The sequence below is a fragment of the Haliotis rubra genome, unplaced genomic scaffold, assembly GCF_003918875.1.
Source record: "Haliotis rubra isolate DU_JTF1 unplaced genomic scaffold, ASM391887v1 Scf1551, whole genome shotgun sequence".
Taxonomy (NCBI): domain Eukaryota; kingdom Metazoa; phylum Mollusca; class Gastropoda; order Lepetellida; family Haliotidae; genus Haliotis; species Haliotis rubra.
This window is the reverse complement of record NW_025765505.1, coordinates 102,678-154,090: the sequence shown is the minus strand read 5'-3', so window position 1 is coordinate 154,090 and position 51,413 is coordinate 102,678. Positions and strand designations below refer to the sequence as shown.

General features: G+C 42.0%; 3 protein-coding genes across 3 annotated transcripts; 1 reads left to right on the top strand and 2 right to left on the bottom strand.

Moving 5' to 3' along the window:
• Positions 1-1,242: 1,242 nt before the first annotated feature.
• Positions 1,243-13,220, bottom strand: LOC124270847 (F-box DNA helicase 1-like; the record flags this gene model as incomplete). The annotated part of the gene is made up of 6 exons (XM_046705899.1): positions 13,079-13,220; positions 11,668-12,023; positions 10,621-10,748; positions 10,068-10,191; positions 4,936-5,002; positions 1,243-1,386 (listed from the first exon to the last, which is right to left on the bottom strand). Coding segments are annotated over exons 1-6 (961 nt in total), but the record flags the coding sequence as incomplete, so codon positions are not given.
• A 3,547-nt stretch (positions 13,221-16,767) lies between these two features.
• Positions 16,768-27,073, top strand: LOC124270846 (ankyrin repeat domain-containing protein 16-like). The gene is made up of 6 exons (XM_046705898.1): positions 16,768-16,880; positions 17,929-18,026; positions 18,128-18,279; positions 20,748-20,909; positions 25,746-25,824; positions 26,053-27,073. Exons 1-6 carry the CDS (start codon positions 16,768-16,770, stop codon positions 26,214-26,216), a joined length of 768 nt encoding a protein of 255 aa, XP_046561854.1. The 3' UTR covers positions 26,217-27,073.
• A 1,267-nt stretch (positions 27,074-28,340) lies between these two features.
• LOC124270852 lies at positions 28,341-49,786 on the bottom strand. Its single transcript, XM_046705910.1, has 16 exons — positions 49,470-49,786; positions 40,818-40,989; positions 40,171-40,337; positions 38,799-38,911; positions 38,386-38,488; positions 37,278-37,478; positions 36,942-37,142; positions 35,875-36,045; positions 34,989-35,070; positions 34,174-34,345; positions 33,216-33,325; positions 32,610-32,797; positions 31,985-32,118; positions 31,129-31,270; positions 30,422-30,537; positions 28,341-29,748 (listed from the first exon to the last, which is right to left on the bottom strand). The coding sequence occupies exons 1-16, from the start codon at positions 49,573-49,575 to the stop codon at positions 29,044-29,046; spliced, it is 2,883 nt and encodes a 960-aa protein (XP_046561866.1). The 5' UTR covers positions 49,576-49,786; the 3' UTR covers positions 28,341-29,043.
• Between the last annotated feature and the right edge of the window lie 1,627 nt (positions 49,787-51,413).

The following is a 51,413-nucleotide window of genomic DNA, read 5'->3' as shown; positions in this document are numbered from 1 at the left end:
CTCCCCCCTCCCTCCCTCCCTCCCCTCCCTCCCTCCCCTCCCCCTCCCTCCCTCCCTCCCTCCCTCCCCTCCCTCCCCCGCAAGGACAAGGCGCCTCACATCCTGCCTACCAGCTGCAGTTGAGAGCGAGCATGGCCAGGAGGGCATGGCACCCTTCCGCCGGAGACAAGGGGAGCAACCTGCGGTGAGTACCACCAGTGATTTTGACAGCGGAAAACAAACAAGGAGATAAAACGCACTATGTTCCCAGCGAAGAAAGAGCATTGCCGCATAAGGAAAATAATAACAGACTGCAAAGTCGTCAAACGTTCCTTGTCTTGGCGTAACCAATAAAGACCATGTTGAAGTCCCCGTGACATTCTTCTACACAAAGCGCAACCGATCAACCTCAGGCTGTAACATCGCAGAACGTCGAGCGAAAGCAGCCGGCCTACGCCCAGGTGCTTACCTGGTTTGCACCCACGGTGTCGATAATAGATAAAGATTTTATTGACTGCGGGCCAACATTTTATTTAAAACATTTGATACAACTACGGATGATTTTCAGCCAATGGTAAAATGTACGGCATGCCCCGCGATCAATCCCCAGCACGGCATGGTTAAAATACTACAAAATATCAGCCCATTTCAATATCCCCGCTCCAGCACCGGCAAAACTGTACAGGAATTTGAGACCCAGTCAATAATATAATGATTCGTAATGACAGTATTTCACCGGCGGTTTCACACTGATAGCGTACGCCCGCTAAAGAATGGAATATTCATACGACTACTGGCGGTTTCGGCCCGCGCGATGCCTGAATGATCGGTGTTCGTATAATCACCCAATGTAGGTCACCAACTTGAAGATATTGACAACAGTGCATGGGATATCACGCATCAACAGTTTGAAAAGTGGTCATGTCTGGTGACCTTTTAAAAGGTCAGCGTCTAAATACACTGGTGTCTTCGCCGTAATAATCCCCCACGGTTATCACCAAATTCCGGCATTGCATACAGCAGTTCCGCATACCGCTAATCGCGAACGTACGACGGACCATCGGATTACGCTGAACATGGTTCCCCTGTTCGCGAAGCGATAATAAATTGCCTTCCCTTTGAAATGCCATAGAGCAGCTAACACAACAAAATTCACAGCTCAGTTACCACCATAACTTCGGACCCTATTGCAATCTTTAGCCCACGGCACCGTTACATTCCAATATTCTGTAATGTTCCTGTAATAGCGCTTCTACTGGATACTTTCTGATCGTAATGACTGGAGGTTATCTTTCATTTCAGTTCTGTGACGCACAGCAGCGTAATCTGGTTTGTCGCGGGCCCTACCGCTGTCTCTGTTCACCCTCGAGACAGCTTCTGCAGCAACCTGGGCTATCTCGACCAAATCTGAAAGACTAAAACACATACATTCACTTAGTCCGACCAAACACCAGTTCCGCGTAATATGTGTTACAGCTTATCAGCCAATTTCAACCGGAACGCAAAAATGTTATCAACCGACCCGCGCTGCAGAACGTGATAGAGCCATCAGCCGATCACCTGGAGCAGCAGAACGTGTTACAGTTATCAGCCTATTTTACCCGAGTAGCGTTACAGTCGCCGACCATCTGGCACGCGTGTTACAGTTATCAGCCGACGGTCTGAGCGTTAGTAGAATGTAAAAGACATGTCAACCGATTCCATCCAGCAAGCGTATCGCATGCCAGCCGATTTACCCGAGTAGAATGCGTGATAGTGATCTTGCCAGTACGACCGCACCACGGAAGTATCTGTTGACGCGGATCTCCCACCAGGATCTGGTCTGTGTTTGATCTTAATTTGCGATGTTCATGGTTTGCCGTAATCACCGCATTAAACGAGGAGAAATATTATTCAAATCTAAATACTTGTCAACAATGAAAACAGAGTTTACATACTGGTCTCTCAAACAAGCTCCATCTAAAATGGAGAGAACAACCCCGCAACACAACCGTATTTCTGTTATGACATAGACAATATTGAAAATTTTTAATATAAAACGGCACTATATACTTATCCTATCCTGCTGATTTTAAAAATTTTGTTTCGACGCTTCATAGAACGATGAGAACTTTTCCGCTACTGTCCAATATTGTGAAAGCATGCCACCTGAGGTAGTCACGTAGATTAGGGAACATGCAAGCGTAACGCTTAGCCGGACTCAGGGACCAGTCCCAAAAGCGGAGTCAGTGAAACAATGGCGATGGACAAGAGAGGCCTACAGGAAAAGCCTATTCGGTCCTAATTAAGTGTCGAAGAGAGAATTGCAAATCGTGGAGATAGGATAAGTTTAAGAATATGATGGTAACATAACCGTAAAATGCCTCTGCGCCGTAACTTTGTTCTCGCCGATGAGGATCATGTCATACTCATGAGTTTGGGTCGATACAGCTGATAACATCTTTGAGAAAATTCGCGCCATCCCCACCGAAAAACACCAGTCCTTTCATCCTCTCCACAGATACTCAGCATCCTCCACATGTCTCCCAACACCAGCTCATCACGCTTCAGGCATGCGCAATAAAATTACGTAGTCTCTATATCCTCATTACTAAAGCGTAGTACTTAGCCCTGCCACATAAACAGTGACATTTAACGCGCCGAAGTTGGTTAATACCTCAATTGAAAGCGGTTCATGAAATCAAAACAAACCACCTGATGACCATTAAATATAGCACCATGGAGGTAATCTCCCATGTTCTGGTGTCGAAGATGGCTATTTTAGTGGTAAAAATTTGCTCAATACAGGTTCACATGGCACAATGTGTGGAAGTCGATTTCTTGATGTCCCTACAGGATATTTCAACATGAGCAACGTCAACGCTCAATGTACCAGCATAACGCTGATCTGTTATTTCTGATGCCAGTCATGCCAGTACAGTTCAGTCTTGAAAACGACATGTTCAGGTGCAATATGCATCCCTTTCCGCATTTTTGCAGTACACTAAAAGTTGGATACCACCCACCGCGGCGCTGGCTGATTGTAGTTTGAAAGGTTAAAATTAATCTTAGCTCTTAAAGAAAAACAGTGAATAGAAGGATGATTTCTAGAACTGCGCAGCATTCCATGGCATGCTGGCACCAGGTACCGCAGAATCACCACCACTTTGTAGCATGGTCGATTCGCTAATCGGGCCACTGTCATCGTCCTCGAAGTCAGGAACGGAGCTTGGTGATGTTATCATTGTCAGAGCTGCAGAAGCGTTAATGGTCTCCACGAACTTGCCCTGTCAAATATGTTGTTCCCTTCGAGAAAGACTTAGATATGCCGCGACTTCGGGATTTAACTTCTTCCGTAGCGGCATTCCGTCAATAATACATTGGTGGCGGTCACTTTCTTTCTTGCCACGACCAAAGAAATGTCACATCAGCCCAGAACATATGAAAGACATGTCCCCGTTCGGTGAATGTTTTCATACATCTCACCTGATGTCCTTTTTCTGGGATCGCTGCAACCATCGCAAAGTAAGAATTTGCGAACATATTGAGTTTCTTGAAAATATCATGTGATATCATGTCAGGTCTAGTCAGCGTTGATGCACCAAACAGGGTGCGTCTGAGACGCCTTCGCGCCGTGTCCATGAGTGTTCTACCAGTCCGCTTTGGCTCTAAATCGGGAATCACAAATGCACCCACCTCAAAAGCTAATAAACAGTACCGTAATTATAATCAAACATCAGACCAATCCTGTGATTTTGCACCTATGTCCTAAAATGGAAAGAGTTTAATTAAAATCATCATTAGCTTAGACACTGTTCACTATTTCCAGCATGAGAGGTGCAAGAGAGGAACAGCCAGGTGTGCGAGAAAGGATGGAGACAGCACAGGACAAGTTAGCCAATCAATGACTTGCCTGCACTTGTGCTGGCTGTTCTTCCTTTGCAGTCCTCCTCAGAACAAATAGTGAACTGTGTAAAAATTTTAATGATAGTATTGCAGTTCCACATGAATAATTGATCAGACACAGTATCCTAATGGCTTTGTTTTATCCCATTGATGCTCAGCACAAGGCATGGTAAACACAAGCAATCTTTTTATTTCATTTAAACTGTGTTTAGCTGAAACCAAAGAGGTTCTACCCACTGGTGTTCGCCCATCCAGGCAAGGCGGAGTGAGTGAGTTTAGTCTTGTCGCGACTTCAGCAAATATTCCAGCTTGCGGCGCCCCAAACAACGGTCAACCGCATAAATCCAGCATCAGTCAGCATTATACCCACCTGGGTCGGGGAATCCACATACAAAGTCAACCAAGTCAGTGAGTCTGACTAACCATCCCTTAGTCGCCTTGCCAAATAAGAATGGCTGTTGAAGATCAATATTCCAACCCTCGACCTTCACGGGTACCGGTGGGAAGCATACCAAACAATTAATGCTTATAAAACAAAATACTGCATATCAGGAATAATGTTATGAGGATTCATATCAGCATGTCGCAAATTATTGCCAAGCACTAATTACATTCGCATGACCACATCTGATAACAATGCTCCACTGAAATACCACCCCATTTGGTACCGGGCTTATACTAATGCAATATTTGGTCTATTACTTTCGCAGCATATCAAATCTGGACTCAATTTTTGTTCAAAAACACTAGATCACAATATATATTCACCGCACCAAAGAGCAACTTAACGTTCGTACCAATGTTCAAAGTTCGGGACGCACAATTGCAGTGATGAACTTAGAGCTATTCATGTGGAATTTCTTTACAGATGCTCAAATGCCATTACTGACGTTATGTACTTGGTTCACCATTCTAAACACACATTAGCTTCTTGGTCAACACTTAAACACATTAGGCTTTGGTCAATACTTATTCTAAAACACAATATTGTGCTTTAGTCAACACTTATTCTTAAAACACACATTAGGCTCTGGGTCAACACTTATACTGGATTCCAGTGTCTGCACTTACCTGCTTTCTGAGCAAGTATGGCTAACACCAAAGCCAACATATCGGCAAGAGTCTCATTTCCAAGGCCCTGAAGGCATGACCTGTTTTACAGGTGACATTGTGAGGGAACGCTTTCAATTTATTGTTCAACTGGTCTCTAAACATCTGCCTGCCACTGGGAAATACACAAACTATCAAGTTTCATTAGCAGCGAAGGTACGGAAAAATTACATATTCAAACAATGGTTAACATCTACACCCGGCCCTTTTTCCTGTGGTAAACTCTTTTCTCAGGGCAGAGGAATAAACTTACCATAACATCTTATTTCAATGAAATGTCTATTATTAACAATAATTCACACAGCCATGTATTACTTCGTTATAAAAAGTTGCATCAATTGAAAGAGATCAGTGCATCTAAGTATCCGCCATGTCCAAATACTTTGCCGTTTGTTTTTGTTAAATACGCACCCAGCAGTATTCTAGCTATATCATGGTGGTTCAAGTCTCAACCAGATGTCCAGTGATCACTGCTATACCACGGAATGGGGAGACATAAAATGTCAGCAAAGCACTACACCTAACTCCGCGCACTGCTCTCTACTTATTGGGCATGGGTTGGGTTGAAGCTGCTCCTAACCCCGATGCATTTGGGTGAAATACTTTTACTGTTCTTGGGAGCGGCAACACAGTTTCCAATTATAATTGCTGCTAAGAAGAAGGTTGAAAAGGTGCTGAGCTTGTGGATATGGACGATTATGACAATATTGGGCATCATTTTTAACAACCAGTGCCCCTTTGCTACCATGTTCATAGTAAGTATATACTTGACTTGTTGTGGTGACAACTAGAAGGAACTTTGTCGTGTCTCGGGTGAATCGAACAAGAGTTGCCCGCCAGTACCTTTCAACAAAAACATTCCACAGTGGTAGCTTAACGGCAACATCGCACGAGGGTGTATGTAATAACATTTCTTAGAGGTATCCAAAGAGGTATACACATAAAGTGAAACCTGGTCGACTCATAGTCATGGTAGAATGCTGTGCTTGTACAAATGCGCAGCAAAGTCACATCTGAACTGGGGCAATTACTAGTAGAAACATCAGTGATAAATAGCACCAAAACAGCAATGTTCACCATAACAATGAACGTTTCACGTCCAATAATCCTTTTGAAGTGTGTCACCCTCTTCCCATCCCAGCCGACAACCTGACCGCCCCGTACATGAGAGAAAGCCTGAATGTTCAATTCGAATGTGTCTTGGTTTGTCTTGATACCGCATCGTCTTTAATAACCTGTGTTTCATCCCTTCTGCACTTATACCATAGCCTGCTGGTTTTCTTGGAAAACAGCAGAATTGTGAAACTCAACCAGATCTTACAAACATGCGGGGACATAACTCTGTATAGTACAGCTGGTCCAGTTTACCAGCCATGCCCGTGCTGCCGCTCAACCTGCCTTGAAACCGCACTTCTACAGTAAAACAAGGCGTTAAATTAGCAATTTTATTTCATAAAATTTAAAATATAGCGCCTCTCAGAATTCTTTAACTGTGCCGTTGGCGAATTTATCTGCCCTGCCCTGCACTGTATAAGCATTTTGGTCTGTCACAACCCCAACAAACACAACTGTCACAGTCACACAGTTCGTCGCAACATGTTCCACCTAATCGGTACTAACCGGCCTCAATTTGTTTACATTAATGTTCAATGTACTTTTAAAGCCTTTAGGTAGATCCAGGTTTCTTGTAATGGTTGTTACATACCTGCAAGGCTACAATCTTGACACAGTCACCATTTTGAGGGGAATGTTTTACACCAGTCGTCGTGCGTCAGTCGTACTAGTGTGTCCCCCGCCGGAGCATTGCAGCTAAAGTTAACAACATGCGCGATGCGTATATTCATGTACACGCCCCAGATCATGTCACAAAAATTTCATAAATGGACGAATGTAACCCAGCCAGTCATTCAGTAACTTTTATCGTTCCTAATCAACATAACATTATGCCACCAACCATCACATGTGATGTAACATACATTGCAACTTATGATGATTATACCAGCATATATTACCTTGTACTGGTCAAAACCCTGCTTATGTTTCAACTGGGAAGTGCACTTAAACAAGGTGATACCTTCACATGGTTCACACCGGTGTTGGTTGATGTCATGGACCTTGAAGGCTATTAAAATAATGATTTATTCTCAGCAGTAGGTTAACACTATATGCTGTTTGAGCAGTGCTCTCACAACCAGCAGCAAAACAATAATGTTACTGGCATTAGTTTGAAAGACATTTATGAACTATTACTAAAACCATATGCTGTATAGCATAATGTTTGAAAACTTTCTCGACTCACCTAGTCCACATTATCACCCCTCACGTGCTTTAACATCACCACCTAATAAATCGACTCAGCCTGATCACCATCCACCCACATAATGCCCCCTCATCGCTGGACTTACTCTCACCAACTCAACACATCAACCCCAGCCTTGACTTACTCCATCCACCCACACACCCCTCACGCTGGACTTTCTCACCCACACATCACCCCTCACGTTGGATTCTTACTCAATCTAATCTAATAATATCACTCTCTAGCTGCTGACTTACTCACCCACCCAGCATCAACCCTAGCTTGACTAACTCACCCACTCCACCACATCAGTCCAGCCTTGACTCCTTACTCTACCACCCACACATCAACCCCTGCTGACTTTTACTCACCCACTCCATACATCACCCCTCACGTTGACTTGCTCACCCACTCCACATATCAACCCCAGCCTTGACTTCTTACTTCCACCTACTCCACACACATCAGTCCAGTTCTTGACTTACCTATATCCACTCCACACATCACCTCTCATGCTTGACTTCTATCACCCACTCCACACATTAATTCCAACTTTGACTTACTCACCCACTCCACACATCAGTCCAGCTTTGACTTTACTCACCCACTCCACACACTCACCCCTAGCCTTGACTTACTTCACTTACACCACATTATCAACCTTCTAGCCTTTGACTTACTCTCATTCTCACTCCACACATCAGTCCAGCCCCTTTGACTTACTCACTCCACTCCACACATCAACCCTAGCCTTGACTTCTCCTACTTCCACCTACTCCACACATCAACCCCAGCCTTGACTTACTCTATCATCCACTTCCACACATCACCCTCACAAGACTTACTTCCACCCACTCCACACATCACCCCTAGCTCTTGACTTACTTCCACCATCACTCCAGCATAATAACCTTAGCTTGACCCTACTCCACACATCACCTCGGCTTCCACACATCAGTCCAGAAATTCTTGACTTACTCACCAACTCCCACACATCAACCCTCACTGTTGACTTTAATACTCACCCACCTATACATCACCCTCACGTTGACTTGCTCACCACCTCCACATATCAACCCCTAGCCTTTAAATTTTACTTTACTTACTCCACACATCATCCCTCAATGCTGACTTACTCTACCCACTCAACACATCAACTCCTAGCCTTTGACTTCTTACTCATCCACTCCACACATCACCCTCACGTTGATCTCCTTACTTCCACCACCACACATCAGTCCAGCTTGACTTACTCTACCTCAACTGCCATATACATCACCCCAGCCTTGACTAACTCACCCACTCCATTAATATCAGCCCAGGCTTCTACTTTACTCACTATACTCCACACATCACCTACCTACACATCAGTCCAGCCTTGACTTACTCACTCACCCACACATCAACCCCTCACGTTGACTTCTACTCACCACTCCATACATCACCCTCAGCGTTGACTTGCTTCACCCACTCCACATATCAACCCCAGCCCTTTGGACTTTACTCACCCACCTACTACACATCAGTCCAGCCTCCCTTGACTTACCCATCCACTCCACACATCACCCTCTTAATGTTGACTTCTTACCTCCACCCACTCCACACATCACCTTCAACTTTGACTTTACTCTTACCTTACTCCACACACATCAGTCCAGCCTTGACTTTACTCTCACCCACTCCACACATCAGTCCAGCTCTTGACTCACTCTTACCCACTCCCACACATCACCATCACGTTGACTTACTTCCACCTGCCTCAGCACTTCTTACAAGTAGACTGCTTACCACCACACATCAACCCTAGCCTTGACTTCACTTCTATCCACTCCACACATCAGTCCAGCCTTGACTTACTCATCCACTCCAATAATATCACCCCCAGCCTTGATCTCTTACCTTTACCACTCCCACACACATCACACCCTCACGTCTGACTTACTTCCACCTACTCTACACACATCAACCCCAACCTTGACTTACTCACCCACTCCCACACATCAACCCCAGCCTTGACTTACTTCCATCCTACTCCACACATCACCCCTCACGCTGACTTCTTACTTCCCACCCACTCCACACATCACTCCCAGCTTTGGACTTCTACTTCCATTCCATCTCCAATACCATCAGTCCAGCCCTTTGACTTACCCATCCACTTCCACACATCACCCCCAGCCTTGGACTTTACCTCACTTTACCCCACACGTCCCTCTCTACTAATTTTTACCCTACCCATCCTACACATCAACGCCAGACTTGGACTTTACTCTACCCCAATTCTCCTAACACATGACTTAACCCCTAAAGCCTTAATTTACCTATCCACTCCCACATCAATTTCACTAATTTTACTCACACATCACACACATCACTGAGCCATTCTACCTTTACCCACTCTACACATCAGTCCAGCTTTGACCACCACCCTACCTTACTCACATCACCCCCAGCCTCACCTACCACTTGCCTTAATAATGATTTGTCTACCACTTTTGCCTACCCACTCCACACATCAGCCCAGGCTCTGACTTACCACCACCCACAGTCCAGCTTTTGACTTGATTTCCACCACCCCAGCAATTCTGTGCCTTGACTAACTCACTCCACTCTTACTAATAATGTGAGCTCAATTGCCCAGCCTACCCACATAACTCCCAGCCCCACCAACTCCACAAAGAATAAAAAGAAGTTGTTATACATAAAACGTGTAATGTATTCACCATGACCAATGTTGAATCATGTACAAGGATGATGTTGGGGATGATATATTACACAACAAGAAGATGCTTACCTCACGTTTGATACATTCAGGAATTCTTTCCCTGATCAGAGCAGTGGCCCAACCATATTTGGGATGTGCCTTGAGGCACTTGGTCATATTGCTGGCTGTCACAGGCTTGAAGTCCTTCATGTGCCTGAAGAGCCAGCATCACAAATTTGATGAGTGTATTGCAACCAAACCTAACATAAGACCATGGATGAGTCAAGTGCCACTTAATTAACAAAATCACTCACATATGAGATTGGTCATAATGTCTTTGTTTCAACCAATCAAGCACTGTTCGTAATTGTATTGTAAGTAATATTTAAATAAATTACTGATTACATACATTATTCTTTATTGATGTTGATGTGGTTCCAGTGTTGAAGACTCTGAAGCACACATATCTTACACACAAATTTGCTTTTTTCTCGTCATACCATACTTAAATTACATGTGTGGAATGCACGAATGAAATCCTTTATAGACTGCAACTGAACTTGTGGAATACTTCATAGCGTCTTGAATCATAAGAAGTTAAGAACACAATAGCTCAGATATTTCTTATCTTATCAATACCAACCGTATCAATCCTTTAAGATACATTGAAGGCAGAGACATCCCAGCACTGGCCATTATCCCTTTGATTTCAGTCAGAGTATTTCCATAGCCTTTCTTCAGCATGTGGTATTTCTTCTTCCATGGCACAAACTACAAATATATGTGTTAGGGTTGATAAATATAATGTTTATTCCTAATACAGGACATTTACCATAAAAAACACACAACCATGACAACCTCTACATATTAAATGCATATGAACATGATCAACTGAGTTCATAGTAGCCATGATAATATAGCTTTGTTCAAATTGTCCTGATTGCTCAAGCAAGCTCAAAGTTAGACATTAAACAAACATAATACACTAAATATGATATTGCTAAAAGATATGACAGATTCCTCAACCTTGTTGACTATGACTGCTAAGGATTTGTAAATAATACTTATTATGTTAATTATTCTGATTATATGTTAATCTGAATTACTAGTTTGGTGACAGTTATTGAATGTAATGAAGACAGTTATATCTGTGCCTTTGCTCAATAACATAACATAACATATTCAAACTCACCATGATATTTCAGTAATCATTATCTTGATCAACTGAAGAAAATGTGATAGAACACAGGAAAGATGAGACTGTTTATAAAATAGGTTTACTCATTTCACTAATTCTAAAGGGTTTAATGCAAACAATTTTAACTGGGTGCCATTGTATAACGCAATCCTGACACGAGGATTACTGTAACCATCCTAGTTCATACATTAACATAGATTTACAACAGTCTTAGATTTACAACAGTCTTAGATTTACAACAGTCTTAGATTTACAACAGTCTTAGCACTATGGTTGTTTTGTACAACAGCACCAAGGTCTTTTTTCCAACATATTACCATGATTACCATGATAACTTGTACCATGTTTACTCGTTAATTATGAAGCTGTTTCTGGAATACTATAAAATAAGATATTAACTTTATCCTTACCACCTACAGTATTGTTCATAAAAAGTAAATGCTGCAACTAAGTGCAAGGAACATCATGTTTGGTTAGCACCAAGTCACATACCTTTCTATCTGAAATAATGTCATTCCACTGTTGGCACACTCTGTTGCTGTTCAGGCACAAATCAAGAATTGGGAGTTGGCAGAATATGTGTTCTATCAAATCAATGGGCAGAACTTCAAAATAGTTAGTTTTATTTTGCAAATTTACATCTGCAAATGCTGATCCAGAACCCTCTCCAAGCAGCCCATATGTTTGCTTGTATATTGTCTCTGTTGTTTGCCTACTATCTTTGCTACTAAAAGTTGAGAATGATGTGTTTGGTTTGGCATTTGTCAAACACACTGATACAGTGGACTGAGGAGTACGACTCGTATCCGTTCTTCTTTTCTTTGGTAATGGCTGTCCTGCTGCCAGAGCTTTTGACCATCAAATAGTTTTTCACAAAAGTATTCTCCTGAAACTTATGTTTTGTAGATTGTCCATAATTATCTGACTGTGATGACTGTGGACTGCTGCTGTCATCATTGATGTAGATGGCACCTGACATCTGTTTGATTGGAGAATACATCTTTGATGGGCTTCTGTATGTTAACGGAACAAACTCTTCATTCCTCCTCCTCAATATTGTTACGTGTCTCCATCTTAATCTTTACTGGTGACGTTGTTTTGGTGAAGAAGCTTGAAATATTCTTCTGATTTGGTCCTGCACTGTCCTTTGCGCGTTGCAATTTACTGTTTCTCCTTTTGTATATACTGTTCACAGCTCCTTTTGATGACTGAAAGCCCCCTGTCTCCAACTGGGATGCTGTTAGTCCAAGTAAACTAGATGCTGCTGTAAAGTTACTGCTAGGTTGACTAGACGAGCGTAAGCCTTGATGTATTTCCTGGTCTCTTATTACTTCAGTCTTGACTGGCTGACTGGATATTAAACTGGAAGCCTTTGAAAATCCTGATTGCTGATGTGAAGATCCTAAAGATGATATGACAGAATGTTCAAAGCTACTTTCGACAAACGGGCCTTTCTTGACAGGAGAGTGTGCTGTCGATTCATTAACATTTTCGTTTGGAAAACTGCAACCACCTTCTTCTACATGTTCAATATCAGATTTGATATTTTTAATGTCATTTGGATGGCAGACACTTTTTGATTTCTTCCTAAATCTAGGTTGTAGGCCTCTATTTGGATCTTTATTACTTTTTGGAATTTCGAATGGTTTGGACAGAGCTTTTGACGATTGTGTCAGCGAAAGACAGTCTGCAGTAGACAGGTGGATTTTTCTTTTTCGCGTATTTAGGGACAGAGCCCCTACGCTGGTGCTACGTCTATTTTCATCTGTCGCCAGAACTTCAAGAGACTGATGATATCCGGAAAGACAGTCGACGTGTTTTCTACTTTCTGTTTCATTTGGCCTTGGGCAAGATTCCTGGGGTCCTTTCACGACACAACTTTGTTCACTAAAAGTGCAGGTACTGTTCTCTGTCTCCAAGTAAGTTTGACTGAGCCTGTTTTCCTGTGATTCTGTGTCGGTGACTGATCTTGAGCCCTCGATGTTTTCGATGTTATTGCCACTGGACACATTTAAAGTTCTGCTCTTATTTCTTTTCCGAGCCATTTTCAGCCATTTTTACTTAGTGGTAACCCCTACAGCAACTACAAATATAAACATTCATTTTGCTTATAATATTTCTAAAAATATCCTTGGTGATCAATTGACAAGATAATTATTGATAATTGCAATATTTTTAAGAGGGCCATTTTGTAACGCCATGTCAGTGGTTGCAACATTTTCTTGTTGGCATGATATATGCGATAAGTAGAACAAGAGAAGATAACTCTAAACAAATGTCTAATATTTACAAAGCTGCACAAACTAACGATGAAAACTTTTTCAAGCTTTGTGATGATGCGGACACTTATATGTGTTACAAACATGAAAAATCGGGAGATTCGGTTCTGCACATTGCTTCAAGATATGGTCACTTGAACCTGGTTCATTTACTTCTTGAGAAAGGTGGCAACCCTGAAATTGTTAATTTGACGGCAAAGACCACTTCACGAAGCCGCCCAAAATGGACAAATTGATATTGTCAAATATTTGTTAGATTATGGCGCAACTGTTGATTGTCTTAAAAGAGCTGATTGGTAAGCGGAAACATCAGTAGTGGTTCTTTTCTAAGGTCTGTTGGTTCTCTGTTGGAACGAGGCCGGCTATAAGTTTGACTCATCTGGGTCCTAGTATTGTGGCAGAAACAGATTTTGTATATTTTAACATGTTGTAAATTGATTAGAATTCATGTAAATAAATGCTTTAAATTTCATTGCACAGCTTTAGTCATTATATTTTATCATGATACTTAGCCTGCCTTAACTAACTATCACCCACAGCCAGTTCACTGAGCATGCTTACCGCATGTTCACGGGTGCCAGTCAAATCGCCCCAGCTACAAAATGCCCCAGCCAATTTGGTCAAAATGCCCCAGATTTTCGGTCATATCGCCCAAGGTTTGGTCAAATTGCCCCAGGGGGATAGTCAAAATGCCCCAATGTATTTAAATTGGTTAAATATGTGCCACAACTGCATAGTTTTGTCATTTTCCATATTATATTCTATATATAATATTATATAGTGATATTTCGATAAATTTTCTATAAGTAAACTGATAAGACCAAAAAGTAATATTCATGTATAGACAACACTGTAATACCAATTATTTGGTAAAGAATTACAAGAGTAAAATGAAAGGTTTGTATAATATGTTTATTGGCTGTAAATAGTTTTTGTCAACAAATGGCATTATGTAATCATAACAAGTATGGTATAATATTTATTATTTAAACATATTTATTTCCAAAGAAAGGAACCGGATTGGTAAACAAGCATAAGCTTATATGAATACAGCTCTGGGATACAATAGAAGGAAGAATAAACTTCGTCATGATGAATGTACAATGTGCATGATATATAAATGTTGCAAACATGAGAAATAACGCCAATCATTGTTAAGCGGTATATGTCAAATAAACAAAATATTTTGGATCAAATCTGCCTGTTAAATTTATAAAAGAGTGCACTGAAATTAAAAGTTCTTTGTTTACTATTGAGGAGCAGCATTGGTTTCCAAACAAAATTGATTTTAGTATAAAAATACATAATTTAATGTATATTGTTGTAAAGAGTACATGAAAAGAACTAGTGAGCAGAGTCTTCATAATTATGGCCACAAGAGCAAGATGATGTCGGAGATATAAATCTTTCATATTTGTGAGCATTAAGGTCACTACATTCAAGTTGGAGACGAGAATGTATGATTAGACAAAATCTGCTACTGAAATTTAAGTCAAAATGACTGTAGATATTAGAATAGTTCAAAATTACATTTTTGAATCTCGATAGGTGATGGTCAATTAGTGAATATGTTTTTATAGCCTGAAATGCTCATACATTCAAGCCTCAACATTTCCTTTAACTAAACACAGCATTGAATGTCAATTAGTGAACATGATTTAAATAGCCTGTAATATACACACTTTTTGACAAGATTAATTAACAAAAGCTCTAGATTGTTTTTATAAGCATTATACCATACTTGCTGACAAAAACTATGCATTTATGGCCAATAAACATTTTATACAACCATTTCATTTTATTCTTGTAATTCTTTACAAAAGCATTAATAACATGCAAATAATTGGTATTATAGTGTTGTTTATACATGAATATTACTTTTGCTCTTATCAGTTTACTTATAGAAAATCTATCAGAAATATTACTATGTAATATTATGCGAAGTATATAATATGGAAGTTGACAAAAACTATGCATTTATGGCATATATTTAATCATTTTAAATACACTGGGGCATTTTGACTACCCCCCTGGGGCAATTTGACCAAACCTGGGACGATTTGACCAAAAATCTGGGGCATTTTGACCAAACCTGGGGCGATCTTTTGTAGCTGGGGAGATTTGACTGGCACCCATGTTCACCACACAGCACAATAACATAAGCCCTTCTCCACCTACGTTCTTTTGTCTTTATAGCCAGCTTGGGCAATCAGCTAAGCTTTACACTTTTACACATTACAAGGTTTGTGGTCACTCCACATTCAATCGTCAGATGAGCAACATTCCATGTGGATTTTCTTAACATATCTTTGGATCACATTCTAAGGCGAACATTTAATACAGATACAGCAGTGTCCCCAGGTGTGAAATAAACCTAGGCCCACACACCTGGGTTGTTGTTTTCACCTATAAACATCTCCAATAAAACATCAGCCATTGAAGAACAACAAAAGTAGCGTCTGTTGTCTGTGCGTGACTGACGCAGTCCTGCTACAGTATCATGAGTCACCGTGGGTTATTCACTTCTCTGTTGGTTCTCTGTTGACATAAGTACAGTCAACAATGTCAATGTACTCATGTGGTATATAAACAGTCACCATTTATCTGTTGATAACAGTGATCCAATACATAACTGTCATATGCAGTCCAAAAAAGTTGTTAAATCTTACCATTGTTACTGATAGATAATAATACACAGAGCAAGATGTGAGTTATGTTAATTGTTATAATGTTTTAGCATTATTTGTCTTAGTGTAGGATATGGTCTGAAATGTCACAAATATTTTTGCATCAGGCTCAGAATGAGCTCTACATAATTTTCAGACCATATCCAGCCTCAAAAATCCAAAAATATGTACTAAACTAATGTCAATCTAATATGCACATCCACAGACCCTGGAGGGTCGTTTTTGAGTTTGTGTATGAGTCAAAAGAATTATGAGAGCTTCTTTTTATGCAGTCATGTGCATTTAAAATTACACTCTCAAATCAAATGTGTATATTATAGTGTCTCTTCTTTGTAAAGATGCTCTGCTGCGTACGAATACCAAAAGTCATAATAGATGATGACATAAACATAACCATCTGTAGTAAGACAATCAAAAATTGGAGGATGAGCTTCAGTTGAAAACTATTGGAGGGCTTCTGTTCGACTCCTTACTTCACTGTACTTAGTAGAGTAATGACATCACCATATCTACTTTGGTGACACCCTGTTTTATGATATGTACTCTCACTTCAGTCTGCATTCTTTTGTACTATTGTTTTTCATGTGTTTTTAAATCTATTTCTTTTCCATGGAAGGACACCTCTGATGCTGGCATGCACAAAGACAAATCCTGAAGTTATCCGAGCATTGTTGGAAAAGGGAGCTGATCCTGCATTGAGGAACAAGGATGGATGGAACTCCTTTCACATTGCAGCCAGGTACCATGAGTACAGGGCTTTCAAATGACCTTTGTCTGTCACTAGTACCATAGGAAAGGCTTTCAAATGACCTTTGTCTGTCACTAGTACCATAGGAAAGGCTTTCGAATGACCTTTGTCTGTCACTAGTACCATAGGAAAGGCTTTCAAATGACCTTTGTCTGTCACTAGTACCATAGGAAAGGCTTTCGAATGACCTTTGTCTGTCACTAGTACCATAGGAAAGGCTTACAAATGATCTTTGTCTGACATTTGTGCCATTATTACAGGGGATATGTGCTTTCATTGAAAAATATATAAAATATGTACTACCACAGTTTGGATTGAACGCTCTGAACACGAAACGTCAAACACCCTAGTTGGAACAGTCCACTGTTTAAATTGCTCTGTTGTCTTAATCATGAGTATATTTGTGCTGTTGGTCATTTATAACCAGTGCTGATTATGCTGTGTATCATTAAAAGGGATTGTTTGAGAGTGAATTGTGTGTGTCATGTGTTGTATTCTCCAGGGAAGGGAGTGTGGAGATCATATATCTTGTGTTGTATTCACCAGGGAAGGGTGTGTGGAGATCATATATCCTGTGTTGTATTCACCAGGGAAGGGAGTGTGGAGATCATATATCTTGTGTTGTATTCTCCAGGGAAGGGAGTGTGGAGATCATATATCTTGTGTTGTATTCACCAGGGAAGGGAGTGTGGAGATCATATATCTTGTGTTGTATTCTCCAGGGAAGGGAGTGTGGAGATCATATATCTTGTGTTGTATTCACCAGGGAAGGGTGTGTGGAGATGATATATCTTGTGTTATATTCTCCAGGGAGGGGAGTGTGGAGATCATATATCTTGTGTTGTAATTTGTATTCACCAGGGAAGGGCGTGTGGAGATCATATATCCTGTGTTGTATTCACCAGGGAAGGGCGTGTGGAGATCATATATCTTGTGTTCTATTCACCATGGAAGGGAGTGTGGAGATGATATATATCATGTGTTGTATTCTCCTGGCAAGGGAATGTAATTATGGTATTTGCTGTGTTGTATTCACCAGGGAAGGGCGTGTGGAGATTCTTCAACTATTGCTTCACCATGATGCTCAGCTGTGGAACACTGTGAGCAAGAACGGAAGAACACCTCTTCACACAGCAGGTATACATACAATGCTATTTAGAGAGATTATTATTTAAAACTTTGCCTTGTTTCCCAGTGTTTCAATCTCCCTCTGGTTACTGTGAAATTGTGTGTTCCAGCACTCAATGGTTGTACCGATGTTGTTCGGTTCCTTGTTGAGTCATGTGACTACCCATGTGACATGGTTGACAGCTGCGGTACAACACCGTTGATGGATGCACTGAGAGCAGGACATGTTGACACAGCACAAATTCTGCTAAACTTACACAAGGTAGGTCACAGTGACCCACTATCACTATCAGATCGGGTCACGAGTGATCAGATCGTGGTCACAGTGTGACTATCCCACAGACTATCAGATCGGGTGGTCACAGTGATACCCACAGACTATCAGATCGGGTGGTCACAGTGATACCCACAGACTATCAGATCGGGTGGTCACAGTGATACCCACAGACTATCAGATCGGGTGGTCACAGTGATACCCACAGACTATCAGATCGGGTGGTCACAGTGATACCCACAGACTATCAGATCGGTGGTCACAGTGATACCCACAGACTATCAGATCGGGGTGGTCACAGGTACCCACAGACTATCAGATCGGGTGGTCACAGTGATACCCACAGACTATCATCACAGTGATACCCACAGACTATCAGATCGGTCGGATACCCACAGACTGATCGGTCACAGTGATACCCACAGACTATCAGATCGGGTGGTCAGTGGTACCCACAGACTATCAGATCGGTGGTCACATGATACCCACAGACTATCAGATCGGTGGTCACAGTGATACCCACAGACTATCAGATCGGTGGTCACAGTGATACCCACAGACTATCAGATCGGTGGTCACAGTGATACCCACAGACTATCAGATCGGGTGGTCACAGTGATACCCACAGACTATCAGATCGGGTGGTCACAGTGATACCCACAGACTATCAGATCGGGTGGTCACAGTGATACCCACAGACTATCAGATCGGGTGGTCACAGTGATACCCACAGACTATCAGATCGGTGGTCACAGTGATACCCACAGACTATCAGATCGGGTGGTCACAGTGATACCCACAGACTATCAGATCGGTGGTCACAGTGATACCCACAGACTATCAGATCGGTGGTCACAGTGATACCCACAGACTATCAGATCGGGTGGTCACAGTGATACCCACAGACTATCAGATCGGGTGGTCACAGTGATACCCACAGACTATCAGTGGTGGTCACAGTGATACCCACAGACTATCAGATCGGTGGTCACAGTGATACCCACAGACTATCAGATCGGTCGGGTGTCACAGTGATACCCACTAGATCTGGTCACAGTGATACCCACAGACTATCAGATCGGTGGTCACAGTGATACCCACAGACTATCAGATCGGGTGGTGATACATCAGATCGGTGGTCACAGTGATACCCACAGACTATCAGATCGGTTGGTCACAGTGATACCACAGACTATCAGATCGGTGGTCACAGTGATACCCACAGACTATCAGATCGGGTGATACCCACAGACTATCAGATCGGGTGGTCACAGTGATACCCACAGACTATCAGATCGGGTGGTCACAGTGATACACAGTGATACCCACAGACTATCAGATCGGGTGGTCACAGTGATACCCACAGACTATCAGATCGGTGGTCACAGTGATACCCACAGACTATCAGATCGGTGGTCACAGTGATACCCACAGACTATCAGATCGGTGGTCACAGTGATACCCACAGACTATCAGATCGGGTGGTCACAGTGATACCCACAGACTATCAGATCGGGTGGTCACAGTGATACCCACAGACTATCAGATCGGTGGTCACAGTGATACCCACAGACTATCAGATCGGTGGTCACAGTGATACCCACAGACTATCAGATCGGGTTGTCAGGCTAATTGTTGTGTTGATGCATGTCATTGTATCCCAATTGCCTTGGTCAATGCTTATGATGACAATCACTTGTCGATTGTCTGGTCCAGACTTGATTGTTTCCAGACTTGATTGTTTGTTGTCATGTAGCTGGAATATCAAACAGTACCCATGCAAAGTTGCATCCCATAACTAAATGATTTCAGTTGTTCCAGATGTTGACAGTGTAATGGTGGAAACATGTTTGAACTTTTAGGAGAAAAGAAATGCATTCGTATTATCTACAGCTAAGTAGTGTTGACTATCGGTACAGATCATGGAGATTGATAATTGTTAACTAAATATCGATCGATTATCTATAAATATCTGCGATATAACTTTGAGCAAAATGTAATAAATGTCAGTAAGAAATGAATATATTTCACATGACTGGTGAGAGTTGACATGTTTTTGCATGGATTATTAACAAAACAGCATCCTGAACATAATTTAGAAGCAGACCATAAATAAAATCCGAACTTTGTATATTGTGTGTGAAAATTTGAACTTAAACTTTTTTCTATCACAAAAGTAAATGTATAATATTATCAAAAACTCAATTTCATATCAATAATCATAAATAATGTTTTCATCGGTGATATTCCAGTTATCTAATTATCTTAGCCAGACGTACATCTAAGTAAATCAGGTAGAGTGTTAAACTTGTGGGTGTTAGAAAACAGAAATAGTGATGACTTTGTCATACTTTGAGAGTTGATGTTATTGTGTGTGGGACAAGGTTGAATCTGTGCAATGGTGTATGTATTGTTCCTGATATTCTGTGGTGTATGTGAAGCTGTTGCTGCTGCAGGCTGATGTGGCGAAAGAGGACAAGCTGGGCCGTCAACTCGTGCACCTGGTGTCAGAGGCAGGGCAGCTGGAGGCCCTTGACTTTCTTCTGGACACCTTTCACATGTCTGTAGACACCAGGACATCCACAACTCAGTGTACTCCCCTGCATGTGGCCGCCAAGGTGGGTCGTCATCACTTCCACTGACCTTTTTGATAAAAGTGGATGACTCTCGTGGATAGTTTTGCCAGGTATATTGCTATGTTTGTGTTAGTGAACATATGTTTTGGTTAGTATGAGGCGGGGCGGTGGGGTAGCCCAGTGGTTAAAGCGTTGGCTTGTCACGCCGAAGACCCGGGTTCGAATCCCCACAAGGGTACAATGTGTGAAGCCCATTTCTGGTGTTCCCCTCCGTGATGTTGCTGGAATATTGCTAAAAGCGGCGTAAATCCAAACTCAGTCAGTCAGTAGTATGAGGCAAGAGACTTTTCGTGTGGTGTAGCTCAGTTTTACCTCATGGTATCCATATGTCCCTTGTAGCTGCTGCTTGTAGGCCAGGACACTACAATATGTAACCTGGCTGATTCTGAGCCACATGATTAGTCATTTTTCAACTATTATCCACCGACCAATCAAATATGAAAAGTTGTTTCTGCCTTCTTGTGTGTTTATAATTACCTGTGCCTACTTGTGTCTCATCTCAAGAGTCTGTAGTTTTGATTTGTTGTGATAGTAAACATTTTTCCTTATCCTGACTCATGCTAATTATGCTTGTCTCCTTCCTCTTGCGAATGATAGTGGAACACTTGAAATCCCTTGAAGTTCCCTTTAAAAAAGCAGACGTAAAATCACTCACCCAAGAGTAGTGTCCCTTTGCTCCCTTTGGTGCCCAAATGGTCACATGATCAGCCATATTTGTCGCTCTCTCCTTCTTCGCCCTTGAAGACGGTTGTGAGAGCACCTGGCTCCCTATACGGCACATATCCTTTTATATTTTCGGACCTTACATCAAAATTATTGCTGTATACGTTTTTTAGGATTATATTCTACATTACGGTTTGAAATTTGTTCTAAAATTTTCTTCATGTTTACAATTGATGAAAACGTGTATTCATTGTAGGTACCAAGTGTCTGTGGCTGACCCGCATTTATTATGTCCTAATTGCACTGTTTCATGTTCTTCCAGCTCTCGCTGTGTGTATTATGTAAATTTAAATTCGGTTGAATTTACTAATTACCTTTTTTCCATCCATAGACGTTCTAGGGACTGGGTACGTAGGTATTCACAAGTCATGTCTAAATCGAGTGATTGCGCTGATAACCTTGTGTTAACCACTGTTGCAGATATTCATAATTCCAGTGAATTACTGAACGTTTCTCAGGAGCAGGTCGATGTACCAGAGGTGAACGCCAGAGGCCATAAGAGATCATCGTCTACTGAGCTGACCTCATCGCAGATGAAAAAGGCCAAATCTTCAGCTTCGCAGAAGAAGAAGGCTACTACTATGAAGACTTCAGCGAAGTCTAAGATCAGCTCTACTCAGAAGACGAGGTCTTTCTCAGCCGAGATTGTTCCTCCGGAAGAAGCAGATGCTTATGATGATCCACCCATCCTCATACCTGAAGTCACCATCTTCAGTAAGAAGACGAAGCCTGCTTCTACAGCTACATCGACATTGGTATCAGTGCAGACATTGACAGAAGACCTACTATCAACGCAGACATCGGGTACCAGAGATAGCAGCAGCGTCAACTCTTCACGAGGGCAGCGAACCTTAGATGACGTCTCTTCAGTATCAGATGCATCATCCCTGCAGCAGTCTCTTCAGACAACACAGAACTTCAACCCGGGACTGTTCATGCAACGGTTTACAGACCAGATGATGTCGATGATGGAACGTCGCTTCGCTCAAGAGAAGGCTGCTTTGAAGATCACTACAACGTCTACTAGCCTGCGTGAAAGGTCTACAGTCTCCCCACCACATCTAAATGAAGAGGGAAGCCTGCACGAAGGCTCTCGGACACGACGATCTTCCCCATCTGAAGAAGACGCCCCAGAGAGTGTCGCTAAGAAGTCTCCACGCAGGAAGGAATCTAGACGTTCTCCCGAACCCTACAAACGTCGCAGATATGAGTCGTCATCTCCCATCTCCCATCCAGACACCCATCTAGAGCCTGCGCGAAGACACTCCTACAGAGGGGAAACTACGTCCAGGAATCGCAAAGATCTAGAGAAATACCTCAAATCTCCAGGAAAGATTCAAGATCACATCGGGATCGTTCGCCTGCGCGAAGCTCATCTTATAGATCATTCTATAGAGACTCAAGTAGTCATGCATCCTTGGAGCGAGATATGTCCAAATCAGAGGATGAAGGTGAAGGCGTCTTCTCCGATACGGAAATTAACTCCTGGATCGCCAATGGCTTGGACTTATCATCACCTTCTAAGGACACAGATGAGGCGTTTACCTACAAGATGTCCAAGGATGATTTCGACACACTCACCTTTCCACCAACCAACCCGATCTCTCAAGTACCAGACAACCTCAACGCAGCTTTTGATAAAGCCGCCAAGTCGCAGAGTCAGCACATCCCGACATTCAACGCCAGGAAATTCCCTCTACATAGGATGGAACCCTTCCTGAAGGCTCCAGAGGTTGATGATGGCTATAAGATTATCACCGATTCCCGTCAAAGAACTTACAAGATTGAGGATAAGAAGTTAGCGCAGCTGGATACAACCATCAACGAAACTCTCATCTCGAAGTTCAAGAATTCCTCAGCCAAAGAAGCCCGGATGATATATCGGCTTATAGACGGTCATATACGGTACTCCGCTCTACTTATGCAGAAGAGAGACCATCAATTTATGTCAGAGCACCTAGCATCTACCTCAGCGGGTTTGACTCTCCTGAGAAGACAAGGGTTATTGTCAGCATTTCTCATGATTCCAGGGAAGTTATGATGATTAAATCCATCAACACTTTGGCTAACGTGATTCGTCAGACAGCAGAGATTCTGGCACTACTACGCTCATTCAAGTTGGAAGACCAACAAAAGAAATTTAAGGCTCCTGCCTGGGATCTCAACGTAGTTTTACAACATCTCACCAGTGATGCCTACGAGCCTCTAGAACGGATATCCTTTGAACTACTAACTCAGAAAACGGGCTGTTCCTGATCGCCCTAGCAACAGCTGCAAGGATGTCTGAAATACATGCTCTGGACTTTGAACGAACACGATTTGAATCAAGACATCGTGACATCGTACATCTGGGACTGTGATGGGATTTTATCGCCAAGAACCAACTGCCTGGTCAGCCTGACAGACAGTTCCACATCCCAGCACTATCTCCAGTCCTTGGGCCACAGGATACGCAGGATCTATCCTTATGCCCAGTCAGAGCACTTAAAGTCGACTTGAGCCTCCACGAGCCTCCAATCCACACGATGTCAGAGCCCTGGGGTCAGCACTTGCTCTGCATGGAAACTGCTCGATTACAACTATAATGGAGGGCTGCTTTTGGAGATCAAACACAGTGTTTACCAACCACTACCTCAGAGACATTGCCACTGAAGACGTCTCAGGCATTCACCAGTTTGGGCCTCTTGTTGTAGCACAACAACTAACGGTTCCACAAAGGCGCTGAGTAAATATCTCACCCCTTTATCACGTGACTTGTGAAAACCAATGCTCTGGAGAGCAATGGCTATAAGTCCATGCACACGTCTAGGACAGACTAGCATGAGTGATAGACCCTGTACTTGTATAGGACATACTCGTACATGAAGAAGGGTCGCATCTCCACTCGATGCGCGCATCAAGAGATGGAAGAAATCTGACAAGTTGTGGTCCCCCCAGACTCATCAGAGAAAAGTTGAAAGAATCTTCAACAGTGCCGTCATAAGTTCCCAAGGGGGGTAATACAGGACTTAAATCTACAACCAGTGAATCCAGAACGTGGCTTGACCCACCACCGTTTCCGACGGATTCTGCAAGCATAATTAGCATGAGTAAGGATAAGGAAAAATATGTAATTTTCTGACTAAAATTGATATTTTATACTTATCCTGACTCATGAGGATAGCCCTCCCAACCTCCCCTCTTATGGCTCTCTGGACAAATATGGCCGATCATGTGACCATTTGGGCGCCAAAGGGAGCAAAGGGACGCTACTCTTGGATGAGTGATTTTACGTCCGCTTTTTTAAAGGGAACTTCAAGGGATTTCAAGTGTTCCACTATCTTTCGCAAGAGGAAGGAGACAAGCATAATTAGCATGAGTCAGGATAAGTATAAAATATCAATTTTAGTCAGAAAATTACATTTTTCTTGTCCAAAAAACAATATGTATGGATTTGGTTTCTGAAAACATCGAAATATGTCAGTCTAAGTAAACTTAGGTATTATTCATTACACTGCTATAAGTACTGAGTCTAACAAAACCTAGTAGAAGGTCGCGTCAGCTAACCTTTTGGACTGACCAATCAAGAACGTTCACATTCGCACATACCGTTTGAACCTTTACTTAAAAAACTCTGAATGCTATTTTCCGCACGAACGCTTCCGAGTGATACACATGGAAGACACAATGAGTAAACAATCACAGAAAATATCATTTTTGTCAATATTCAAGGATGTCATCTTGTGGTAATAGTAACCAATAGTAATAGTTTGTTGATAGATCAGTGTCAGCAAGGATGTATATACCTCTTTGGTGTCAGCGACCTGGGAAGAGAAAATCCCCAAACCGTTTTGTATGTCCTGCCGAACCCTAAATTGTAGGCGTTTTCTCATTGGTTAAATCCGTTTGGCCTCCCCCATTTGATTGGACAGTCATAGGTCAATCAAAGGTTAGCTGACGTGACCTTCTGCTAGGATTTGTTAGACTCAGTATAGCAGTGTAATGGATAACACTGAGCCCAAGTTAACTTAGACTGCGAAATATGTAAAACTTTGAATAATGTTAGTTGCCAGCTTTGTCCATACCAACATTGTACCTCGATTCCTTTGTTTGTAGGAGGGTCAGGATGCTATCATGCAATGCCTGTTGAGACGTGGTGCCAATGTCCATCTCTTGGATACATCGCTGAGATCTGGTTAGAGGCATTCTTCTTCTTGCATCATGTTCATCTTGAACATCCTGTGATGCACCTCATGCTTGAATCTCTGATGTCACTGTCCCTTAAATCTCATGCTTGAATGCAGAACACATAATATCATATCCCCCAAGTGATACTCCTTCAGCGTATGTGAGGCTCTGAGTGTATTAGTCCACCCTTTATGTTTGTAAATACAGTGTTAATGCATTTACTTCTTGTCCACAGCTCTACACATTGCCAGTGGCGGGCAGCATGCAGGGTGTGTGGAGCTTCTGCTACAACATGGTGCTGGTGCCAGCCAGGACAAGCATGGACAGACAGCCAGGCAAATGGCCAAGAAAGATGATGTAAAACAAGTATTCAAGAAATATCTGGATCATGTCACTTGAAATATCTGCAAAAAGATTTAATATTTTTGGGTTGTTTTCACGATATTATTCACACTCTGGGTCACAGTTCATTACACTTTGGACATTCCTAGGCTTATTTTACAAAGTGATCTTAACACAACTACACCTATTATATCAATGTTCAGTCACAGGAGATACACCCTTCATAATCCCGTGATTATACTGATACCGAACTGACCATCGCCAGGCAGGATAACAACAAACCTCTTTATCATCTTTGGGTATACTGAGGCCAACCTGTGATCTTCTGGTAGAGAACAGATGCTGTATATGCTGGACCAAGTAGACAATCTGGTGGACAGTCGTGGTGTCATAAGCTGTGGACTGTTTACAGGCGGCTGTCATATACCTGCAGGAGTGCCTGCTGAGGAGTTATGTAACACTCACTCACACACTTTTATATGATTCAGCTAAGTTATTTGTTTTTGTACCTCTTGACAGATGACACTCTGACACAATCATTATCCCATCCCCTTATCCTGTCATGACTTCTCACATTCACAGGGGGCAGCCTAGTGGTTAAGGCGCTCACTCGTCACACTGTATACCCAGGTTCGATTCCCCATATGGGAACAATGTGTGAAGCCCATTTTTGGTGTCCCCCGCCATGATATTGCTGGAATATTGCTATGTGTGTAAGCATTCATGCCAGGGATAGCCAGGGTTTCTCACAGGAGTGTAGTCACTGTTACATTTTAAAAGTAATAACATTTTGACATTTATATGCTTACGGAAAAGCCATATAAAGTTAAAATTCAACTGTTTGAGAGGCATTCAACAAGTTGTACCCTTTTGAAAACCAAAACGTCGCAATAAAGAAGTTGATCATCCACAAAGACTTGTCTGTCCTGTTGTGAAAAATCAGACTGAAAAAATATTCAGAGGAGGTATTTATGTTTTGAAACATCTGAGCAACAACAATCGAGTATTTCACAATTACATGCCAGAATATTCAGTTATGTCACACATCGCTGATCCGATGTCTGGTTTAGAAACAATAGTTTTCTGAAACAATGACCAGAGACTTGTTCACCAAAGATTATTTCTACTTCTATGACAAAAGTTGTGGAAATTGGACGTTGATGGAGGTGTTATGCATGGCCTACCATTAGGTAAGGTAGTCAGTGATAACACCAATGAAGACAACAAATGACATTCGTGAATGCTCAAGCTTTAAGCTCACTTTGATTGTTCCGATTCTTTGCAGAAAATATGTTTGGATCAGTTCAACCAACCTTGAACCCATTATTTTCTCTGTAATTAGGCACAAACAATTTCTTTGGAACTGCCACGTAGTATATTGTTTTTTAAAAACCATCCAGGATGTTCTTTTGATGTGTAGATTATACAAAATTTCAGAACCTTATGACCTAATAAAATGTTGAAGGGCATGGCCATCGAAGTTTGCTGTGCAGAATTACGTGTGTTTACCAGGATACTCTGGTGAGGTTTCACAACACCAAAACCCCCCTTCATCGTCTCAAGCTTACCTTCCACACAGAGCTGACACTCATGAAACAGAACTAATGCTCAAGTCAACATTAATTCAATGTCATTCTATTGACATGCTCATCAACTGCCATGTCAGGCTTTCCGGTGGTGTGGAGCTGGACGTAAAGGTCTCAAATGATACCTGTCTCTCTATCTCTGACTGTAAAATACTACCATTGACGATCACAGACAATCGTTTAGGAGTAGTGTGCTCCGAGATAGTGAAAACAGCCCGGACAACAGTGAATGGAAACAAAATGGAAACAGACGAGTTGGCGCAGCTCCATAGAATGAGCTTCCGGTAAACCATCAAGACCATCCTTTCAAAAGCAGGATCAGAGAGTTTTATGGTAAGATGCGCAGTGTGAAATATGTTATAACAAATATCTGTGAAAGATATATTTGTATGTGATCATCATGTGTTGTATCAAACACTCTCTCACTGACATGTTGCATCCTTGGGTTCAAAAGGTTCCCAGTGCAGTCTGTACGAGACGATCTAATTGTTTGGGTGTCCAAGTTCAGTGACAATTTGTGTGCTGAATTGTCTGGTCCAGACTCAGCTATGTATAGGTTGCCACCCCATAACTGCAATGCATTTGACAACACGGGGACGCCGTAGAGTTTACTTGCCATGGTAGTACATATATAATATATAATTGCACACTGCCATTTCAGGCAACAGCTATCACGTTGATTAATTGTACTACATAATACCGTCTGAAATAGTATACACAAACACAGATAAGGTTTGAAAACCATGGAACATATTTACATGGAGACTGAGCCCAATGTCTGCGTGGAGCCAGTTTTCAGTCTAAGTTAAGACACTGTAATAAGCGCTATTCTTGAACCTTGACACAAGTTACGCATAATACCGAGCACCGAATGCTTGGGCTGTCAATTTGGCCTAGTTCTCCAATTTTGAAAGTATGGACCTTGACGAATGTGTTGCTGACACATTACAAACAGTTTATCTTTATATACACTGTATATTTGACCTGTGGACGAGACGTTATCAATTTGCCATTTCCGATGTTATAATTCTTACAATCTTCATTTCAGTCTATACAACCATTATTGCTAAAAAACATGAAACACGCAAGAACCCGGATGTTGCTGTTTGTTCATCTGGTATAAAACGTAGCCGCCATCTGATGAACACCGAGTTTCGTAGCCCCTTGATCAGATCCTTGATTATGTCCGGCAAATTTCACGTAAATCATTTGGGAACCCCCAGGTCGATGGCAGATGTACAGTGACAAATGAAAGTAAATTAGCCCCACGGGGCTGTTTTTATTATTAGCCTTTCATATCAGTTGTCCATTTCGTAGTCTTCTACTTCATTCTCGATTGAGTTCTCTAGAATCCAGTCATAATATTTGGACACATGTGTATAGTAGCCATATTGGTTTTCTTGGTCGCATCCGACTCCCCATGAAACGATCCCCACCTGAATCCACCGACCGCCGTATTCCATTACATAGGGGCCGCCACTGTCGCCGTGGCAGGCATCACCGCGCATGCGCCGAGAGTACCCAGCACAGATCATTCCGGGCGTGAAAGAAGTGTTAACACTTTTGGCACTTCTTTCACATACGGGTCGGTTGACATATGGAATGGTAACCTCGCGTAGGAATGTTGGAGACATGCCGTATTCATACAAACTACCACAACCTGTAATCATTCCGACCCTTCCGCCACGAAGTAGTTCGTTCACAAGCAGTTCCCTCTCCAGGCATATTGGCATTACGAAGTCACTGAACTCTACCGGCTGATCTAGTTGGAACAGTGCAACGTCGTTATCAAAGTTATGTCCCTTGAACTCAGGATGCAGTATGTATTGTTTGAGACGACGTTGTATGCCCTGTTTGCCGTCGCAGCGCACGGTGCCGACGTAAATGTCCACGTCTACTCGAGAGAATGGAGTGCCGTAGGATTTCTCGAACTGTTCGACACAGTGGGCAGCGGTCAAGAACCACTGGGTGTTGATCAGTGAACCGCCACAGAAAGCAGCAGTCTGAAATAACAACAGGTCACGCTTAGATGAAATAGACGAAACGATTAGATGACCATTGTGTAATAATAATATAATAATAGTAACACGTACCGATCACTTGCTTGATAACGGCGTTACTACCCACACCGAAACGTCGCACTCATTGCAGTAAAAAAGTTGACTCTCCATGGAACTTGGTTTTCCTAAACTGAAATAGGTTCTGGGGATTCCAGCCCTTGACAAGTCGTTTAAACGCCGCTTCGTAAGTAATGGTTTTTGTGTGTGTATTAGTTAGTGATTACCTTAAATACATATAGCCAGAGTGTCACTTTGTCAGACTACACCACCGACATTGCCTTTGATGTAGTCAGGATATGGCTCTCACACATCCGGGTGGCTGTTGGGCGATATGTTGTGGTACCAGGTACGGTTTTGAGCCCATTAACACATATTCTGAATATTACACATGTATTGACATATACCTACAAACGCTGTTACCACTCTCCGTTCCTCAACATATGGAACCAATACATAATCCAGGCAAAATGAACTTTGTGGGCGCCATGATATAGAGACCCCCCAGACATTACGGCTACCTATCCTTCTTGCAGTCGGTTCTTACACCATGAATCTGCAGACTTATTCGGTCCCGACAACAGCTGAGACGGCTGTGATTATAAATGGTGTGGCTTACATGTCTCTTGTCCCTGATGATGACGTGCCATGGGGATTCCCCTTCCAGGACTTCCTTACCGCTGGCGATACGCCCCCCTCTACCTGCCTCCTTCACCACCTTAGGCCGCCCACAAGCTGAAACACAACACGCCAGTCATCATTCGTGGAACTGGATTGGTCCTTGGTAGTCGTGGTGAAGATGCTTTAGTCGGAGTGTAAGTACAGGAGGGAGATCGGTGAATCAATGCAAATATGTCCGACTGAAAACTTTCATCTTACATCAGAATTTGTTTAACAGACTTTAGACACGATCAAAGCGTTAAGACGATCGTAACTCTCATCGTCCATCCTGATATAGATATCCTATCACCATCATCATCAAAGACTTACTACAATCGTAGCCCTAATACCGCTTTGGGGAACGGGGATGAGGTGCCCTGTTCATTGTACGACACTACAAGACCTCACGGGGCGGTGGTGTAGCTAGTGGTTAAAGCGTTCACTCGTCACGCCGGAGACTCGTGTTCAATTCCTCACATGGGTGTCACCAGCCGTGATATTGCTGGGATATTTTTAAAAGCGGCGTAAAAACTCACTCACCCACTCATTACTCATACATGTGTGGCGTACAAAGAAATACCTCCTTATTGTATCCACATGGGACTTAGGCAACGGATGTTGTGTATTGATATCTGTCTTCATAATATTATGTTGATATCAACAAACCTTTCTTGTGGCCTATACCATCGATTGTCAAAATGGCGGATACCCTGGCTGAACAGCCGTTTGAGGCACGTGCAGCGCACGTGTATTCGCCAGCATCTGTTTCCACGATGTGGTCGAGTACCAGGTAGTTGTTCACCAGAATCTGACAAAGAAAACACAGGTGGGTTGATTTGAAGTTTAACACCAAGGTGAAATGCATGACAATAGATTGGAACAGCAGGGAATCCATACAGAATGGACGCTAATAACAGATAATTATGCAGAAGAGTAGATCGCCATAAACTGAACTCCATATAATTGTGTGTTGACACTACTTGAGTGAGTGAGTGAGTTTAGGTTTACGCCGCACTCAGCAATATTATAGCTACATGGCGGCGGTCTGTAAATAATCGTGTCTGGACCAGACAGTCCAGTGATCAACAGCATGAGCATCGAACTGCGCAATTGGGAACCGATGACATGTGTCAGCCAAGTCAGCGAGCCTGACCACCCGATCCCGTTAGTCGCCTCTTACGACAAGCATGGGTTACTGATGATCAATATTCTAACCAGGACCTTCACGGGTCTTACACCACTTGAACTCTTAACACCGCCATGCGCTATAAACGACAGTGTCGTGCGTAACTTGCAGCACCGTGAAGACAGCTGGGTACACCTGGATCAAATCCACAGAAAGTTCGTTGCGCTACGACATTCGTAAGCCTATGATAAACTAGAGTTACGACAGGTCGTAACGTTACGACGCTTGGTTGATAAGGACCCTGCACGATAGCGAGATGTAGCACTGCACTAATAGGACGGAGACTGCGCGTGGCACTGCGTGCTGCTGCAACTCTCATCACACATTTATATATACCTTCTTCCTTCGGTCAAATTTGATGATCTCCCCGTTCTTCCTCCACATGGTGTGTTCCGCATCGGGCACAAAGCACTGGAGTATAGCACTGCCGCCCTCCTCCACAGTCATGTTTTGGGGCGCCTTCTCTACACCTAGCAGCGACACACAGATATGTTCATAGATCGTGTCAAAACAATAACTCCAGGCACAACTGAACAAAACAATGTCACGTATACATTTCATTGTCTGAAAAGAAGTACATGTATTTCAGATAGAATAAAAACAGGTCTTCGTGTGTGCCGCCATCATCCCAATCCCACCGGCTTTTGTCTCTTTCGTAAGAAATTAAATCGTCAAACCGGGGCATGATGGTCTCTGGTCAAACTGATATGGAGATCGTAAATAAATCTTTGTGCTGGTCGCCTATTGGAGCCATAGAAGTGAATGTCAATCCTACTGGCACATTTGCAGAATTTCTAAGCAGGCGACGCGTGTTTTCCGTAGAGAAGGCATACTTTAAACTTATATATAGCGATGAAGGGATGAGGCTATTCAGTGACAGCAGCTTCTGAATCCCCGCCGCAACCACTGTGACATATGATGATATTCTGATCCAAATCTGGACATAAAAGTGGCTTCTTACGCAGTCTACATGGCTCTGTTAGCGTGACCCATGAGGACATCTCAAACAGGTTGCCGCCTGACAAAGCAACACACGTGTACTTCCCGTCCTGGTCGTCACTGACTTCCGGCACGTGCAGAACACCGCCCGGATGGACCTCGATACCCTCGGTGTGGTCGCCTTCACTGAGAATCCGGTCCCGATGCAACCTGGATCGGAATATGGAATCTTCATTTATGGAAGAACTATTCTGGACTACTCTCTGGTCGAGACAGAGGATGTCCTACTAAGGAGGACAAACAAGTACTAAAACAGGCAACTCATGGATCAAGCAACACCATAACTGTGTACTACCTCAGATTGGCAAGGCTATGCACCAATTCTGAAGAATGCCATATCATCCATCCTAGTCCTGCCACTTACGACATGCAATAGAGTACTGGACCCCGTTCCTGAAAGCAATCGTAGCCCTACGACAGTCCTTAAGTCTATGTTAAGGTATGAGAGTTACGATCACCTTAGCGTTACGATCGCTTTGTGGAACGGGACCCTGGCGTCTAATCATGTCCATCAGTTACTATATACTGGACAAACCACTGACACTCTGTCTTGTAGTGCCGTACTGACCACATGATGCCAACGTTTGGCTCCTCTACGGCACACTCCAGGAGGACGCTACTGCCTCGCGCTATGGTGATGTTGTGGGGCACCTTCGTGAACGTCACTCTGTCAGACTCCTGCAACAACACCAACAGGGCATTCTACACTTACTCTGCGATGTTCTTCGCTGCCTTTAAACTTAGATAAACTATAGCCACACAGATCATGCGAAATACATCTGCAAAACGTGATTTCATCGTGTTACAAGCGGATCCTCAGATGATGTAGAGTTGCCCGTTCCAGAAAGGAAGGGCGGGATTGAACAAACATTCTTAGTTTGTACACCGCGAGGACGATGGTAGACAGTACACGTCAAAGTCTAAGGTCTGTTTGAACACATTGATGATACTGGTCGAGGGGTTTACATGTACATTCGGACACTGCCAGCAATCGGACCCATAATGTGGTCAATCGTAGTGTGACCAGGGTCTCGATCCACAAAGCATTCGTAATGTTACGACCCGTGTTAACTCCCTGATTTATCATAGGCTTACGAATGTCGTAGTGCTACGAACGTTTCGTGGATCGGTTGTGACGTGACTATGAGCGAAAACATCATGGTTTGTTGATGCCGTCAGTTGACTGGGTTCACGTTTGGGTTTCACGACACCGTGACTTGACAGGTGGGTTTTTAGCGAGTAATGGTAAAGCTCGGTACACATACTGGAATCGTTTTGAACTGCGATTTGGAAATATATTCAACCTCCAGATGGGTAACTGTCAAAATACGTCATCATTGTAATGACTATATGATTTCTTAAAGCTCCTCACTACGAGGCAGAGATATATGATTTCAAAAATATGAAACTTGTTTTTATTTCTAATCAGTACAATAACGTTTCATTCGATCCCCCCAAAATGACAAAAATGTGAAATCTCTTCAAAGATAGGTTGCACAGCTTGACAGGAAGGATGGGTTACATACCAGCATGAGCTTTGTGGTACACAGGTTTCCCGTGTACCGCGGCAAACAGTGGCATTTTGGACCTCCGCCTTGAATGTAGCACGTGCCTCCGTTGTGACATGCGTAGTCCTCACATGTGACGATATCTTCATACTCACATTCTTCACCCGAGAAACCGCGAGAACAGTCACACCTCGAAGAACACGCATACGAGATATAGATGCACATAATAGATTAGGTCTAGGTTTACATAGCTGTCTATTTGAATCTTGAATGAAGTATTGCCTTTATCTTGTGAGGTGGTTAAGATGCAGTGAGGTGCCGTATTCCTATTTATTTCACGTTGTGTGTTATCACTAATGTATTTACTGACATCACAAATTCGATTTTAAAAATATCAAAACAACCTGTGTGTTTTAGATATCACAAAATCGAATATTTGATATCAATAATAAAAATATTGGAATCACAAATCTATTATCATATCACAAAAATATAAATTTTTAGATATAATTTTGACACTTATCCCGCATAAACCAGTTAGGTGCTGATGAAATATTATCCTTGATGATCCTTGTGCTGTTGAGTTGAGCCTGATACAACATGAGATAAAATGAGTTACCGACATCCCCGCTCTGCCGAATATAAATAGACTTTGAGGTTTCAAAACATAATTTTATACCTAAAACTTGAAGTCGTGATATCAATATTTAGTATAGATAATAAAACGACGCCTCACGTGATGCAGCAATAGTCCCGTTACACTTTCGTTTACTCTGGACACATTACCGAGATGACAGTGAGGCGTGGTCGTACCTACACACAGGCTTACTTACCTCCATGTGTTCCCGGACGAGTCGCTTTCCCCTTCTTTAACACAGGTTCCCCCGTTATTACACTGCAGTGGGCATGGCGACTCTGTGGAAGGATACAACAAAATGCGTTATGAGCAGATGCCTGTAGAAACGGTTAATTATTTAAGGTCGAGCGTCAATAACTTTCCCAAATTAAAATGACAGTAGCGTTTTAGTAACATTACATTGCTATTTTTAAAGCTATTTTCATATTCATAAGACTTCTTTGCTAAACGCAGAGTCAGTATCATGAGCATTTGTTGATGAATCGCCATCTGATGCTGATGACACCAGGTGTTCGCAGAATGTGAGCGTATCCTGTCCCATCGGTGGCAGTGTCACAAACAAAATACTGTAACCTTCAGAAAAGGAACAATTAAGTTATATTTCGGATCGTCAACAGACTTTATGATGCTCAAAGACGGTGGTGATCTAGTAGACTACCCCCAGGTTCCTTCCAACGACACCTTTTCATTTCAATATCAAATGTTCTCGTCACGATATGGCTGAAATATTGCCGATGTGACGTTAAATATTAACTCACTCACTCACTCACTCCAACGACACCTGTTCAGTGGTGAAGGGGTTTGTATGTTTAAAGACACAGGGGCCGAGAAAGTGTTGTTTCGTATATATGGCAATGTCCCACACAAAATACTGAAACCTTCAGAAAATGAACAACTAACTTTGTTACCTTTCATAACAGAATGTATTGTGGTAGACAACGTTGGTGATTTATCCCCAGTTCTGTCTAATGACAGTGGCTCATGGTGAGGGGGTATATATTATTAACGATACATGGACCGAGAAAGTGTTGTTTCATATATTCATATCGAATGCGCCCATTTGAGGAGACACTGATGTTTACCTTTCTGTAGCGGGGACACGAAGTAGCGTGCGACGTAGCCACCGGCGTTGACGGAAGTGTCAGAGGTGAAGGTCACCGTAACTGCTGTCGTGTCGAACGTGAATACGCGCTGTTTGGCACTGTCTCCACATATCACGTGACTGATAGTATCATTCGCTTCTCCGTATGGGGCTTGAAACAAAGAGAGAAATGTTTTTTTTATCGTACCATGTGTCATGGTGCAAATTCTCCAAACTCGGACTATGTCGATTTATCTGTCCATTGTTTGTAAACGTGTTGTAGTTCTGAACTGGATCACACTACAAAGAATGAGTCGTCATCGTTACCCCTTCAGTGTTACTTATTACTTAAAGGTTTAGATGAAATGTGTAAAATACAGATGTCATCCGGTTGGCTTTTCATTTGTTTGATAAACCTTGGGGTGTAGAATACTGTTAGACAAAGGTTATTTGGTAAGTATAATTCAACAGCCTTATTTAAATGTTCGTAAAACGTATGGCGATATAAAGTCCATACTTCAACCTACCTCAGTTCCATATTCTATCAAGCAGTGTTAAATCTGCAGGTAACATAACCCGAAACTGAAAACGGGGCGGTGGGGTAGCCTAGTGGTTAAAGCGTTGGCTCGTCACGCTGAAGACCCGGGTTCGATTCCCCACATGGGCACAATGTGTGAAGCCCATTTCTGGTGTCCCCCGCCGTGATGTTGCTGGAATATTGCTAAAAGCGGCGTAAAACTAAATTCAGTCAGTCAGTCGAAACTGAAAACTCTTTATAATTATATCATCCTTATCAACTTGCTGTACTAATGAAGAATTAGGACGATTGAGGACGTGAAATAATGTGCGTGTTTTATAAATGCAGAAATATGAAATATCATATTATATACTCCGGCAATATGCTCTGTATAAAAGGATAGTGGTAAGACCCCGTTAGTGACAATACATACCTTGATAGCAGTTTTTAGCGTTACAAGCCCCTGTGGTGACATAGAGAAGTCAGTGTACATATGAATCATGCATCATTGGATGACGATAGCCATGGTCAGTGTAGTCACATAATCCTACCTGGTGACAAAGTCACTGTGTCATATGTGCAGTTCTCGCTCTCCTCCAAATCAAACGTGACGAATTCTATTACAATGGTGCTTGGACTGGGCGCCCGGATGTAGGTCACGCACTTGCTGTTGTGGGGGTAAGCATCCGGGTACCTTGGGCTGGAGAAATTACCTTCTTCGCCGCTCAAAGTGTCTGTGCACGTTTTGGCAGCTGGAGAATTGACACAGAATATTTTACGCGCATTTGTTTTCTGGTAATATCAGTAAATATAGAAGACTAGTGTTTTTCCACTTTCAAATTATGTATTTTACTCACGAAGATTAGCAAAACAGCTGAATCATATACCTCTTGTAGTCTTCTCTGTGACGGTCGTAGTTGATGTTGTGGGGGCTGTGGTTGTAGCAACTGGCACCACGTTGTAGCTGATGTTGAAGCCACGTGTCTCTATTGCCGAGTCCGACGTAAACACGAGGTGAAGATGACGTCCTGATGATGTCCAGTTGCCTTCATAGGTCGTGCCGCAGAGCAACGCCAGTCTCTCAGAGTCTGAACAACAGATATTGCGTGATGTTTACGACATAGAGTCTCGCTGCTAAGTGACCTTCTCAGAGTGAGTGAGTGAGTGAGTATGAACTATGAGCACCATGGCCGTGAGGGAGACCGGAAGACCAGGAATGCCACAATGTCATTTAGAAAGTGGTCTAATGATATATTTGGGATAACTCTTTCTCAGTAAAGTGCAAATTCTAGTACTTTGGTTAGTTTTGGAGATTCGAGCGCACTCTCTCAGAGTCAGGTTACTACTCTCTAAATGGCGTTGTGTATTCATAGCTTTCGGCCGTTGGAGCCATGCCAATTTACACTTAACAGAGGGATACACAATGTACGTGATTTAGACTATCAGTTGTCCGATTTCCATTTTGGGGGGAAGCCGCGATGGCGTAGTGGCTTAAATTGCTGTTTTTGTGAGCTGACATTTAGGTCCTGACATTTAGGTCCTGAGTGTGAGCTGGAATCCCGAATGAGACTCAACCAGGCGCGTAGCAAGCCAATTTTTTCGTGTAAGCCCGATAGATTGCAAAGCTTTATATCTAGATAGTGTTGAGGGCTTGCCCAACCTTTTTAGCAACAATCATGTGTAAGCCCGGGCTTTTTTTCGTAATGGAAGCTACGCCCCTGTCAAACCAACAAAAGTACAAGAATCTGATCTTTACTGAGAAAGTGTAATCCCAAATATAACACTTTACACAGGAAGAACAATTACGAAATTACAAGTTTTGTGTCTCATCATCGTTTCTTTTAACCTCGATTAGATATACTTATATAAGATATACTTGGGCTCGCACCACTTAGTAATAACATAAGTTTCCCAAGGATTGACGCTAGCTAAAAGCTAGTATTTTCTTGATAAGACAATGCTCACACAATTATTATCTATGGGAGTTCTACAAACCTGTGTTTGAGCCGTCGTATATGGCAACGTTGTCAAAGTCACAGGGCGACGTCTCGACTTCCAAATACAGAAGCCGAAGTTCGACAACGCTGTGTGGAGGGCCCTGTTTAAACAACATAGATACCAGCGGAATGACTTTTTGAATTACATCAAGTTTTCAGGTTATCGAGATGCTACTTTACTTGGCTAGTTGGATATTTAATACAATTCATATCCCAGTTAGTTTGCATGTTTGTTGTTTAACGCCACAATCATCAATATTCTAGTTATACCATTGCGGCCAGTGACCGAGTCAGGTCCAGATATACCAGTGAGTGATAACATGAGCAACATCCACGGACGGCAGGATACGGAGACCGTCATCAGTCAAGTGGATTGGTAACTATGGAACCTATTCCCGAATCGCCACCAACCTGTATAGTGTAGTGGCACAAAACTCTCGGGGGGTAGGGCACCGGGAAGTCGGGGGAGGTGATGAACCCACTTTCTTCCGTCAACGTCGTGTTACAGTAGTCCTCGGCAACATCTACAACATCAGCCCATATTCTACAGTTATCTCCTGCACAGTGTTGTGATGTATGTTTGCATGCAGTGTGGTGTCCCTCGGTCGTGGCTTTACTTTATCTGTAATTTAACATGGCATCTATAGTGGTGATGTGTGGCCTCGGTCATGACTTTACTTTTTATCTGTAATTTAACATGACATCTATAGTGGTGATGTGTGGCCTCGGTCATGGTGATTTCGGTCTTGGCTTTATATCTGTAATTTAACATGGCATCTATAGTGGTGATGTGTGGCCTCGGTCATGACTTTACTATATCTGTAATTTAACATGACATCTATAGTGGTGATGTGTGGCCTCGGTCATGACTTTACTATATCTGTAATTTAACATGACATCTATAGTGGTGATGTGTGGCCTCGGTCATGACTTTACTATCTGTAATTTAACATGACATCTATAGTGGTGATGTGTGGCCTCGGTCATGACTTTACTATATCTGTAATTTAACATGACATCTATAGTGGTGATGTGTGGCCTCGGTCATGACTTTACTTATATCTGTAATTTAACATGACATCTATAGTGGTGATGTGTGGCCTCGGTCATGACTTTACTTTACTATATCTGTAATTTAACATGACATCTATAGTGGTGATGTGTGGCCTCGGTCATGACTTTACTATATCTGTAATTTAACATGACATCTATAGTGGTGATGTGTGGCCTCGGTCATGACTTTACTATATCTGTAATTTAACATGACATCTATAGTGGTGATGTGTGGCCTCGGTCATGACTTTACTATATCTGTAATTTAACATGACATCTATAGTGGTGATGTGTGGCCTCGGTCATGACTTTACTATATCTGTAATTTAACATGACATCTATAGTGGTGATGTGTGGCCTCGGTCATGACTTTACTTTATCTGTAATTTAACATGACATCTATGACTTTACTATATCTGTGGTCTATAGTGGTGATGTGTGGCCTCGGTCATGACTTTACATCTGTAATTTAACATGACATCTATAGTGGTGGTCCTCGGTGCGTTGCGTTGCGTTGCGTTGCGTGCGCGTTGCGTTGCAGTGCGTTGCGCGTGTGCGTTGCGTTGCTGTGCGGTGCGGTGCGGTGCGGTGCGGTGCGGTGCGGTGCGGTGCGGTGTGTGGTATGGTGCGGTGTGGTGTGGTCCAGGGTAGTGTAGAGTAGTGGCGTGCATTGGTGCGCAGTGCAGCGCAGCGCAAAGCAGCGTAGTGGAGGGTATATCAGCGTATATACCTGATCGGACAGGGTCGAAGTTGAGCCTAAAGCCAATCCCATCGCCTGCTGCGTCCGTCTGGAATCGGAGGGTTATGACGTCAGACGAGGACATGAAGGAGATGTGTTCGTTCCCACAATACCTTGCCCTTCCATACTCACTATCTTGTACTTCAAGGTAATCCCATCTGTTGAAATACATACAATCAACCTATTTGTTTCGGATATATTTTTTCAGCCTTTTACATATTTCTTATGAAGCAGTATATATTACCGGTTGAAAACACCAAAAATTATGTCTTTAAAGTCGAATTGTTTGACTAGTTACCACGAAAAGTCACATATATCTCAAGGTCAAGTAAAAACATAAACATTTGTATGACCATTTCTGTAAAATACAAACAATAAATGTTCTAGAAATCGGAAAATAATGATTTTAAAATGGGCAACACAAACAAGCCGTATTTTCTGAAAAGAGCTATTCACAGCAAATTAATTTCATTTTGAAAGCACATCATCATATAGTATGTGTCTAATTAACCCATATTCTTGCATTTCACTTTCAAGCATCATCATGCAGAGATCATCTTTCGATAAAGGTTACCTTGAGGTATCAATATGAAACACAATCATATTTAAGATTTCCAAATATTTCTGTCACTACCTACAGGCACTGTGATTGATCCTCAAGGTCAAAGTACTGTGACGTCATGTTCATTCTCCAACCCGGGGCTGTTTTGACTACCCAGATGCAGTCGAGGTCTGCTGGGTAGTACTCTGGGAAGCCGGGGGACTCTACAGCTTCTGTACCCGCCATCACTTCACCCCCACACGCGAACACTGAGTGGTAAGATATAAACACATGTTCTTATACAAGATGCTCTATCACTTCACCCCCACACGCGAACACTGAGTGGTAAGATATAAACACATGTTCTTATACAAGATGCTCTATCACTTCACCCCCACAGGCGAACACTGAGTGGTAAGATATAAACACATGTTCTTATACAAGATGCTCTATCACTTCACCCCCACAGGCGAACACTGAGTGGTAAGATATAAACACATGTTCTTATACAAGATGCTCTATCACTTCAACTCCACAGGCGAACACTGAGTGGTAAGATATAAACACATGTTCTTATACAAGATGCTCTATCACTTCACCCCCACACGCGAACACTGAGTGGTAAGATATAAACACATGTTCTTATACAAGATGCTCTATCACTTCAACACCACAGGCGAACACTGAGAGGTAAGATATAAACACATGTTCTTATACAAGATGCTCTATCACTTCATCTCCACAGGCGAACACTGAGTGGTAAGATATAAACACATGTTCTTATACAAGATGCTCTATCACTTCACCTCCACACGCGAACACTGAGTGGTAAGATATAAACACATGTTCTTATACAAGATGCTCTATCACTTCACCCCACACGCGAACACTGATTGGTAAGATATAAACACATGTTCTTATACAAGATGCTCTATCACACATGTTCTTATACAAGATGCTCTATCACTTCAACACCACAGGCGAACACTGAGAGGTAAGATATAAACACATGTTCTTATACAAGATGCTCTATCACTTCACCCCACACGCGAACACTGAGTGGTAAGATATAAACACATGTTCTTATACAAGATGCTCTATCACTTCACCCCCACACGCGAACACTGAGTGGTAAGATATAAACACATGTTCTTATACAAGATGCTCTATCACTTCAAGGTGCTCCCCACACGCGAACACTGAGTGGTAAGATATAAACACATGTTCTTATACAAGATGCTCTATCACTTCAACTCCACAGGCGAACACTGAGTGGTAAGATATAAACACATGTTCTTATACAAGATGCTCTATCACTTCACCTCCACAGGCGAACACTGAGTGGTAAGATATAAACACATGTTCTTATACAAGATGCTCTATCACTTCACCTCCACAGGCGAACACTGAGTGGTAAGATATAAACACATGTTCTTATACAAGATGCTCTATCACTTCACTCCACACGCGAACACTGAGTGGTAAGATATAAACACATGTTCTTATACAAGATGCTCTATCACTTCACCTCCACACGCGAACACTGAGTGGTAAGATATAAACACATGTTCTTATACAAGATGCTCTATCACTTCACCCCACACGCACACTGAACACTGAGTGGTAAGATATAAACACATGTTCTTATACAAGATGCTCTATCACTTCACCTCCACACGCGAACACTGAGTGGTAAGATATAAACACATGTTCTTATACAAGATGCTCTATCACTTCACCCCCACAGGCGAACACTGAGTGGTAAGATATAAACACATGTTCTTATACAAGATGCTCTATCACTTCACCCACCACACGCGAACACTGAGTGGTAAGATATAAACACATGTTCTTATACAAGATGCTCTATCACTTCACCCCCACACGCGAACACTGAGTGGTAAGATATAAACACATGTTCTTATACAAGATGCTCTATCACTTCACCACCACACGCGAACACTGAGTGGTAAGATATAAACACATGTTCTTATACAAGATGCTCTATCACTTCACCCCCACACGCGAACACTGAGTGGTAAGATATAAACACATGTTCTTATACAAGATGCTCTATCACTTCACCTCCACACGCGAACACTGAGTGGTAAGATATAAACACATGTTCTTATACAAGATGCTCTATCACTTCATCTCCACAGGCGAACACTGAGTGGTAAGATATAAACACATGTTCTTATACAAGATGCTCTATCACTTCACCCCCACACGCGAACACTGAGTGGTAAGATATAAACACATGTTCTTATACAAGATGCTCTATCACTTCACCCCACACGCGAACACTGAGTGGTAAGATATAAACACATGTTCTTATACAAGATGCTCTATCACTTCACCTCCACACGCGAACACTGAGTGGTAAGATATAAACACATGTTCTTATACAAGATGCTCTATCACTTCAACTCCACACACGAACACTGTTAAGGTATACAAGATATAAATCACGCATGTTCTTATACAAGGTGCTCCATATTTACTTCACCTCCACACGCGAACACTGAGTGGTAAGATATAAACACATGTTCTTATACAAGATGCTCTATCACTTCAACTCCACAGGCGAACACTGAGTGGTAAGATATAAACACATGTTCTTATACAAGATGCTCTATCACTTCACCCCCACACGCGAACACTGAGTGGTAAGATATAAACACATGTTCTTATACAAGATGCTCTATCACTTCACCCCCACACGCGAACACTGAGTGGTAAGATATAAACACATGTTCTTATACAAGATGCTCTATCACTTCACCTCCACAGGCGAACACTGAGTGGTAAGATATAAACACATGTTCTTATACAAGATGCTCTATCACTTCACCCCCACACGCGAACACTGAGTGGTAAGATATAAAAAACATGTTCTTATACAAGATGCTCTATCACTTCACCTCCACACGCGAACACTGAGTGGTAAGATATAAACACATGTTCTTATACAAGATGCTCTATCACTTCACCCCACACGCGAACACTGAGTGGTAAGATATAAACACATGTTCTTATACAAGATGCTCTATCACTTCAACTCCACAGGCGAACACTGAGTGGTAAGATATAAACACATGTTCTTATACAAGATGCTCTATCACTTCACCTCCACACGCGAACACTGAGTGGTAAGATATAAACACATGTTCTTATACAAGATGCTCTATTCACTTCAACTCCACAGGCGAACACTGAGTGGTAAGATATAAACACATGTTCTTATACAAGATGCTCTATCACTTCACCCCACACACGAACACTGAGTGGTAAGATATAAACACATGTTCTTATACAAGATGCTCTATCACTTCACCCCCACACGCGAACACTGAGTGGTAAGATATAAACACATGTTCTTATACAAGATGCTCTATCACTTCATCACCACACGCGAACACTGAGTGGTAAGATATAAACACATGTTCTTATACAAGATGCTCTATCACTTCATCTCCACACGCGAACACTGAGTGGTAAGATATAAACACATGTTCTTATACAAGATGCTCTATCACATTTCACACCACACACTCCAACACTGAGTGGTAAGATATAAACACATGTTCTTATACAAGATGCTCTATCACTTCATACAAGATGCTCACACTTCATCTCCACAGGTGAACACTGAGTGGTAAGATATAAACACATGTTCTTATACAAGATGCTCTATCACTTCACTTCCACACGCGAACACTGAGTGGTAAGATATAAACACATGTTCTTATACAAGATGCTCTATCACTTCACCTCCACACGCGAACACTGAGTGGTAAGATATAAACACATGTTCTTATACAAGATGCTCTATCACTTCACCTCCACACGCGAACACTGAGTGGTAAGATATAAACACATGTTCTTATACAAGATGCTCTATCACTTCATACTCCACACACGCGAACACTGAGTGGTAAGATATAAACACATGTTCTTATACAAGATGCTCTATCACTTCACTTCTCCACAGGCGAACACTGAGTGGTAAGATATAAACACATGTTCTTATACAAGATGCTCTATCACTTCACCCCCACACGCGAACACTGAGTGGTAAGATATAAACACATGTTCTTATACAAGATGCTCTATCACTTCATGTTCCACACGCGAACACTGAGTGGTAAGATATAAACACATGTTCTTATACAAGATGCTCTATCACTTCAACTCCACACGCGAACACTGAGTGGTAAGATATAAACACATGTTCTTATACAAGATGCTCTATCACTTCATCTCCACAGGCGAACACTGAGTGGTAAGATATAAACACATGTTCTTATACAAGATGCTCTATCACTTCACCTCCACACGCGAACACTGAGTGGTAAGATATAAACACATGTTCTTATACAAGATGCTCTATCACTTCACCCCACACGCGAACACTGAGTGGTAAGATATAAACACATGTTCTTATACAAGATGCTCTATCACTTCACCCCCACACGCGAACACTGAGTGGTAAGATATAAACACATGTTCTTATACAAGATGCTCTATCACTTCACCTCCACACGCGAACACTGAGTGGTAAGATATAAACACATGTTCTTATACAAGATGCTCTATCACTTCACCCCCACACGCGAACACTGAGTGGTAAGATATAAACACATGTTCTTATACAAGATGCTCTATCAACACTGGAGTGGTTCAACCTCCACACCTCCACACGAACACTGAGTGGTAAGATATAAACACATGTTCTTATACAAGATGCTCTATCACTTCATCTCCACAGGCGAACACTGAGTGGTAAGATATAAACACATGTTCTTATACAAGATGCTCTATCACTTCACCCCCACACGCGAACACTGAGTGGTAAGATATAAACACATGTTCTTATACAAGATGCTCTATCACGCATGTTCTTATACAAGGTGCTCCATATTTACTTCACCTCCACACGCGAACACTGAGTGGTAAGATATAAACACATGTTCTTATACAAGATGCTCTATCACTTCATCTCCACAGGCGAACACTGAGTGGTAAGATATAAACACATGTTCTTATACAAGATGCTCTATCACTTCACCCCCACACGCGAACACTGAGTGGTAAGATATAAACACATGTTCTTATACAAGATGCTCTATCACTTCACCCCCACACGCGAACACTGAGTGGTAAGATATAAACACATGTTCTTATACAAGATGCTCTATCACTTCAACTCCACAGGCGAACACTGAGTGGTAAGATATAAACACATGTTCTTATACAAGATGCTCTATCACTTCACCCCCACACGCGAACACTGAGTGGTAAGATATAAACACATGTTCTTATACAAGATGCTCTATCACTTCATCTCCACAGGCGAACACTGAGTGGTAAGATATAAACACATGTTCTTATACAAGATGCTCTATCACTTCACCCCCACACGCGAACACTGAGTGGTAAGATATAAACACATGTTCTTATACAAGATGCTCTACTGAGACTGAGTAAGATATAAACACATGTTCTTATACAAGATGCTCTATCACTTCAACTCCACAGGCGAACACTGAGTGGTAAGATATAAACACATGTTCTTATACAAGATGCTCTATCACTTCATCTCCACAGGCGAACACTGAGAGGTAAGATATAAACACATGTTCTTATACAAGATGCTCTATCACTTCAACTCCACAGGCGAACACTGAGTGGTAAGATATAAACACATGTTCTTATACAAGATGCTCTATCACTTCACCCCCACACGCGAACACTGAGTGGTAAGATATAAACACATGTTCTTATACAAGATGCTCTATCACTTCACCTCCACACGCGAACACTGAGTGGTAAGATATAAACACATGTTCTTATACAAGATGCTCTATCACTTCACCCCCACACGCGAACACTGAGTGGTAAGATATAAACACATGTTCTTATACAAGATGCTCTATCACTTCACTTCACTCCACAGGCGAACACTGAGTGGTAAGATATAAACACATGTTCTTATACAAGATGCTCTATCACTTCAACTCCACAGGCGAACACTGAGTGGTAAGATATAAACACATGTTCTTATACAAGATGCTCTATCACTTCATCTCCACAGGCGAACACTGAGAGGTAAGATATAAACACATGTTCTTATACAAGATGCTCTATCACTTCACCCCCACACGCGAACACTGAGTGGTAAGATATAAACACATGTTCTTATACAAGATGCTCTATCACTTCACTCTCCACAGGCGAACACTGAGTGGTAAGATATAAACACATGTTCTTATACAAGATGCTCTATCACTTCACCCTCCACACGCGAACACTGAGAGGTAAGATATAAACACATGTTCTTATACAAGATGCTCTATCACTTCAACTCCACAGGCGAACACTGAGTGGTAAGATATAAACACATGTTCTTATACAAGATGCTCTATCACTTCATCTCCACAGGCGAACACTGAGTGGTAAGATATAAACACATGTTCTTATACAAGATGCTCTATCACTTCACCTCCACACGCGAACACTGAGTGGTAAGATATAAACACATGTTCTTATACAAGATGCTCTATCACTTCACAAGATGCTCTCCACACAGCGAACACTGAGTGGTAAGATATAAACACATGTTCTTATACAAGATGCTCTATCACTTCATCTCCACAGGCGAACACTGAGAGGTAAGATATAAACACATGTTCTTATACAAGATGCTCTATCACTTCACCTCCACACGCGAACACTGAGAGGTAAGATATAAACACATGTTCTTATACAAGATGCTCTATCACTTCACCTCCACACGCGAACACTGAGTGGTAAGATATAAACACATGTTCTTATACAAGATGCTCTATCACTTCACCTCCACACGCGAACACTGAGTGGTAAGATATAAACACATGTTCTTATACAAGATGCTCTATCACTTCACCTCCACACGCGAACACTGAGAGGTAAGATATAAACACATGTTCTTATACAAGATGCTCTATCACTTCAACTCCACAGAACACTGAGTGGTAAGATATAAACACATGTTCTTATACAAGATGCTCTATCACTTCATCTCCACAGGCGAACACTGAGTGGTAAGATATAAACACATGTTCTTATACAAGATGCTCTATCACTTCAACTCCACAGGCGAACACTGAGAGGTAAGATATAAACACATGTTCTTATACAAGATGCTCTATCACTTCATCTCCACAGGCGAACACTGAGTGGTAAGATATAAACACATGTTCTTATACAAGATGCTCTATCACTTCACCTCCACACGCGAACACTGAGTGGTAAGATATAAACACATGTTCTTATACAAGATGCTCTATCACACATGTTCTTATACAAGATGCTCTATCACTTCACCTCCACACGCGAACACTGAGTGGTAAGATATAAACACATGTTCTTATACAAGATGCTCTATCACTTCAACTCCACAGGCGAACACTGAGAGGTAAGATATAAACACATGTTCTTATACAAGATGCTCTATCACTTCAACTCCACAGGCGAACACTGAGTGGTAAGATATAAACACATGTTCTTATACAAGATGCTCTATCACTTCAACTCCACAGGCAAACACTGAGTGGTAAGATATAAACACATGTTCTTATACAAGATGCTCTATCACTTCATCTCCACAGGCGAACACTGAGAGGTAAGATATAAACACATGTTCTTATACAAGATGCTCTATCACACATGTTCTTATACAAGGTGCTCTATCACTTCAACTCCACAGGCGAACACTGAGAGGTAAGATATAAACACATGTTCTTATACAAGGTGCTCCATATTTACTTCACCTCCACACGCGAACACTGAGTGGTAAGATATAAACAAGCACATGTTCTTATACAAGATGCTTGTGAAAATTCTGTTAAGGATATTAAGTACATAAGGACATTTTGGTTGTTGCTTCCTCTCCTGAGAGGTTCTGGCAATAATTGTAGAAGTACATCTGGCATAAGCACATTGGATGCAAAGATACAATATTGATTTCGTGCACTTTATGCACATGAAGAAATATGGAATCCGAGAAGGGACATTGTCGCGTTTACACATCTTAGACAATGCGACAACGCGACATATTTTGACTTTGAAAATTGTCGCTATGTCGCCCTTTGGAGGAATAGAAAACTATTTTTTTTCAAAACGCGACATGCGACATCGCGACAATGCGACAAATGGCCGAAATGTCGGGTTGTCGCATGTCGCGTTTTGCTTAATTTTGCCTCATTTTGCTTGTATTTGAGAGGGCAACAACGCGACAATGCGACAACGCGACAATGTCCCTTCCAGGATTCCATAAAGAAATGAATATAAGCTTGAAATATTTTCTTTCTGCAGGGCACATTAAAAATGAATATATTTGTTTAGATTTATTATGAATTTAATGTATTATTTTAAAATTCACAAACCTGGGAAAGCTTTAAATGCTGGATATAAGTGTTTTCTTCGTAGCAAATAAGAGAATACTTAGTGTTTTCATTCGTATCATAAAGCTGGTGTGTAACTAAACTCTCTCCTGGGGCACCATTCTGCCCTAGTATCACCACAACCAGTTGTGTCCGGTCTTACATATAAGTACATCCTGAAATACAATGCGTGTCTCAACGAAACATACATTCTACTCATAAACCCTTGTACACAACTTGCGTTAAAGTGTAACAGCGTTTGTTTATCAAACATAGAAGTATGTAACAGTTCCGTTCAGCACAAACATATCCGTCACACTTACTTTCACTTGTCATCCCAGAAGACTCTCCAGTTTCAAACCACGCCCATGTTGAGCTGATCCACAACGCGAGTGTAAAAACTCTGAACACTGTACGTAGAAACCGCATTTGAATGTTGAAAGAACACACTGGTTTTCAAGGGAGATATTTTTCTGAGACTCTGCATCAGTTAATAAAGAAGGAGGGTCTATCTGTCGTGGCAAACACGTGGTGGCGTTTCTAAAGACATGGCTGCCAGTGGTCACTCGTTACAAGAATCTACACTTTCGTTTTTCTTAAGGTGGTCACGTGTCACCACTTAACAAGCGCTACTGACACCATTAGCGTCTGGGAGGTCAACAAGGTCAAAATTGAAACATAAAGTCGTTTTGAATATAGTGGTTTTGCTCCCCGGAGGACACCCTTATAGAACCCCATGTGCGTCTGCCTTGGACAAGGAATATAGTATCACTTCCGACACTGAACACCCTACTTGTGTCGCCTGCTTATCTTTCCTGCTAATGAGTCCTGTACCACGAAGCGCCTGAACAATGACCTACTTAGAACAACATCGGACTACGGCAGTTAGTCTGGTCAGCCAGGAACGAGGCAGTGACCTTGACCTGGGGGGCACCAGGCTCGTCAATTACGTCTGAGCTAAGTTATATATGTGTAACACATTTGATGAAATCGATCCAATTGAAACCTTTAATCTTTGACGAATGTTACATTAAGAGAATATCAATGCCTCTAGAAAGGAGAATTTTGATTTTGACACAAAACAATCGGACTAAATCCTCCCTGCCCAAAAGAAGTGAGGTAACATAAACGATTGACCTCCCGGAACTGACAAACAAAAGAATGTGAACAGGTCTTCTTGACCCAGTGGGTCTTAAAATTTACTAGAGCTGACCTGTCAACTAGAATATACTCTTTGAATACAAAACAAGGTTATTTTGTGATCAGCAGGTTTATCGTGCATACTAGAAGAACAAACTATACTATCCCCCCAAAAAACCGCATAGGCGTTTTGTATTTTTTAAATCTATGAATTACCTATTGTGTTCAAACAATCGTCAAAACATGTAACCAAAGTGTTGATAACATGATTTTACACAATTGCACAAGTGAAAACTCGACTTTACCTGAAAATGTTGATTTTGAATGAGATTTCTTAAAAGAATTAAAAACGCATCACCACAACGCAACAAAAATCACCTTCAAGTTGAAATTGCGCAGCAAAGAGCATGCACTGTCTGGCTATAAAAGTCCAGGTTACATTCGGAAATCGGCATTCGTTTTGAAGGAGTTTCAAGGTCAAATCACTACGCCACGTCTTGACGTTGCGACAAGGAACATTGCTACTGAAAGAATTCACGCTGGAGATTACCAATCCTCTGTTGCCAGGCGTCTGAATGTTAGTCTGAGAACGATATCATGGCTTGCAGCTCCTTACATCCAAACATGTATAACAAATGACCGTGCCCGTACAGGCAGACATCGAGTCACCACTGCAGCCCAAGATCGGCACATCCGGGTACTACATTTGCGTGATCGTACTGCCACGGGTGAGAGCACAGTAGCCAGGGTGCCTGGATATCCGGTCAAACTGTACGGAACATGTTGAGAGAGATTGGACTGAGAGCCAGGAAAGCCGACGTCGGGACCGTGCTACGTGGTCACCATCGCGCTCAACGTCTCCGTTTTGTTTTCTTTTGTCCATTATGCGTACTGCATGCGTAAACTTCTGATTTTTTTCTGATTATCATTAAAGAGTAGTTTTTATAGTCTTTTTATAATTAAAAAGGTTTAATAGCAGTCTCTATAATACTCATTGTAATAGATGACGCTGTGTAATATTTTCAAAAACGAAAATAGACAAACCCAACTTGATTTGACACAGCGTTCATTTAGTATCCACACGGCCAGTCGGGCTAACCAGACACGATTGTAACTGGACCGTACCA

What these genes read in the sequence shown, in the direction of transcription:
- LOC124270852 (XM_046705910.1), bottom strand. Translation starts at nt 49,575, where the DNA reads ATGCGGTTTCTACGTACAGTGTTCAGAGTTTTTACACTCGCGTTGTGG. An exon ending in CGTGTCCCCGCTACAGAAAG is followed by an intron (nt 35,071 to 35,874) that starts GTAAACATCAGT and finishes ATCCTTCCACAG; the next exon opens with AGTCGCCATGCCCACTGCAG. An exon ending in CCAAACGTTGGCATCATGTG is followed by an intron (nt 32,798 to 33,215) that starts GTCAGTACGGCA and finishes ATTCCGATCCAG; the next exon opens with GTTGCATCGGGACCGGATTC.
- LOC124270846 (XM_046705898.1), top strand. Translation starts at nt 16,768, where the DNA reads ATGCTGGCATGCACAAAGACAAATCCTGAAGTTATCCGAGCATTGTTG. An exon ending in AACACCTCTTCACACAGCAG is followed by an intron (nt 18,027 to 18,127) that starts GTATACATACAA and finishes TGTGTGTTCCAG; the next exon opens with CACTCAATGGTTGTACCGAT. An exon ending in TTCTGCTAAACTTACACAAG is followed by an intron (nt 18,280 to 20,747) that starts GTAGGTCACAGT and finishes TTGCTGCTGCAG; the next exon opens with GCTGATGTGGCGAAAGAGGA.